The sequence below is a fragment of the Alexandromys fortis genome, unplaced genomic scaffold (genome assembly GCF_014885135.2).
Source record: "Alexandromys fortis isolate MF-2015 unplaced genomic scaffold, M_Fortis_MF-2015_v1.1 scaffold_343, whole genome shotgun sequence".
NCBI lineage: Eukaryota > Metazoa > Chordata > Mammalia > Rodentia > Cricetidae > Alexandromys > Alexandromys fortis.
Window position 1 is genome coordinate 467,954 of NW_026068262.1, and position 72,089 is coordinate 540,042.

The 72,089-nt window shown below is 42.3% G+C and overlaps 4 protein-coding genes across 4 annotated transcripts in view; 3 read left to right on the forward strand and 1 right to left on the reverse strand.

The window, feature by feature from the left end:
• The window catches only part of Vopp1 (VOPP1 WW domain binding protein), a 76,000-nt gene extending 74,753 nt beyond the window's left edge, over nt 1-1,247 (forward strand). The window contains exon 5 of the mRNA XM_050131806.1: nt 1-1,247. This exon is cut by the window's left edge and continues 1,186 nt beyond it. The gene's annotated coding sequence lies outside the window, so the exon portion shown is untranslated.
• An 8,146-nt stretch (nt 1,248-9,393) lies between these two features.
• On the reverse strand, nt 9,394-50,185 carry Lancl2 (LanC like glutathione S-transferase 2). Its single transcript, XM_050131800.1, has 9 exons — nt 48,083-50,185; nt 35,985-36,102; nt 29,555-29,762; nt 28,404-28,551; nt 27,333-27,479; nt 22,462-22,644; nt 17,249-17,425; nt 14,113-14,185; nt 9,394-11,563 (listed from the first exon to the last, which is right to left on the reverse strand). Exons 1-9 carry the CDS (start codon nt 48,284-48,286, stop codon nt 11,469-11,471), a joined length of 1,353 nt encoding a protein of 450 aa, XP_049987757.1. The 5' UTR covers nt 48,287-50,185; the 3' UTR covers nt 9,394-11,468.
• Nucleotides 50,186-58,270: 8,085 nt separating this feature from the next.
• Pyurf (PIGY upstream open reading frame) lies at nt 58,271-61,088 on the forward strand. The gene is made up of 2 exons (XM_050131809.1): nt 58,271-58,556; nt 60,254-61,088. The coding sequence occupies exons 1-2, from the start codon at nt 58,360-58,362 to the stop codon at nt 60,393-60,395; spliced, it is 339 nt and encodes a 112-aa protein (XP_049987766.1). The 5' UTR covers nt 58,271-58,359; the 3' UTR covers nt 60,396-61,088.
• Pigy (phosphatidylinositol glycan anchor biosynthesis class Y) lies at nt 60,462-61,088 on the forward strand (the record flags this gene model as incomplete). The annotated part of the gene is given in 2 exon segments (XM_050131795.1): nt 60,462-60,540; nt 60,543-61,088. Coding segments are annotated over 2 exon segments (204 nt in total), but the record flags the coding sequence as incomplete, so codon positions are not given.
• Nucleotides 61,089-72,089: the final 11,001 nt, after the last annotated feature.

The window sequence follows — 72,089 nt, forward strand, 5'->3', positions numbered from 1 at the left end:
TTTCTGGATACAGTGGAAACCTACTTAGTTGCACAGACCACATAACCAAATTAGAGAAAGAAGGTGTAGTTAGAGATGCTGTTTCCCAGGTGAGAATCCGAGCTCACCCATAGATTTACAAGTAGTGGAGGGAGTTCTTAACAGTAAGGAGTGCGTTCCCTTGCGTAGTTAGTCATGTTGATGTGTATTTAAACCCAGATTGAGACCTTGTATACTAAGAGCAAGGCAGTATAGCTAAGATGTCTAGATTACTTTATGTGTCGTACTGTGGGGACTGGGGCTGGGAGTAAGGGTACTGACATTTTAAATGAACCAATCAGAGCCTTTTGATAAATTTTTACTCATTGGATTGGGTATCCAAACATATTCCTGGAATGTTCTTGACCACCTACGAGACCAGGAAGCATGGTGTCATGCTCTTTTGGGGTATTTATATGGGGCAGGGGTTCAGGAATCAGGACAGTAGCAGCAGAGGCTTAGTTTTAAGGACAGGAAGCATGGGGACTTGGTAGACAGTTTCATAGAAATTCCAGGGAAGGAATGAACACCCTTTAAGGCAGTTCGTGGACACAGTGCTGCTGCCCATATCATTGAGCACCCTTGTGTCTCTGGCATCCCTGCATCCTGTCCTGGATCCAGTACCCCTCCAGGTTTGGGTCCTCGTTTTAAACAAGACAACAAAGCACAATGTCTGCTGTTTACAATCAAGACAACTACACGGTCCAAGCATTTCTGCTCCCTTGTGGTTTTAATTTTAGTTTCCTCTGTTCCTTTTAAAAAATAAGCACAGTAAGAGCTGCTCCTGTTGACTGCACCAGGGGACAGCTGAATCAAGGCATTCAGCATCCATGACTACATTTTATCTTTTTGATAGCAAATCCTTTTGAGAAACTGAGCGACTGATAGGGCCCAGCAATTTTATACTCCAGTGTCTGTGTCAGATAAATTTTGTTTGCCATGGAGCTTGCCTTGGAATTCCTTCAGCCGTAAACACGGGCAAAGACTATAGAAATTGCACTTCTGGGGACAGTCCCCAGCATTCTTGTTTTCTTGTCTTCAGTAATGTTCGCCCTTTCCTGCAGCTCCACTTACGTGTGCTGAGGTCCTACAGAGCAGTGCTCAGGGCCAGACCTGAAGCAGACTTGCGCATGCTCTTTCCTGGCAATACTGGGCTCCTATTTCTTCTTTGTTCTCTTTTGATAGGGTCCTGTTTCCTATGTATACAAAAATAAAAGTGAATTTGGTCATGTGCTGTGGTTGTTTGTTGGGGTGCGGGAAAGGGATGGCGATGAAGTTCCTAATGAGAAATTATACCATGAATTCATATGGGAAGTGGGCTTGAGTAGATGGTGCTCCCTACCTACATAGCTGGAAGCTAAATGTCATCCAGGAATTTGCGTGCCTTTTGGTCCAATGACACACTTTAAAAATCAAGACACGAAAAAGTCACCGGAGGCAAGTGAGAAGCAGAAGTGTTTATCTCACAGGGGGTGCTGTTTGGGGACAGGAATGTGGCCCTGCTCTCCTGCAGGAAGTTGGCCCTCTAAAGTACTACTGGATGTGGTGTCCACAGGTGTCTTCTCGGCTGCTCAGAGACCCAAGGCCCAAGGACTGCATGAGTGCAGGAGTCCAAGACAGGCAAGACAACAGAGCCCCATTCTCACCTCAAGCCTGCAAATGTCCTGGTCCATATAATCAGGAACTGTGCTTCTTGGATATGACTGATGATTTAGCTGCCAGAGTTAAGCTCCATTTTGGGTGAATTGCTAAATGACAAAGTTTTTAGAGTTTTATATTCCTGCTTCTTTAAATACTTGTCTTAGAAGCCTGATCCCTTCTCTGCTTGTAGACCCACATCTGGGGTATTTGTTTCAGGGCCGTTGCCAGACCGTGTTGTTTTCACTGAACATTTTTGTGAAGCATCTTATTTCTGTATTATCTTCTACTATACAGACTTGTAAATTTTATAATCCTCTTGGGGAAGCGGGGAGGGCAGGGTGGAGGTATCTCAGTCCTTCTGCTCAAGACTATATCTAAGGATAGGTGATTCCAGAGGAAGAATTAAACTGTTGTCTTTCCATCTCATTGTTCTGCATGCTATGGCTGGGCCTTTTATCAGTGTGCTCTTCACTGCTTATTACAGAATAACTCATCTGACAGGTACCGATGCTGGAAACATGGCAGTACATGGGACTTTCAAAGGTCTGTTTATACTGCTTACATACAGTCATCAATAAGGTACAACTCACAGTGACCCATTTCAGGTTCAACATCAACTCATAATTAAAGGGGCAGCCTCAAAGCAGTGTACAGATGTGAAATGGCCTTAAACACTGTGTGAATGACACTGTGTGGGGGTGTAAGAGACTGTGTGGCTGTACACAGTCGCTCTCTCAGCTCCTCAGGAGGCTGAGGCTCTGAGGAACAGTGGAGCCCAGGAGGACAGGATTGGTATGAGCAATACACTAACACTCTCTTGCAGATAAACAACTGGGAAAACCAACAAAACAAATTGCCAGTTTCTAAACAGACTGAGCATAGAAACAACTAACCCTGACTCCAGGACTCCTAGAATGCCGGACCACAGGAAAATGTATTGAGATATTTTGTTATGAATAATTTAAAATACACAAAAGAGAAAAAAAATATTGAGAACACTCATAAATCCACCACTTGTTTTCGGTAACTCTCAGGTATTTTAAAATAATTTCTTAGTAGCTAGTGTGCATTTTATGACAGTTTCTCTGCTACAGTTTAAAGCACTGACAGTCACTGGCAGAATAAGGAAATAGTCTTTGAGAGAGTTTTAATGTGTTTGTGCTCACTGCCCTGCCCTCCCCTTCTTTTACTACTTCTGGGCTCAATCCTATTCGGATTTCTTCAGAGCACTGCTAATATGCTTTGTGACAAAATGCCTGAGAGAATCATCTTATAAGCAGAAAATGGTTTGGACTCAGAGTCTTTGAGATTTTAACCCATGGTCACTTGGGCCTATTGCCCATAACACATCATAGAAAGAGCATGGAATCAAAGAGGCCTTGTTTACCTCAAGAATGATAGAGCGATGGTTACAAATACCCCTCTCATGGGCATCTCTCAGATACCCAAGTTTCTCCCTCTACAGTCGACCTCCCAGAGGTTCCACTACCTTCCAATAGCACTATGGGCGGTTACTGAACTTTTACACGTGGCCTTGTGGGGATAGTCATAATGCAAAGTATTATACTACCTGTTGCTTACTTCCTCTCAGGCCTCCATGGGTCCCTGGGGAGTCTCAGCCCTTAGAGTACCAACATCTGAATTGGTACTATCTTCTTGCTGCTACCCCTATGCATTTGTGGCACCTGCCCATCTATGGGCTGTTTAGACCTGGTAGCAATGCTTTACCGGATAGTTTGTGGTAGGGCCATCCTCCAACCCATAGGCCAGGTCTGGCCACCTATACTGACAATTACTCTTAAAGCCACTCTGAAGTTTTATCTGCAGTACCCCTAGATCGATCATTCAATGTGAAACATGTCACCTCATCTGGGAAGGGTCTACCTCTGTCCTTCCCTGGCTACAGGAACTTACTTCTTGTCACTCGGCATGTGTGCCTACCTCCTTACTCTGTAGCTTCACTCTCAAGTACTGGGAGAGAGTTCTAGGCCCCAGTGACGCTTAGACCTTTTATTTAAGTGTTTTAGTTTTCAGTGATTAACTAGCCATTTTTTAAATGTATTAGTTTTTTAAATGTGTGTGTGTGTCCCATGTAATACCATACATGTGGAGGTCAGCTGACAACCTTGTGGAGTAAGTTCTTTTCTTTCACCTTTACATGGGATCTAATGATCTAATGACTAAGCTTGTCAGGCTTATGTGGCAGGTGTCTTGACCACTGAGCCATCTTGTAAGCTCCTTAATTTGTGTGGTGGTTTTAATAAGAATACCCCCCAATAAAAGAATGGCCCCCCATAGGCTCATATATTTGAATGCTTGGTCATTAGGCAGTGGTACTCCTTGAGAGGGACTAAGAGGTGTGGCCTTGTTGGAGTAGGTATAGCCTTGTTGGAGGAAATGTGTCCCTGGGGGTGGGCTTTGAGGTTTTAGGAGCTCAAGCCAGGACCAGAGACTCTTCCTCTTCCTGCTACCTACTGAACTGGATGTAGAACTTGGTGTAGGAGGCTATTCTGTTCATGTGTTGCTCTTATTGGTTAATGAATAGAGAAACTGCTTTGGGCCTGATAGGGCAGAACTTAGGGAGGCGGAGAAGACGGAACTGAGGGCTGGGAAGAAGGGCAGAGTGAGAGACGCCATGGATCTTCTCCCTGAGATGGACACTGGTTAGAATCTTGCTGGTAAGCCACAGTCACTTGGTGATACACAGATTAATAGAAATGGTTTAAATTAAGAATTGGCCAATAAGAAACTAGAGCTAGTGGGCCAAGCAGTGTTTTAATGAATACAGTTTCTGTGTGGTTATTTCGAGTATAAGCTAGCCGGGCAGCCGGGACAAACAAGGGACCCTCTCCTTACAAGAACTCTCAGCTACCTCTTCAGCACCATGTCTGCCTGCATACTGCCTTGTTTCCCACCATGACAATGAACTAAATCTCTGAAACTGTAAGCCAGCTCCCAGTTCAATGTTCTGTGGTCATGATGTCTCTTCACAGCAAGAGAACAGTGACTTAGGCAATGTGTTTTGGTGACTGACCAGTTTTATTTGGTTAGGTTAGGGGTGTTACAAGGATAGGTTTAGAAAGTTCTGATCTCACTCAAACCCCTTTAGGAGAACAGGAAACAAGACAGAAGAAGCTCACCCACTTGCATTGCATCTACCTTAGACAGGAAAGACACCCCTTCTGGCCAACTTCTCCCAGGAAAAAGGTCATGACTTAAGATGGAGAATCTAGGGCTCAATTTCATCTGTTCTTTCCAAATTCCAGTGAGCTTCAAAATAGCCACAATAGCTGTCAAAGCAAACAAACAAAAGACAGAAAGGGCTAGAGCAAAAACATGGAGTAATCTCTGTAATATAAAAAAGGCTGGTGAGATTTGCCGATGAGAAAAGAGGTGGGACAGGAAGGGCACACATGGTGGTGAAGGAAGAATACCTTGAGGGAGTTCAGTGGGTTCTGCCTGGCAATGATCCAGGCACATTGGTAGCTAGAAGCTCATCCATTACCTTAGTGAGGCGCACTGAATGGTGAGACTCTTGCATGGTTCTGGGTGGTGGGCTACTCAAATGGTTACCCAGTTTTAAGATGTGACTTTGTGTTACTCAGTGTTCCTATTAAACATCTTCTTAGCCCTTGTGGTTTTCCCTCACTAGATCTCTGCTACACTTTGAATCTAAAATACTCAGCCCCCGAGTCCCATGTGCTAAAGGTTGGGTCCACACCTGGCTTGTGGTAGAAACTTGAAGAGGGAGGACCAAGTGGGGGATCCTGTGATTGTTAAGGACACATCTTTAAAGTGGGTATCAGGACCTCAGTTCCTAAGGCTGAAAAATATGTTCCTCCTTGGCCATGAGATGAACGGCTCTGCTCCACCATGTGCCTTTGCCTGAGTTAGTACCTCATCATCAGCCCACAGCAACAAGACCAACCCATCCATGTGAGATGAAACCAGGAAAACAGAGCCAAAATAAACCTGTTTTAGTTTGGTCTTCTTTGCTGTGTTACATTAATGCAAAGCTGCCTAGACTAATTGCCATCCAAATAAATGGGGAGATAATGTGCAATGCAAAACCTCATGGGCCTGGAGAGACCCCAGCTGCTTATCACCGCCCTGCAGATGCTTTTCCTGGCGCCAGAGAAGACACAGCTGTGCTGCCTCTTCCTCCCTGACCTCAGTCCATGTGACTGTGACTCTGAATCCAGAGGCTTGTCTGCTCCATGTTTGACCCTGGAGTTGTTTTGTACTACACCAGCCCTCCCATTTAATTGTGAAGGCATTTCTCAGCAAAACCAATCCTTGGTATTTTGAAATCTTAGTTCTTTCAACTTATAAAGCACAAAAAATTCTCTCAGGGTTCTAGACATTTTCGGGGAGGGGGCGAAATTAAGGTGTCTCTGGAGATCCAGCCCATTGTGCCAGCTATAGAAGCCAGAGAGCGGGAAGGAGCACAGTGTTACAGTGAATACCAGTGTTTAGAAAGCATTAAAACGTGTCAGGGCTAAAGACAGTGAAGTGAGGAGCACTGAGAAAGGCACACAGGAAGCCTCACAGCTCTCCAAGTGTTGCCCACCATGTGGACGGAGGAGCCAAAGCGGTGCAGGTAACAGTGGTGAGAGCTGCTGAGGGTGGCCCCTGGGGGGTGAGTATAAAGGCTGAGAGAGATGCTCCTAAAGTAGTGCTGTGTGTGTGTGTGTCTGTGTGTGTGTGTGTGTGTGTGTGTGTGTGTGAGAGAGAGAGAGAGAGAGAGAGAGAGAGAGAGAGAGAGAGAGAGAGAGNGTGTGTGTGTGTGTGTGTGTGTGTGTGTGTGTGTGTGTGTGTGTGTGAGAGAGAGAGAGAGAGAGAGAGAGAGAGAGAGAGAGAGAGAGAGAGAGAGAACACTGCTTGCTGTTGTGCTGGATCAGAAGAACTCAGGATCAAGATAGAAATCTCTGTAGCCCATTTTCCTCCAATACTTTTTGCAGCATTCAAACACCCTGATGCCTGCGCCACAGACCAGTCACATTGGATGGGGCCTATAAACACACTTTTCTACTTGAAATTAATATTTTATACGTGCAAAATTTGAGTGTGATTTGTTGGCGTACTTTCCTGTTCTGCCAGCTGCTCCCCCCAATAACCACATAGAGACTTAACATTATAAGTGCTCAACTGATAGCTTACTCTCCTTTTCAGCTAGCTCATTCATATAACTTAAATTAACCCGTTTCTATTCATCTGTGTGCTACCCCAAGGCTCATTTATCTCATCTGTGTGCTTCCAGTCCTGCTTGCTCTGTGTCTCATGGAATCTCCTTGATGCCACTTTTCTTCTCCCCAGCATTCTCTCTGCCCTAAAACTCTGCCTAGCCATCGACCAATCCTATTTTTATTAACAGTGAGAGCAGCGCATCTTCACAGTGTACAGGATTGCTCCAAAGCAGTGATTTTTGGATAATGTGTGGCCAATGCTAGCTAACCCACTGTTCTTGCACTCTGCACCTCCTGTCTCAGCCCCAGGAAGAATGCCAGAGCCACACAGGCTGCAGATTTAGGAAACCAGTGAATCAGGCTGGCTCTTCCAGAGTCTCCTATTGGAACCTAAAGGTTCTCCCTCCCTGTGGTCTGTAAGCAGAGGGTCCTGCTGAGCATTCCCAGGCCATTAGAACCCATGTCTATGGAGCAGAAAGCTCTTGCCAACTCACAAGTTTGAGTAAAACATTAACCTTCATCACGCTGTCTCAGTTTCTTTGCATTACTGTGGGTGGTGCCAACCAAATAAAATAACATGAACACTCTATTGCCTTGTCTCATGAATAAATCGAGTCCTCTTCTTCCTTGTGGCCTACCATTATTTCAAATTTCATGATTATAATTCCTTTAGTTTATGATTTTACTAAGCTTTGTTCTGCCCTGTTTTTCATTTTGAACTTTATAATCACAGTACCTTTTTCAATTTGTTTTGCTCACATTGTTACTCTTTTTCTTTATTGTGATTATTGTGCTGTGCAATTCTCATTCCTTTTATGAGCATCTCTATTTTGGAATAAAATAAGAGAAACAAGTTGCTAGATCAAAGTATAAGTACTTACTTGGGGGCTTTTGCCATGTCAGCATAGCATACTGATTTTTCCCATCAGGCTTTGCAGGCACTGCTTCTGTGTTAAGCACGATTATACATGGATGGAAACCATTGTAACCATAATAATGTAGCATTGAGGAATAATAATTTTGAATGAATTATAAAATCACTATAATTATGAGATATATTGATTTAGTCCATGTATGATTGCCAATGTGAGATGTAAAGCCCCCATGTTTGTTCCTTTGTTATGTGGGTCTCTCAATATGTGTAGGCACCACCTTCTTGAAAAGGCTTGGTAAACTAAGACTAGCAAAGTGAAGATGTCATAAAAGAAGTATCATGTTCTGTATCTAAAGTGTTCTCTAGAGGCCATATGTTAAAAGCAAAAGAGCAAAATGGACTGTTGGGGAAGTGATTAGATCCTGTGGGCCTCAACATCATTAGTGGATTTCCTACCCTACCTACTGATGGGTTTATAATTAATGGCTACTAGATGCTGGTTTTAAAACTATAGATGGTAGCACTTAGTGGTAAAAAGTATCTTGTCCTTGGCCTTCGCACTCAACTCCTGGCTGCCATCTTTGCTCTGTCACCCACTCCTGATGCCATGCTGCTCGTCCTCACCACAGGCCCATAGCAATGGAATTAGCCAACCATGCACTGAAGCTTCTCAAGTTTTGAGCCAAATAAACTTTGTTTCTCTTGAATTGTGTGAGCTTGAGTATTTTGTCATGGTAATGGAAAACTGACTAACATATAGGGGTTAGAGAAAGAATATTAAACATAACTTTATGAAATACATACATATATGAAATATAACATTAAGTATACACATGAGTATACCAAATAGTTCTCCAGAGTATGCACTTCCAAACCTAGCTCCAGGTAACTCTTCTCCTGAACTGCTGTCACTTCATTTCAGGTGAAAACATCAGTGACCAGGGGCAGCCCCATAGCACTCACTACCCGTTTTTGAGGACATGCAGATGCCACAAGTCCTCTAAGTGTTTGAACCAACCCCAGACCCAAGCAATATCGCAGTCCTACCTCTCTTCCTTGTGTCTGTGGATCAGGGTGCAAGATCTCAGCTACTGCTTGAGCACTTAGCTTGCCTGCCTGCCATCATGCTCCTTGCTATAATGGTCATAGCACATAACCCCTAAAACCATGCACCCCAAATTAAATGTTTTATTTTATCTTTGGCCATGGTAATTTGTTGCAGCAATAGAAAAGTAACTAAGGCACTCATAATTCAGTTAAACCAGCACTGCATCCTGCTATATACTTCCATTCTTAAATGCTTCCTTTCTGAATCATGGAACAACACTTCAGTCACTTGATATATCCAGCCCCTCACTCCTCACCCCAGTCTTGCCTTTTAAATAATCAAGTAAGCCATATATAGCAATTGTCCCAGTCCTTATGGTGGGAGAAGATGATGTGATTAATTATGGCTATGAAACATTCATGAAACACTCAAAGATTCAGGGAAGGGTTTGTCTTTCTCATGAACAGGACTGAAATTGCTGGCATTGTCACATGCCTAGCCACATCCCTTGGATCATTATAACTACCGAAGCTGGATTGCGACCAGGAGGAAAAGATCAGTATAGTCATAGCATTTCCCACTTTCACACTGTTGAACTGAGACAGAAAGAAAGAAGGCTCCATAAGTCCTCACCACAAAACTGTCTTTTATTAACAAAACCAAAGAACCCCAAACACTTTTTGTGGACATTACCTTTTTCCCTCCAGATTTCAAAATGGTATTCTGTGTGTACATATTTTTAAATTTTCAACACATTTAGAATACAGTTGTTGACATAAAACAAGCCTAAGAAACAAAAGTGAGATGTTCTTAAATTAGATTTCATACATTTATAACTATCAAATGGTCATTGAGCCCTCAGTCCTGGTTTGCATGCCATTCCTCCTTGGCCTTATGGGACGGGGGCTGCAGCTTTTGTAGGACAGCAGCACAAGGGTGTGAGGAAGGAATCAGTGAGAGCGACTGAGATGCACAACTGTCGATACCAGTGGTGAGTGGGAACAAACAAAACCCCCCATTCATCCTGGGGGTATTTTATTTTCCCCTCGGCAGGTTGGCCAGGAAGATACTAGTTATTTGTCAACCAGTTATGAGTAAACATAAAGGGGAGAGTCACCACTGCTACCGTTGCCTTGAGGGCCCTTGGTCAAAGCCAGATCCCTGTAAACTGCCACCTTGGCTCAGAAAATGGCTTACTACACAGCCCCAGGGGCTTCCTTCATGAACTACACAATCCGGATCTCAGAGATTAGCTCTGCCATGTATTATCTGTGTTGAAATGGGTAAGAGGATGAAAACTGTACGGTTGGGATAAGACTAGACAGCACCTGTCTAGTTCTGCAGAACGGCTTCCGTTCAGCCTGTCTGGGATGGTTTGCCCTACCTTTAGGTAAGGAGGTGCCGGGCGGCCCTGAGAAGCCCATTAGCGGGCTCAGGGAGATTGGAGGATAATCATGGGGATTTATATACATGGAACTAATCAACCCAAGGTGAACCAGAATAGTCACGACTTAGAATGAAGAGATTTAGGAGGCATCACCTGGAAACTGAAAGCCAGCTGTTTAAGGTACCATTCCAACAAACAAGGTTCAGCACTCAAAATGGTCCATGCATGAAGAGGCCTTTTCTTGAAGACTCACAATTCTTCCTACTTTATAAAAGGAGTAGTAACTAGGGCAAGCATTTAGGAAGTACTGAGGTCCAGACTATTACACAATCTTGCCCACTTGTATCACGAACAACAACCAAACTCTGAAATTTATGTGACAGGGTTATTAACTGTATGTGATTCCAACAAGATGTCCTTAAAAATAATTTAAAAATCACCCAGATAATAATTGTCTTGGTTAGAATGTTTGTTCCTTGTGTGTATAAATTCAGCCTAGAATTTATCCCCTCAATTTGTATGAAAAATAAGGAATGTATTAATTTTAAATTCATACCTTAATAAGTTACCAACATATGAAATAAACTTTTGAAGGGCTATAGATGGATCTGGCTGGCATTCTCTACTCTGTTTTACAGGGACACGCTGCACTGATAACAGGTGGAGGCTGTTTTGATCTGGATGACTGTCTGAGGACTGCTAATAATTAGTCACTAATTGTGTTGACCATAAGACACAAAGAGGGAAGCGGTGTCCCCTGCGCCTTCTCGAGCTGTACAGTGCATGCTGAGTTGCCCACTCTCCTTCTGCCTTTCACTCCCGCTCTTCTGAAAGCTGCCCACGGAAAAGGCTAACACACTTTCCTCACAGGGTATCTAGATCAGCTAGCTGATGTTTCAGACACATCACACAACTGTTTCTTTGTTGATAGAGATGACACCCTACTTTAAATACTATGTACAAAAATGTGTGGCTGTCGCCTTAAACACTCCCACATGCTCAGCTAAGAGGTCATGTGATGAGTGTGACTCTTCTATCTAGTCAATTTACACCTATAGACAAGCACCAAGAAACATGCACACTACAGGGAGCCTAGATAGGGAGAATTCGTATTTCACCATGAAGGGGAACGCTGTCACAAAGTGCTGACGTGTGGTTTCTATCACTCATGCTCTAATTTGGGGGTCTTCGCAACAAAAGGGGCTGTGAGGGTTTTGCCCCCCCTTTTTTTCTTTACATTAGGTTCTGTGTCAGGCACTAATCAGTCAGGTGGCTTTTGGTCCAATGGTATGTTAGTTGTCTTTTTGCACCGTTTTAATCCTTCTGCAAAAAGCCAAGTTCAAATGCTGGAAACCGTGACGTCTCTGGTACCAAGATGTCAGAGAGAAAGTGAACAGCACCAGCCATACCTGCAAAGCAAAATGTGCATCTCTTAAGAACTGCATGGGCTAGTGAATAAAATAAAGTGACATTAATCCCTTCCTTCATCTACAGGGGCTATAAGGACATAAGGGAAAGTCCCATCATCAGTTAAAAATGGCATCATTAGAAACAGCACCCATCAGGCAATTATACCACTCCTTATTTGTGTGTGTGTGTGTGTGTGTGTGTGTGTGTGTGTGTGTGAATTCAGGCATATGCAGTGTGAGTATGGACATCAGCAGACAACTTCAAGTGTCAGTCCTTGCCTTCCACCTTGTTTGAAACAGGGTTTCCATTTTCTATTGCACACACACCAATGTAGCTGACTGGCAAGATTATGAGGTTCCTCCTGGGTCATGTCCCAATTACTCTTCAAAGTGATGGAATTATACACTTGAGCTATATATATCTACACATCTGGATTCTGGGGATTCAAACTCAGATTCTCACACTTGTGTGACAAGCAAATTTACCTACTGCGCTATCTCCTCAACTCCACTATATTATGTTTTAAGGAGCAGTTTTTGGATCCTCGTCGTGCATTTGAAATGTTAATATGATATTGCAGCATCTACCAAAGAGACACAGATGTAGATCTAGGATGCAGCTATATCTAACAAGCATGAGGGTCGAGTACTATAATCCAATGATAAAACAAACAAAAGCCCTTGAAGAATTTAAGGATGTTACCAACTGTCAATAAATGAAATTTTCCTGTCAAAGCTTCTATAGTCTTATATTTTCTTTAGCTTCTAAGAAAGTAATTTTCAAATAAGTGCATGCATATATAGAGAGAAATAATGCAGAAGTTATTATATGAGGCCACCCTATAGCACCCACATGAGAAATAGACAAGATCTCCTGAGTGATTGGGAATGTGGGGGGAGGGTGAATTAGTAGAAGGAGAGTGAGGAGAGGAGAAGGGGAGGGGAAAGAGGGATTGGGAAGGTAGGATTGAGAGTAAGGAAAGAGATATCTTGTTAGTGGGAGCCATTATAGGGTTAGTGAGAAACCTGGCACCAGGGAAATTCCCAGGAACCTATAAAGGATGATCCCAGTTAAGAATCTAAGCAATACTGGAAAAGATACCTTAACTGCCCTTCCCCTGTAAGCAGATTGATGACTACCTTAATTGTCATCATAGAACCTTCAACCAGTACCTGATCAAAGGAGAAGCAGAGATCCACAGCTAAGCACTGGGCCAAGCTCCTAAAATCCATTCATAGAGAGGGAAGAGCAATAATATGAGCAAAGGGGTCAAGGCAATGACGGAGACATTCACAGAACCATCTGACCTGAGCTACTGGGAGCTAAATGACTCTGAACTGACAGCTGAAGAACCTGCATAAGACTGAGCTAGGCCCTCTGAATGTGGGTGACATTGTGTGGCTTGGGCAGTGTGTGGGGCCACTGATCATGGAACCAGTATTTATCCTTAGTGCATGAACTGGCTTTTTGGAACTCATTCCCTATGGAGGGATACCCTGCTCAGCCCAGATACAGGGAGGAGGGCCCTGGTCCTGTCTCAAGTGATGTGACAGACTTTGTTGACTCCCCACGGGAGGCCTCACCCTCTCTGAGGAATAGATAGGAAGTGGGGTGGGGGGAAAGTCAGGTAAGTGGGAGAGGGTAGGAAGAGGGAACTGGGGTTAGTATGTAAAATAAAAAAAAGATTGTTTTAAAAATAATTTAAAAAATAACAAAAAAGAAAATTACTTTCTTAGATGCTAGAGAAAATATAATAAATCCAAAAGAATCTTTGTCTTTCTAGGACTTCAATTATAATATTTATTAATTATATTACAATAATATCTATTAATTATATATATATTAATTATATTCTTGTATACTTATAAGCCTGGGTAGACTACATAATTACTGTTGCTTTTACTAATGACCTTGCTAGCTGGGCAGTGGTGGCGCACGCCTTTAATCCCAGCACTCAGGAGGCAGAGGCAGGCAGATCTCTGTGAGTTCGAGACCAGCCTGATCTACAAGAGCTAGTTCCAGGACAGGCTCCAAAACCACAGAGAAACCCTGTCTCGAAAAACAAAAACAAAAAAACAAAAACAAAAAAACCAAAAAACAAAACAAAACAAAAAAAACTAATGACCTTGCTATAACCATCAGTAAAAATACTGAACAGTCTTCAATAGTCACTCATTTTTCTAAATATTAATATCAACTTCTACTTTCCATTAATATAAGTTACTAGTAATTCTTTATATAATTTAAAGACTTAAGTGTATTTAAAAAACTAAGAACATATAAAATAATATATAAAATGCAGAAGAGGAAACTTATTATCCCCCTATCCAATAAGCCTTCCAGGCTTTGTCTACCTATGTATTTCACAGAAGTTCTAAAATTTTGGGGGACATTCGCAGAACAAATGTAGGCAAGATAAGCATGCTTACTATAATTTTGTTTTAGTTCTGAAGTGTTACTCAAGCAACACTGAATGTACTAATGCTTGTACTTAGAACAGAAGAACCAAATATCCAAATGTAAGATTTTATTTTTCATACTCTCCTACCTTCAAAGAGGGAATACGGTCTGTCAGGAATGCGACACCCATGTGCTCCATAATCGAGGCACCACTCTGCAAACTAACAAGAAAGACGATCCTTTTTAAGAATAGAATTTCTTAAGAGGCAACAAACGGGACACTTGAATGAATTTATAAGAACTGAAGAGGGGGCTCAAAAGAGGCTCAGTGGTTAAGAGCATATAGTACTTTTCCAGAGGACCCTAGTTCAATTCTAAGCACCCAGCCAGGTGCTCACAAACACCTGAAACTCCAGCCTTAGTGGGAACTGACTCCTCTGCCATCTTCAGACATCTGCACTTACCTGCACATTCCTACACATAGACACACAGAGACACATAATTAAAAATAACAAAAATAATTATTGAAACAAATAATTAAAGAGGCCAGTTTGAACAGTAGTGATTCTAGGGCTCTGGACTTTATTGTTTGAAGAAAACCCCCTAGCAGAATGAGAGTTAGGGACCTTTCCTTGCCTGATTCCTCTTCTGTAGGGTTGGAGAGATGGCTCAGTGGTTAAGAGCACTGCCTGCTCATTCCAAAGGTCCTGAGTTCAATTCCCAGCAACCACATGGTGGCTCACAACTATCTGTAATGAGATCTGGTGCCTTCTTGAGTTAGAGACCTGGTCAGTCGACCTCATCAACTTAAGACTATGAAACCCAATATGGACAAGTTCAATCGAATCACCATATATGGGCGCCCATGCATGCATCAGCATTGCCAGGGCATAAATTTCATTTTCAAAATTTCAGGTCACATCTACCTTAAAACATTGTAGGGACACCTGGAGGAGAAAAGCAAAATTCTGCCTATTACTTCCAAGTGCTTGCTCCATCTGAATAAAAATTCCTGCCCTGAACTTGTCTTCAGACTTGGCCACTGGCTCCCGCTGGCCTTGGTTACTTCTGGAGAACACACTCAGTGTGCTGCTTTTTCCTCCGTGTCTCTTTACTGTCTTATGAACTGTTGTTGGAACAATTCTCCATTGTGGAAATACCACAGCCCTTAGCTCTTTACTCTCTGGGCTTTGCATCCTTAATAAGCTAAGGCCTTCCTTCTTCTATCACAGACACTGCCTTGGTGTCAGACTCATCACTTTCCCACCAAGGACTCGACAAACACCAGTGTGGGAACCCAAGTTCTTCCTGATCCTTCCCACCCAGATCCATGGTGATGTTTCTAAAGAAGAGTCTCAACATGGATCCTCCATTTTCCAAACTGGTGTTCAGTGCTGTCTAGTTTTAAAAATCACCTGTAGGTCCCGAAAATCACTAGTAAGAGGGATTCTTTATTTAAATGGTCTAGAGTAGGTCACACTGGTCCTCAGGTGTAATCAAGGTTGAGAACTGCTCTGTGCACATGTGATTTCAAGTCATATTTAACACACCGCCCCCACCATGGCATCCCACAGCACTGAAGTGCTCCCTCTCCAAGATACACTAAGATGCCTCCTGACTCTGTGGCTTTGTGCTGGGTACTCTAAAGGAAAGTATTCCACTTCCCTAGGTAACTCCCTTCCTGACTTACTTGCAAAATACTATTGTTGAAGAAATAGGCCTCTCTATTTATGTAACCATCTAATATTAAAGTTACCCCTGCCTCTAACTCCTGTTCTGCCCTGACCCCATGATCTAGCAATCATGAACTTTATATCTTTGGATGCTTCTAGCTCCAAGCCTCTGGGCAGGCAATTTCCTCTCTCTACAATGTTCCCCATTCCCTTCTGCATAACTTTCAGCTGTCTTCCTGTTTTGGCTTACACACCACTTTCTGATCTCACATAACCAGACTGGGTTCTGCCCTCTTACATGCTTTTACAGCATCCCATGATTAATCCGTGAATGTGGGTACCCTACAGATATTCAAAAACAGAGAGGCCATTTTATTTGAGTTGACAAAAACAAACAAAAACACCCTATAATGGTAGCAGGTGTTCACTGTCCAGATGGTATACAAATATGTTACCCATAATGCCTCTATCTGTCAATAGCCACTGCAAACATTTTGGTGTATTTTCTTCTATCGTTCAGTGTCTATACATAATTGCACCAAGTGAAACATGCAGAGTAATAAAATTACAAGAAAGCATTTACCAAGTCTAGCTTCTTGCCATTCATGAAAATATACTGAAGGCATATTTACTTGTTTCTATTTAGAGCCATTGCTACTGTTGTACATATTACAGAAGAGTAACCTAGACAAGGACGATCATGGAGCTTACATTTCACCAGTTTGAGCCAAGCAATAAGCCATACACTCAATGAATAACTGGAAGATTCTTCCATGTGGCAGTCTTAAAGATCCTGAAGAATGTCACAGTTAAACTAACCCTGGAGTGGCAAAGAGTTGCTCTATAAATTGCAGAGGGAAGTACATTTTTGGTGAAAAAAAAAACAGGTAATAACAGTTTAGAGTCCGTTACATTGAGAGGGAGGTGCAGTGAGGCATTATGTCTGAAAGGGGCTCAAGATAGGACAAGGTAGAGAAACTGGCAAGGGTCAAGGCATGCAGGACTATAGAAACTTGGAGAGGAGCGTAGGTTTGTCATGCAGCCTAATGTGACACTAATGAAGCCTTTAACTAGGAACAATTGTAAATAGTCTACATGTTATCTCATTTAATGCTTGAAACATCCTGGGTAGATAGGTAGTTGTTTTCTCTTCATTTTTTTCAAATAAAGAAATAGAGGCTTGATGAATAAATCTACTTTAGGACAATAAAGCTTATATATAAGCTGGGTATGACATCAAAGATCTGAAACCCTAGAACTTGGGAGGGGGAGCAGCAGGAAGATCAGAGTTCGTGGTCATCTTTGGGAACAGCAAAACCAAAGCCCCTCTGCGCTAGCTCAGACTCTTCAAAACAAACACATAAACGATGCATATACATAGTACAGTAACTCTGACCAGGCAGTGTGATCCCTAAACTTCTGGTCTTCAGAGTAACCTTTATGTTTGCTGCTCATCTCAAAGATGGGACAGAAGACCAAGGACAATGACGTAACAGAAGAAACAGGTTTAACCACAGATTGGGACGGACAGGCTCACAGAGGGAAGAGGAGTTGCGCTGTTGGACTCTGTCCTGGGAAGTTCCAGAGCTGCAGGGATAGAGGTGTCCTCACCTTGCAGGCTCGATAGAGGTACTTCTTATCCTGCGTAAGGTGGTAAAGGGACAAAAAGGAATAACCATTTCCGGAGGTTCCATGGCAGATTCCATAGCCTTTCCGGAGCAGACCTCGCTGCCAAATCACATCGCTGCACTCCATGGCCTCTTTCAAATATTTTTCCTCTTTAAAAACCTAGAAAGGTAGAAAACAAAACAGTGTCAACAAAATGTTTTCAATGAAGAACTAGAAAACCATTTACCTAATGATTAGAAAAGTATACAACATTAGGAAGACTGAACAAGCATTACGGTTAAGCAAACAGAAGAAGCTCTCCACCCAGCCATGTCCTGCTCATCCTTCTCCTCTAAGGTCTATCCCAGTGAGTCCCCCACCCCAACCTCCTTAATCCACCAGATCTAGCTCTGGTCCCACATTCAGTGTTGAGGCCTAGTCTGGCACCCTGTGCCTGGACGGCGTCTAAACTCTAAACTGGGCCTCTCTCTCCACATGTCCTGAGCACCTCCTCCAGACTTCTAATGAGCTTAGAAACTTCCCCCAGTCTGAGCTGAGCCCCACCTACTTCTGTTACCCCATTTGAGCATCAACACGAAATTGTTCCAAGACTGAACCCTACACCCCATTCAACTGAAGACAATCTGACAAGTTGAGGTCACTGGAAAGAGAGATCCAAACATCAAGTCAACAAAGTACAGATACAATTTCCATGCCAAGAAACACTACCAACACAGTAACTTCAGATGTCTAGGTCCCATTGCAATAGCACAAGCCACATAAATAGATCATCACTGAAAACACAGTCCTCTCTTAGTGATGTTCCTGAACAAAAGCAACTCAGATGATACAGAAAACAAGATGTAAAACAGTAACAATACATATGAACAAGGAACTCAAAGAAGATATGAACAAATACCAGAATGAAGACTGGAAACTGTGAATGGAATAATAAAAACAATACAAGATATGAAAACAGAACTTAATAAAGAGACTCTCAGAAGAAAGCCAAAATAAAATAACTCAGGAGAGCCTCATCCATAGATTGATCAAACTAAAGAGAAAATATCAGGCTTTGAAGGAGAGGAATTTGATCACTGAATGAAAGAAAATCTCAAGTCCAAACAGAAAAAAAGAAACCATGAGCAGGACATGAAGGAGCCGAACACTATTTAAAAAACAAAACTGAAGCCGGACAGTGGTAGCGCACGCCTCTAATCCCAGCACTCAGGAGGTAGAGGCAGGCAGATCTCTGTGAACGCGAGGCCAGCCTGGTCTACAAGAGCTAGATTTAAAATAGGCTCCAAAAAACTACAGAGAAACCCTGTCTCAAAAAGCAATAATAAACAAACAAAAACCACAACAAAAATTTGAACCTACAAATAATAGGTATAGAAGAAGAAATCCAGGTCAAATGCAAAGAAAATATTTTCTACAAAATTATACAAAACTTGCCTCATCTAAAGAAAGAGATGCCTATTAAAGTTGAAGAGGAATACAAAATACCAAATAGACAGGACCAGAAAAGAAAGTAAATCCCCATGTCATACAACAGTCAAAACAGTAAATTTATAGAATATAGGACATTGAAAACTAAGAAAGATCAACTTACTTTAAAAGACTCCCCATCAGAACACCAGCTGGTTTTTGAAATGTCAATTTTTAAAATATCTTTGAGAAATCCGTGTGTGTACTATATTTACACAATTTCTTCCTTTTCCCTTCCCTCTCAGTCCTTCCATGCCCCCCAAAATTCATGGCTTCTAAATTATTAATTATTATTATTACAGCTGGGTGGTGGGAGCACACTCCTTTAATCCCAGCACTTGTGAGGCAGAGGCAGACAGAGTTCAAGGCCAGCCTGGTCTACAGAGTAAGTTCCAGGACAGCCAGGGCTACAAAGAGAAACCCTGTTTCAAGAATCTAGTGTGTGTGTGTGTGTGTGTGTGTGTGTGTGTGTAATACATATATATGTATAGAAAATTGTTACACACATACACACACATATATACATATATATTATTTAGTGTTGCTTGTATGTGTATGTTTAGGGCTGACTGATTGCTTTGGAGATCACCTATCTAGAGGCTCGTCCCTGGAGAAAACTGAATCTCCTTCACTAAGGGTGGGGCCTTGTGAAATTTCTGCATTCACAGTGGCATGTCAATTGGTATTATCATTTTTCAGGTCTTACTTAGGAATCCATATTGTTGAGGCTTCATGGGTGCAGAATACCTATAACTTATACAAGAAATTACCCTGCAGCAGAGCAGATATCCTGGTCCTCTGGCTCTTAACGTCTTCCCACCACCACTTCATGGTGTTCTGAGTGGTACATGAAGGGGTTGTATTGAGGATGTATCAGTTGCTGTTGGAAACCCCATAGAGAACTGTTCTCTGAATTTTGACCAGTTGGGTCTTAATGGCCTTTGGCTACTGAAAAAAGGGTGCTTTGTTTTAGTTTCCTTTTTTTTTTTTTTTTAAATAAGATGAGAGCTAAACTTCTCTGTGAGTAGATGGATAAGTATCTAGAATGTGGTTCCAAATGACTGATTTAGAGAAATGGGAGTAATAGGTTCTCCCTAGGGTCCCTGGGTAATACCAGTCCTGGACAGCAGACTAGTTTTACCATGTCATACATGAATTCCTTCCTGTGGTAATTTGAATAAGAATAATACATTCTCTGGAATTTGAACATTTGGTCTCCAGTTGGTGGTGCTGTCCTGTGAGGCTTGGGAGAAGTGCTGCTGCTGTAGGAAATATATCTCTGGGGGTGGCCTTTGAGGGTTCTAAATCCATATGCCTTTCCTACTTCACTCTCTGCTTTCTACTTGCAATTTAAGATGTGAGTCTCCAGCTTCTGCTCCAACACCATGACTCCTGCTTGCTGCCATGATGAACTGTAAGCCAAATAAACCATCGCTTCTATCAGTTGCCTTGGTCATGGTGTTTTATACAACAGAAAAGTAAACTAACATAGAAGATACTGGTACCAGAATTGTGGGGGAATTGCTGTGAAGGACCTGACCATATTTGGTTTGTTTGTTTGGTTGATTTTTTTTTTCAATGAATGATGAAATCTTTGGGACTTTGGACTAGAAAAGTGGTTCAATCTATAAGCAGGGCTTAACGGGCCACCCTAGCAGGATCTGAAAGACCATGGAGAGAAAAGCAGACCATAGCAGTAGGGCTCAGGAGGGAAGCAAGAACTTTAAATGTACTAGTACGTCTAGTATCATCTATCTATCTATCATCTACCTATCATCCATCCACTTATAACCTATAATTCATCCATCCATCCATTCACCTATCTATCTATCTATCTATCTATCTATCTACCTACCTACCTACCTACCTACCTACCTACCTATCATCCATCTATCCATCCATCCATCCATAAATGTTTCCTAGTATACTGGTTTTGGTAGGATGGTCATTTTCACAATATTTAAATATTTACTCTGCCAATCTGTGAGTATAAGAGGTCTTTCCATCTTCTAATGTCTCCTCGATCTCTTTATTTGAAGATTTAAAGAATTCACTAGCGGGGTCTTTTACCTCCTTAGTTAGTTTTATTACTACTTTTTCTTGACTTTGTTTTCTTTTTTTTTTTTTTTGGCTATTGTGAATGGTATCACTTTCATGATCTCTTTCTCAATGTGTCTATAGCAAGTTGATTTTATATCCTGCCATTTTGCTAAAAGTGTTGATCATTTCTGGAAGTTTTCCAGTGGAATCTTTGGGATCTCTTCTGTATAAGATCATGTCGTCTGTAAACAGGGATAGTTTGACTTCTTTTCTGACTTGTATCCCTTTACTCCCTTTATCTTGCTGCTTTAGCTAGTGATTCAAACACTATATTGAAAATAAGTGAAGACAGTGAACAGTCCTGTCCCAATCCTGATTTTATTTATTTATATTATTTAAAAACACATTTCTAAGTAGCCCTGGCTATCCTGGAATTTGCTATATAGGCCAGACTGTCTTTGAACTCACAAAGATCTGCTGCCCTATGTTTCCCATGTACTGGGATAAAGGGAGTACTCCATGCCCAGCCTTGTTCCAGATTTTAAACTAAAGGATGCTGAAAGTAAAAAAATAGTCTTCTTCAGGAAAGAGCACAGAAGTTGGTTATCCAGTGCAAATGGTCAGCCCCCAAAACACATTTACAAGTAATGTCATATAGAATGAACATATTGTATTTGTATATTAGGGAATAGATATAATATATACATATACATGTAATGTGTATAATCTGTGTATATACACGTACATATAATATATACATACAACATAATGCAATATATGTATATGCAATATACATATATGTGTGTTGTGTATGTATATGTATATATTTATATTTATCAACAATTAAAGAAAAAGAGGCCATGAATTTGAAAAAAAGCCAGGGAATACATGGGAGGGACTGGAGGAAAGAAAGGGAAGTGGGGAAATAATATCATTATTTTATAATCTCAAAAAATTTTATACATATGTACACACACACAGAGATACAAATATAACTTAAAAAATAAGTCAGATTTGTTAGCTTGTAATCCTGGTGCTGGGGAGCTGGAGAAATGCTGACCCCTGGAGCTCACTGGCCAGTCAGTCTAGCCCATTCAGTGTGTTCTAGGGCAGTGAGAAATTCAGAAAAGAATAAAACAAATGGTACTGGAGGAACCATATCCGAGGCTAACCACTGGCCCTTAAATACATGGACACATATATGTACCTAAGCATACATGATCGCACAATGTACACAAATACAAAACTAATTAAATTAAAAGGTAGAAAGTGAGGTGGGAGAGATGGTTCAGAAGTTAAAGCACTTGCATAGCATGCGGCCTTGGGTTCAGCCCCCCAGAATCTGTGTGAAGGTGGCTGTGATAACACACATTCGTAATCTCAGTGCTCCATCAGGAGAAAGGAAGCAAGGGAAAGGAAATCCTCAGAAGTGCACAGGCCAGCCAGCCTAGCATGCATAGCAGCAAAATGACAACAGTCCCTGCTCAAACATGATGGAAGGCGAAGACCAACACCCCAGGTTACCCCTGACTCAGCACATGTGTGCTCACATGAACATGGAGATGACACCCAAGGTTGCCCTCTGAGCTCTATACATATGGCCCGGCACATGTATACTCACACCAGCACAGAATGCAAAATTTAAATCAGTATTCAGTGTACAACCTGAACGATGCAGAGGCACTAACCTGATAGGCCTGCAGGAGCATGTGGATGACTCCTGGAGCACCATGGCACCAGTGGACCAATCGGTCTGTTTCATTGCTTAATGAAGATGGGTAATTTCCAGATCGGAATTTTTTGTGGCGCACATAATCAATACTAGGTTTCACCATTTCTGTTAAGGTTTCTTGGTCCACTTTTGCTTCTGGCTTTAAAGGCACAAAACAAAACAATTTATCTTTCTGTTTTTTAACTACTGTAACATGGCTAATCTAATAAAGTATTAATTATTCATAACACTAAAGAAGATACAAAATTAGATACAATCTTTTGGTTGTTTTCAGACATAGCTTTTTTGTTTGTTTCAATTCTTGGAAATCTTGAATGTATTAGTGTTCCAGTGTGTTGAACTTTCTATTCTTTAACGAACTGAGGCCACCACTTGAAATCAAGCCATCATCCAGAGGGGTGAGAAGAGCAGGGGACTCCTATGAACCCTGAATTATGAGAGTTTTGTGTGTGTGCTGTCTAATCTCTCATTTCCTTCCACGTGGCTTTTGCCTCCTCCCAAAGGCCAAGTACAACACACCTCTCAAATCTATCAACTGGCTTTTTCATTCTGGTCAAATTATTTCACCTCAATTTCTTTATAAGATAATCAGAATAATTAGCTCCTACTGAAAAGTATATGCCTATCTCTTTCATTCAGTAGTTTGTATAATAATGATTATTACTCACTGAAAACATTCATCAGCTGTTACCTTGGAAAATGAATCAAGTTTGCATTATGGAACTAAGACTACAAACGGTTGGAAAATACTATTTTAAGGAACTCTTTCAGTTCGTTCTTTTTAAATAAAAGTAGTGAAATATAAAATATTCAAAGAGTTTCACAATACTATATAGGTTCTCATCAAAAAGTGGTGGCAACAAATTGCAAGTACGGCTAATTAGATGTCTTTTAGTGTGACATATTACCAAGCCCTCACAAATCTGGGCTATTGATAAAGTCTGGGATAAAGAAGTCTCTGTTGACATACATGGATCTCTGTGGGAAGGGGAAATGGACAAGAACTCCTAGAAAACTGGGAGTGTGGGAAGAGGAGAAGGGAGGGTGGAAGAGGAGAGGAGGCAGGAGAAGGGAAGTGGGGAGGAGAACATGAGGGAACGAGATGGGGGAAGGACAGAGACGGGGAGCAAGGAAAGAGATATCTTGATTGAGGGAGCCATTATAGTGCTAGCAAGAAACCTGGCACCAGGGAAATTCCTAGGAATCCACAAGGATGACCCCAACTAAGACCCTAAGCAATAGTGGAGAGGGTGCCTGAACTGGCCTTCCCCTATAATCAGATTGATGAATACTTTAACTGTTATCATAGAAACTTCATCCAGCAACTGATGGAAAGAGAGGCAGAGAGCCAAGCTAGCACTAGGCCGAGCTCCCAGAGTCTAGTCAAAAAGAGGGAGGAGCAACGATATGAGCAAAGGGGTCAAGACCATGATGGGAACACCCACAAAAACACCTGACCTGTGTTAGTGGAAGCTCAGACTCCAGACTGACAGCAGGGGAACCAGCACAGGCCCAAACTAGGCCCTCTGGATGTGGGGGACAGTTGTGTGGCTGGGGCAGTCTGTGGAGCCACTGGCAGCGGGACCAGAACTTAACTCCTAGTGCTTGAACTAGCTTTTTGGAGCCCATTCTCTTTGGGGGGATACCTTGCTCAGCCTAGATATAGGAGGGAGGGCTTGGTCCTGCCTCAAAGTGATGTGCCAGACTTTGTTGACTCCCCATGGGAAGGCTTACCCTCCAAGGAGTGGATGGGAGTGATGGGGTGGGTAGAAGGTGGCATGAGCTAGAAGAGAGGGGGGAGTAGGAACTGGGGTTGGTATATAAAATAAAAATAAAAAATAAATAAAAGAAGTCTCTGTCCATTGACTTAATTTTCATCTGATTCTTTGAACAAACTTCTAAATTTAATAGTAATAGGATAATAGCAATTTCACATCAATATTTCTCTTTAGACATGAATATTACATAAGATAATCTTATTTCCTTATCAAAAAAAATTGTTAAGCATGGAGTAAAATACAACTTAAGGAATACACTTGCTTCTAAAATTTGTTGAAGTGAAGTTAGTTTAATATTTAAAAATATTTACATATTAAAAAACCTTTAGGTATTTTCCTGAGATACAGAATGTGTTAGATATTTTTCTAACTATAGTTCATGATGTATATTTTCAGAATACTAAATTATGCCTAGAAAAATTATTTTTATCTAGCTAAATCCTTAGGTGTGCATGCTTTAATTCTAACACTCAGAGGTGGAGCAGAAAGATGAAGAAAGGGTACAAGGCTATAACTGCTTACACAGGGAGGTCAAGGCTAGCCTTGCTTGCTACATGAGATCCTGTCTTAAAAAATAAAACACATAACACAATGTTTAGAAAACTTATTATTCAAAGCAACCACCATTCCTTCTTGAGATACAAATAACTTTTCCTTTTTAGTGATTTCCTCACTACTCCTAAATAACATGTAGACAGCTACGTCCTGGCCTACTGATTTTAGACGTCAGTGTTTCCCTTGTTTCTCATCAGCCCCATAGCATTTTCTCATCATCATTTTTGGCTATATTCCTACTCATTGTGTTCTTTCTAGACTAAACTATGTAACTACTTCTTGATGTTAAGAAATTGGTTGGTGAATTATATTCTACAAGCTTAACGTGTGACTGGGGTGACTGGGGTGACCACCAGACTGTAGAAGTGGGGGAGAATTGTAGTTCAAAGACAGCAGACAACCCTGTCCTCAGGAAGAGCTAATGCTATCCAAGTCCTCAACCAGTCTGCTGGAGAACACCCTCTGCTTGCCCAGAGTCAGCCTTTGTCTGTGTTAGGAACTTCAGTTGATGAGCTGGGCTCATCTCGTCTCATCTCAAAACAACCTCACGGAAATGTCTAGGATGTCTAACCAAATGTCTAGGCACTGTGGCTTAGGCAGGTGTAAACAACAAATCAACCGTTCAGATGCCTAGCCAACATTTTTCAACAGCAGGGGGCTTGAAAATGCCTGTTGTTTATACATCTCCTACCTGAGATAGGTGTCATATTTTGAATATGAAGTACCCCCTCCTCCCCAGCTGGTGGCACTGTTTTAGGAAGTCCTGGAACCTTTAGGAGGTGTGTCCTAGCGGAAGGAAGCTGGTAGGCTTTGTTTCCAGCCTGAGCTCTGGCTGCTGATGCCTCCTGTTCCCGACACCATGCTCTCCTCAACTGCAGTGAATCGTATCATCTTGAACCAGGAGTCCCTTAAGCTGTCTGCAGGGATTTTATCACAGCTTCTGGTTAAACACAAGCAGGATCAGGACATCAGGGCTGAACTTCTTCCTCATAATTAACAGCTTGTAAAGCTAAGAACTGGAACCTCAGGACTCTGGTTACTGGTCAGAGGAATGAGATCTGAGAAGAGACATGGCATCCTGAACAGTCCTTAAGTTCACGGATCGATAACTAGCTAGACCTACACCCTAAGCCTTGTATGTTTACCGTTTAACAGAAAGCCTCTCGATAAATAACGAAACTATAGCTTTGCTCCCTCCTATGATGGCTAACTACTTGAATAAGACAAAAGTCCCCGGGAAAGCTGCTTGTCTCAGAGACTTTAGAATAGTACAAAGTCTACCTAAAATAAATACAGTCACAGCAACAACAACAACAAAATTAAAAAATTAGAGTCTCTAAAAGGAGATTTTAGTCTCTTCCCTGGGGCAGAGGCTGCACTGGCTGCTGTTTGAAAGGTGTCTGAGGCCAGTAATGCAACATGGTGCCCCCATGTGCCATGTGGAATTCAGCTCCCTTTGCTCTCTTCTTGGTCTGGCCTTCTCTGATCAAAACAGATGGTTTCTTTATCAAGCCCCAACTCCTTTTGTTGCTTATAGGAAAGAAGGGTCTAACAGATCCAAAAGCCCCTTAGAGATGTCTGAAGAAGCCCCTTCTTCCACTACACTGGCTTCATCTCAACACAGACATGGACCGGTGCAGCCTCTGTTGTATTTAAGTTCCCCAGTTCTATGGTTCTGCAGGAAAAACCAATTGGATTTTTGCTGACAGCTTCCTTGGGCATTTCTGTGTGATCCTCTGTCCTATTAGGTCATTTGCCATTTTTTAACTTATTTTCAGTTTATAACATTTCCTTTCTGGGGCCTACACATTTCTAGTTTCATCGAAGAGCTGGAATTTCTGTGTTTGTTGTTACTGTTATTTAGAAAGAATTTGAAAGAAAGCTTTGTCTTTATCCTACCACTGCAAAAGTGGACATCCATTTTTCAAATGCACTTGGAAAAGTTTTCATATAGACTATACTGCCAGTCTTCTAAATGACAACGAGAGATGGAGTGACCGCAGGACAGGCGGTAGGTGCTGAGGATACACGTAACACATGGAGCCACTTCGGTAGCAGCCAGCTCCATCACACTCCTTAACTGTGTCTGTAGGAGCTGGCCCATGCTTCTAAACAGCAGTTTCTAAAGAGTGCTTCTGTGTTCCTCACCTTAAAAGCAAGTAAGTAAAGTTTTCATAATTTGTATTTCTCTTAAAGAACAACATCAACCCAAGCATCTGAATCTGAAGCACATACCTGCCTTAAAGAGTCCCTACTTCATGAGGAGGATGAGGGCAGAAGGGAGCAGAGGGTGACAAGCGACTATTCTGGGACAAACTGGACACAGAATGCACTTTTAGGAATTCACTGCTGTAAAGCCAAGTCAATTATCTGTGAGTCAAACCAGAACCCTCAATTCAGTCTATTTGGTCTCTATGAGGAATTTAATACCCCGTTCATATTGGTCTAATGTATATAGTCACTATGTTTATTATCCCAGAGAACTCTTACATACCTGCATTAACATGTAGTAGATTCCAGCCATGCCATGGGCTGCTCCAACATACTGCTTCCTGTGCCACTGATACAGCAGGGGGCAGCGCTCAGTTTTCCTTTCTTCCCTTGACAACGTCTTTCCTGACTCAATAATAGCAGTGACTACCTGTGGAGACAAGGAGACATTAGAAATCAAAACAACTTACAAGTGTCTTCATCTACTCTAATTAACATTAGTGTGTGGGAGAAGACAGAGAAGTTATTTAATTAAAAAAATTAAGCAGCCATTATCTAACAATTACTTTTATTTAATAAATTCAGTCAGAGAGAAATCAGAAAGTAATGCTTGAAGGAAAACATTAAAAAGTCTACTTAGGGAACTGAAGTTCTTAGTATAAAAAGCTGACTAAATTTTATAAAACCTTCCTATTAAGAAATTACCCCAAACTTCTTACTTGCTTCCTAGCTGTTATGTTTTCTCTGAAAGGCAGCAAGTACATCTCTAAGATGGTACACACACTAGTTTCATTGATGAAGTTGGTGGGGTGCTAAGGAACGGGGTCTTCTGTGTTATGGTCTAATTCTGGAATGACTATATGGCAAAGACCCACTTTGTAAAGTGCTGCAAGTTTTAGATGGGCGTCCATCCAGCCTTCTAGCCAGCCATCTAGGTCGTGGGAATGAGACCTAGATGTGAGGTGGGCACCTTGCAAGTGGAACCCTGACAAAGGAAGCTGTTTCTTTACCTTTCCAAGCAGGCTACGGGTGCCCAGACTACATCTGGTTATGTGGACGGGCACATGAAGAGGACAGCAGAACAGGAAGAAAAGAATGCAGATGCCCAGCTAGGATCACCTCCCTCCAACCTCTTGAAGTTGAACTATGTAGTTCCAATGAAACACAACCTAACTAACACAGCTCACTGATTTTTAAAAGGTGTTTGAGAAGAAAAGTAGCCATTTCTAAAAGGTATTTTATGAGATACTTTTTTAAAAAACTAATCCTACCTAGAAACAGAGGCCGGGTCTTAATATAACTGTATGCTATCAGTTAGCCTTGAACTTTGGTAGGTCCAGCAGGCCCACAATACCTCTTTAATAGCTGTCTCACCAACAGTGCCGGGGCCAATCTCTGTGTTCAGGTACAGTAAGGCATATAGGTAACCTGCCCGCCCATACAGCAGCTCATCAGGAAGCTCCGATTCTTGACAGACAACGGTTCTGTGCATCTGCAGAAGTCTAACCAACAAGACAAAGGGTTATCCCAGAAAATGCCTAAAAGTCTCTCAATTATGACCAAAAAATAACAAGTTCATAAAACAATCAAAACTTCTCTACTAATTCCTGTTTCAAATAACAAAATTAGGGGCTGGAAAGATGGCTCAGAGGTTAAGAGCACTGACTGATCTTCCAGAGGTCCTGAGTTCAATTCCCAGCAACTACGTGGTGGCTCACAACCATCTGTAATGAGATGTGATGCCCTCTTCTGGCCTTCAGGCAGACATGCAGAACACTATATACATAATAAATAAATATATATCCAAATAACAAAATTAAGACCAAAAATATCTGGGTTGGAGATGTAGGCCAGTGTTAAAAGTATATGAGATCCTGGATTCAATCTCCAGCTCTGAGAAAAATTCTTTCAGCCCCAAATGTCCTCCTCTCTACTACTCTAAATCATACAGTTCAAACAGAGTTCACACTTTGAGAACCAGTATTAGAAGAAAGTGATGTAAAATCCGAGTAAGATAAAGCTGAGATGTAGTTACTGCTTAGGTAAGACTAAATCTCTCCATCTTTCAACATCAGACGTCCTCACGTGCCAGATACTCTACCAGATCCAAAAAAGGGACCTTGCTTTCTGCTTGTTCAGGAAGAATATAAACTGACTATTGCAAAAACCTTCACACGCCATCACCATTCCCTCATCACCATAACTAAGAGCTAAAAATTGACCTCCAACTATTCTCCAACTATTTCATGAATGTGAACTCACTTTCATACATTGAAGGCAATCAAAATTTGTTTAGAATGATTATTAAAGCCCCACAGAAATTAAGAGACACTCCTGCATGTATATAAAAAGAACACATGATCCCACCAGCAAGACTAACATATTTCGCTTTTCAGAGAGATCTGTTTGCAATTGTCGATTAGAAAATCAGCTAATTGTTGACCATCTTTGCTCAGTAATTCTGCAACAAAACATTTGGAGACATTTCCAATTTTTCAGACTCACTTTGTGATGCATTCCTGGGACTCACATTCACTTTTGAGTTTGTGGTAGATCACAGCTCCCACAGCAAGGGGCCCAGCATCTCCACACAGGAAAGTGACTCTGCGACCGCTCAGATTTCGGAGTGTTCTCTTCACATAATCCAGGGATCGCAGCAGGTAGGTCTGGTCGCCAGTGACCCGGTACAGCTGCAGGTAGAGAAGTGCTATGCCTGGAATGAGTCCCGCCCCCAAAAGGAAAGCATTACTATCTTCCTTTCACCTGCAGGGAGTAATTTTACAGTTCAACAAAACATTTTCTGCAAAGACTGTGTATTTTGAAATAGACAACATAAACAATAATAACAACAAAATATATAATTTATTTCATAAAATTGAAAACTGCTGAAAACAAAAGACACAAAAATTAGGGTGGAAAAGGCCATGAAACAGTGGAAATTTATCATTCTGTTAACTGGCCCAACACGGTGAGACAGCACTTTACACTTAGAAAAGAAGACAGAAGGCACGCTACTGCTCCAGCCACTCCCGGTTCTGACTCACGCCCGGCTTAGCCTCAGCCCCCTCTGAATCTCAGGCTGATGGACTCCTTTTCTGCTTCCCCTCTCATCATTTCCTTCCACACTGAGCAACACCCAGATTCTTCGCCCAAGTCTTCGCTCACAGAGGACAAGAGCCAGGAGTCCTGCTGAGAGCTCTTTGCAGAAGCCCTTAGGAGAATGACTTATATTGAAAGGTACTCTGACTCCCGAGCTAAGGAACTGTGGGAGAAGGTGCTTAGATTTGATCAGTACATGCAGTGGGTCACAATAGACTCCATTACAATGTTCAATTAATATGTATTAGTAAAAAAAAGAAGTCAGCTAAGTAAAAAAGGAATCACACCGCATGGGAAAGTACTGAAATAAATGTGACAGTGACTAGCTCAAATAAAACATTCATTTAGGCTAAAATTGATGTTCTTTAATATTCTAGATTTCATCTAATTTACCTAATAATCTGATTTTTATTCTTTTTATTTTAATTTTTAAATTTCTATAGCTATCTAGCTGCTTGTTTCTTTTGTAGCTAATTCAGGGTACTTCACATGTTCAAATTGATCTGAAACGTATTTTAAAATTACAATGACTATATGCCAATTTAAAAACTAGGGGATAACTCTATCAAAATAGAGACAAGGAGGGCAGCTGGGGCCTATATCCCCATTATTTCTAAGAAAGAATTAATTAAAGATGAAGAGACACAGGTCTACCTTTGTCTCACAGCTTTCTATAAATTGTAAGATGGCCACAGATAAGGTAAGAGGAAAAAAATGAGAACACTCACCTTGCCCAAACAGTAAGTGATTCCATTTTACTACACCGTTTTCTGTGACCTAGTTCCTACGGAAAGCATGGCCTCTAAGGTTGTGGGCTTATAACACCAGTTCCTGCAGGTCAACCTCCCTTATAACACCGGTTCCTGCAGGTCAACCTCCCCTACTTGGTAACGCTGTTTAAAGGGGTCTACATGCACATTTTCTTGCCTTTTCTTCTCTGTCTATCCCAGCAATATTTTGCCAACTTTTCACTTATAAGTTCCTTCTCAGGATATACCATTCCTTCTAGGAATGCCTCCTTACTTCAGAAGGGATTAAGAATCACAATCTATCTTTTCTTGCCTCCATGAAAATATCTCACTGCCGATGGCAGACACCACCTGATGGGAAAAGATATCACAAGCAAGTATAACTAGGAAACAGGCAAGCATAGCTCTCCTAACATGACAACACAGGCTTCAAACATAGCCTGAAGGGATACGGAAGGTTTTCAAATTCTCAATAAATAGCCCCGGGTGATATAAAATTTCTAAACACACACAATCTAAACTGGGTGCATACAATATCATAAAACATTTTCTACTAGATGTAAAAGCACGGATTAATAATTATAAACCCAACATAGTGACAGCAGATGATTTCAATACCCCATTCTCACCAATACACAAGCCATCCAGAAAAAAACATCAGACAAACACTGGAATTAAACAGAATAACAAATCAAATGAATCTAACAGAAATCTGCAGGACATTTCACCCAAACACTGAAGAATATATATTCTCACCAAAACGGCCCTGTATTTGAAGACAAGCAATTCCCAATAAATACAGTAAAACTGAAATAACATTCTGTACTCAAACGGACTACAAAGAGGTAAAGCTAGACACCAGCAGCAACTGAAACCACTGAGAGTATAGTCTCATACTGAATGATAAATGGATCACTGAAGAAATCAGCTGCCTAAATAAAAATAATTTGAGAGATAGCCCCTCCCCCCCAGACACGTGCCCCTGCCGGCCTGCTGTGGAACAATCCTTCTGTACACTGTGAGAATGGGTTGCTCTCATTGTTAATAAAAAGCTGATTGGCTGACAGCTAGGGAGGATTTTCAGGTCAGAGAGAATGCTGGGAAGAAGGAGGGTGGAGTTGGAGGAATCTTGAGCCAGACAGGGAAGAAGCAACCTGGGAAGTTCATGGATGAGGTAAACAAGCCTCGGGGCAGCACACAGATGAATAGAAATGGGTTAATTTAAGTTATAAGACCTGACTGGAGACAAGACCAAACTATTGGCCAAGCATTTATAATTAATAATAAGTCTCTCTGTGGTTATCTGGGAGCGACTGCTGGGACATAGAGAAACTCCCCCTACAACATTCACCCACCTACCTAGCTCTGGTACCTCCTGGAGTCTGACCTGAAAATCCACGCAGCTACCAAAGACCCACTTCTTTACCTGCTTCCTAGTCACACATCCACGGCATGACCTGGCACTGGTCTTGTATGAATTCTAACCCAGAATTCCAAATAGGACCCCCATACACATTCTGCTCAACCACCTATCTATCAGCCACCCTACTCACCATAGTACTAGGAACTGTGTGAATATGACCTGGAACTCCTGGTACAAAATCCCAGAAACAATTTGCAAACCCACCTACCAAGAATCCCTAGGACCACTAAGCATTCCGAGTCTTTGACCCCAGTGAGTCACCAAATCTGGCTTGTACCACAGCCACCTCCACTTATGCCTAACCCCTATGGAGCATCTGCACAGTAAGCCTGCTACAAATTTCTGTGAATCACCAGAAAGAATTTGTAAGCTGACAGAAGTTCTGTGTGGTGGGTTTAATGAGAATGGCTTCCATAGGCTAATGTGTTTGAATGCTTGGACCCCAGTTAGTAGAATTGTTTGGGAAGAATTAGAACATGTAGTCTTGTTGAGGTGGTGTGTCACTTGAGGTGTACTTGGAGGTTTCAAAAGTCCATACCAGGCCCAATCTCACTGTCTCTCTCCTACCTGCCTATGGATCAAGATGGAAGTTTTCAACTTCTGCTCTAGTGCCATACCTGGCTGCCTGCCACCATGCTGTGAGGATGACCATGAACTAAATAACCCTATGAAACGATAAGCAAGCCTCCAATTAAATACTTCTTTCCATAAGCTGCCTTGGTCATGGTGCATCTTGACAAGAGAACAACTAGGAAAGAGGTTGGCACTAGGGACTGGAATATTGCTGTGACAATAGTGACCCTGCTATTGTTTAGAGCAGCAGTTCTCCACCTATAGGTCATGACCTGTTTGGGGTATCAAAGAACCCTTTCAGAGGGTTCAAATATCAGATATTTACATTATGATTCATAATGGCAAAATTACAGTGATAGTGTAGGAACAATAATAAATTTATGGTTGGGGTCACCACAACATGGGGAATTGTATTAAAGAGTTGCAGCATTAGAAAGCCTGAGAACCAATGGTTGAAAGGAATGTGGAAGACATTGGGACTTTGGATTAGGAAAGCAGTTGAATGCTGTAAGTAGGCCTTAATGGGCGATCCCAGCAGGAGCTGAGAAGGTAATAGTGCTGAGAGCAATGTGGGCTTCGGATGCTCAGCTCAAGAGATCAGAGGGGAATAGCAACCTGGACAGAGGCCATGCTTGGGATATTTGCCAGAGTTCAAATTGAAGAGTTGTGGTGTACTATCACTGGCAAAGGGTAGATACAAAGAAAGAGAGAAATGAATGAAATTGAGATGCATGATGTAAAAGACACAAAGAATGAATAAAAAGTTTAAAAAAAAGAAAGAAAACTTCAAACTGCTGAGAGAGACATGTTCATAGATTTGTAAGATTAGTATCATGAAAATGACCATTTCCAAAAAGCTATTTACAGATTCAATACAGTTCCTAGTTCATTCACCACAGAAATAGAAAACGATCCTAAAATTAAACTGAAACCACAGAAGACCACAGATAGCCAAAACAATCCTGGAGAAAAAGAATAATGCTAGAGGGATTACGGAACATGATGATACTGGTCCACAAGCAGACGTGTAGACCAGTGAGACAAAATAAAAATAAAAATCGAGAAGATCCAGGTTAACATCAGCACAGACCTGTTTGTACAAACAAAAATATATAGGGTACTTTGAAAATATTTCCATTTAGTGAAAAAATATAATTCTTCCTAGGGCCTGTGACTTCCCATTCATGGTCTTTTGACCAAGTTTTCAGTGGTGTATTGGTTATGTTTTCTTCTAGCAGTTTCAAGGTTTCAGGTCTCACATTAAGGCCTCTGATCCATTCAAAGTTGGTTTTCGTGCAAAATGATAGATACGGGCCTAATTTCGTTTGCACCACAGTGGTTAATGCAGAGACTCCTAGCTGATCAAAGTGCCAAGAATAACTAATTGCCAGTGTTCAGCTTGAGATAGGTTATCTATAGCAAACTCCTCCCTTCCACAGCTGAGGAAACATCACAGAGGAGAGGCTGGAAGAATGTAAGGCTAAAGAGAGGATGGGAGAAGGGTTGTGAAATGCTGGACGTGGGCTGTTTCATACTGCAACTCCCAACAGCCGTGGTTGCCTGCACAAGACCTGTGTATGGTGAAAGCAGCCAAAACCCCAGCATAGAGGGGAAGGGGCACCCTGGGTCACTTGGCAGATATGGTGGCTTCTGGTAAGATTGTCCTTGCCCTAGAGGATGACCCCAAACCCGTGCACACATACTCAACATGAATTTGACTCAGGGGGTTATCATTATTATTAATAATATAAAAGAATACACAAAGTTGAGAGGAAGATGGGTTTTGGGTCCTGGAAGGTTGGAGAGAGGTAGTAGGGGTAGATATGATCAAAATACATTGTATAAATGTATTAAATTATCAAAGAGTAAGTAAAAATATTTTTTAAAGCTAAGAAGAAAAGTCTTTAAATTTGTATGCGAATTATGAGCATGTAAATCAGACTTCACTGTAATTCCAGAGAACAAGGTCTATCTTCTTTTACAAAACTCATAGAGCTAAGAAAATGTTCTGACTACCTGGTAGTGTTAAGTAGCCAGTTAGATACTGTAGAACTGGGGCACATTGGAGCTGACCACTTCCTAATCTAGAACTTGTACAATCAAGGTCTAAAACTAATTATCCATCAAAAGAATGAGACTTGAGTCATGCCACGAACAAACAGCTATCTAAAGCTTGTTCCAGGAGCCCCACACCTAGTAGGATTATCAGCGGACACCCTCAAAAAAGACAAAAATAGCTCCACGCCCATTCTCCAATAGCCTGTCCAAATAGATTGCCAATACCCTGACCAGGAAACGGCCTCAGAAAGAGCCATCTGTTCTAGAAATAGTACAAATCTAACCTAAAACAGGTCTCACACTGTCCACTTTGTTCACTGTTCCCTCAGACCCTTTACTAATGTTACAGCACAGAGTGATCCCTGTGCCACCACCCACATTCACCCCCTTCACAACGCGTTCAACCTTAATCTGTCATAAACATTTGCTATTCCTTAAACTACACTCTGTGTATCTCATCTGAGCTCCCTCATCATAGATCATGAGAACCAGGGAGAAAAAAATCTCTGCAGTAGAACAGCAAAGATGTAAAATTAGTTAAGGCAAATTAATTTTGAGACCACCCGTTTTTGGTCCTGAATTATAAGACTTTTGTTTAAATGATGTAATAAACAAACAAATAAATAAATCGTTAAAATTATATACATATATAAAATTTAAATTATTTGGATCAAATTAAACATAACAAACCAGGTAGTCATTTATGAAAGAGACCAGAGACACCATTTCATCAAAACTTGTCAGAACGGGAAATGTAACAACAAGCCAAAACCAACAAAGTAAATCATAGGTAGGCCTTTTATTGCCACACATTTGCATAGCTATATATAAGGTATGTTGTAAAAATATACTACATGTTAAAGATCAAACCTTCAGACAGTATTTCTTCAGAAAGAAGACAACAAAATAGCTCATATTAAAATTGTCTAAGCTTCAAGGCTATAAACATCACCATTTTAAAATAGGACAAAATTTCAAAGTTGCGGTGTATATACCACAGTTCCAGAACGGAAAACAGAGGTTACTACTTCACCTGTCCAACCAGTATATGCAGAGCAATCATGAGGGTCCGCTGTCTTCAGTCCCTCCTCCATTTGTTGTAGAAGATCTTTGATTTTGGTCTGGATACGCTTTACGAAGTTAGAAACAATCTAAAAATCAAAGAACGAAAGAAATTTAATTGTATAAGAAGAGAAATTCATGAGAGCAGTGGAAAGTTGCACTGGACACAATAGCGAAAATGACCTTATTTGGTTCTCAGGTGGCCAGAGCCTATTCTGGCTTTTCGGAATTAATGTTTTAATGAAACAATGCCTTATATGGATTACCACTCATAAATAATATCATAAAGAATAATTCATAGAAATCAAAGACAGAGACTAAAAAAAGAGCAAAAACAGAATATTATTTGACTACACAAACAGTTTTGGTCATATGAAAAACACTGAAAAAATCTGGGTGACAGTTAATTCACACCATCAACTTGACTGATTTAGAATCACCTAAGAGAGACACCAAGGAGTGTGCCTGTGAGGGCAATTCTAAACAGGTTTAACTGAGAGCAAACCTACCCTATGGGTGGGTGGCACCAACCCAAGAACTAGGTTCCGTGACTAAGTTCAAAAGGGAATCGGCTTAATGCCAGCATTCTTCTCCCTCTGTCTGTGACCGCCATCTCATCCTCACATCATCAATGTGACAAGCCATCTCAAACTCTCACTCTCCCAGTGACATGCCTTCCTTCCATGATCCTTAAAGAAATATAGCAGCCAAATCACTACAGACATGGTAGCACTTGCCTGTAATCCTGGTGTTTGGGAGGTGGAAACAAAAAGACAGAGTTCAATGCCAGGTTTAATTGCTTAATTTCAAGGCTACCATGGACTCTGCCAGGCCCCACCTCACACTGAAAACAAAAAACAAACAAAAGCTTCCTGCTGTCCCACCCACTCTCAGACTATCCCCTTTTGGTCAGGGACTGCACACCACACACCCTCAAGGTTCTTTCAACCCATATGCCATTGGACAACCTCAGCAAGGTCTAAGATGTATGCTATGAGGTTATGCATGCACTTGGGGAATCCCAGTGAGACCAGAGATAGTGCACCCATTCACCTATTAATTCCCACTGCCCCCACATACCATCAGATCAAGCCCATGAGACCAGAAATGCTTTCCTGCAGCCTGAGTCTCCCCAGTCCATACACCCTTGAAACAGCCCCATGAGAAGAAAATCTGTCCCCTGGCTCACACTGACCGGTGCCCCTTGAACAAAGGTTTCTTTGACGATTGAGACTATACTATAGCCACCTATCAATAAGTAAACACTCAACAATTTCTCTACAATATAATTTCACATAGTACCTAACCATGCCAAAAGAAGCTAAGTCCACAAAGAACACAAAGCACAAACATACACTGACTACAGAAGTGCCAGGAACTCATTCAGAAAGGTACAGAAGTGTCTGGAACTCATTCAGAATGGCAAGATGCAGTTCCAAATAGAAACACCTCCCAGAAAAAGGTTGAACCCCAGAGACAGAGCAGAGCCAAAATCAAATCAGGAGAAAAGACCAGAAATGGAGCAACACATGGACACTGGTCCAGAACAGTCCTTAAAGAAAGAGAATATAAGTATGAGACCATCCATCACAGAGGAACTCCTGGAAGTGAGTAAATACTTCTAGGAAGTAGAAAAAGAACATGCTGGATGTCATGCATTCAGGGGTCCTAATGCTGGAGTCAGTAAGTCACCCTAGGGGAGATCTAGTAATACAAGTGTGGTACCTTGAACACAGTCTGAACATGGAAAATGGCAACTCAACTATACTGCAGCCTAGTCTTCATCACAAACATACCCACCTAAAAGAGGAAATGAGACCTAACAAATAACAACCAACTAACAAATTCCTGAGAACAAAAAAGTGCAAACTGAGTGCAAAAAGACAGCCACTAAGAAGACACTAGAGGATGGATAGATCCCCTGTGCTGAGGGATAGGTAGAATTAATCTAGTAATTCAATCCAGTCTCCATAAAAATTCCAAGGTATTTTTTCATAGAAACTTAAAAAATAATTTTCAACTTCATATGAAAACATAAAAATGCAGATCAGCTAAAACAATCCTGAATAATAAAGGAACTGCTGGAAGTATTGCTATCCCTGACCTCAAATGTTACTGTGGAGATATAGTAATAAAAACAGCATGGTACTGGCATAAAAACAGACATGAGGTTTGATAAAGAAGGAAGAAGTACACACTGGGGTAAAAGAAGACAGTATCTTCAACAAATGTTGCTTGTCAAACAGGATACCTACATGCAGAAATATGCAAATCAATTTCCACTGATCACCCTGCACAAAACTCAACTTCAGATGGAGCAGAGATCTCAACATAAGGTCAGATACACTGAACCTGGTAGAAGAGAAAGTGGGGAAAGTCTTGAACTCATTGGCACAGGAAAGGGCTTTCTGAACAGGACATCAACATCATCGGCACTAAAATAACAACTAATGAATGGAACTTCATAAAGTTGAAAAGCTTCTACACAGCATTTGGACAATGCAACAGCTTACAGAATGGGAAAGTAACTTTAGCAATTATTCATTTAATAGGTTAGTATCTAAACTATACAGAGAAAAACTGAACATCAAGAAAACAACTTAATTTTAAAATGAGATACTCAACTAACCAAAGAGTTCTCCAAAGATGAGACACAAATGACTTAGAAACACTTAAATGTTCAACATCCCTAACCACTAGGGAAATGCAAATCAAAATTACATGTTACACCAATCAGAATAGCCAAAATCAATATGCAAATGACAGCACATGCCAATGAGAATGCAAGGAAAACATAACACTTTAAAAACAATCCTGAGCAAGAACAATTCTGGAGGGATTATCATTCCAGATACAGAATTATGGAACTATAGTAGTAAAAATACCATGATATTGCAGAAAAACCAACATGTTGACCAATAGAACAAAACAGTACTTGGGTACACATAACTACAGTCATCTGATAGTTGACAAACATGCTAAAAGCATACACTGGAGAAAAGATAGCATCTGCCAAAACTGGGTCTGGGAAGACTATATGTCCACAAGTAGAAAAATGAAATTAGGCCCTATCTATCACCATGCACAAACCAAACTTCAAATGGATCTGAACAAAGTTCTCAGAAGAATAAGTAAAAACTGCTAAGAAATATCTTTAACATGTTCTTAGCAGTTATGGAAATGTACATCAAAACAACTTAGAGATTTCATCTTACCCTAGGCAGTATGGTTAACACCATCAAAACCACCTACAACAAATGCTGGAGAGGGTGCAGGGAAACAGGAACCCTCAGCCACTGCTGGTGGGAGTGCAAACTGATGCAGCCAGTCTGGAAATAAGTGTGGAAAAACCTCAGAAAGCTAAAAATTAATCTCCCATATGACCCAGTTATGCCACTGCTTGGCATATGCCCGAGGACTCAGCACCCTATTCTACAGATACTGTGCTTAGCCATGTTCATTGTCACTATACTTAAAATAGCTAAGGAATGAAAAGAAACCAAATGGCCTTAAATTAATGAAAGGACAATAAAAATGGTCTACATACACAATGGAATACTATTCAGCTATAAATAAAAATGGCATTGTGACATTTGCAGATAGGTGGCTAGAACTAGAAAATATTAAAGTTAGTCAGCTAACTCAGACCCACATGGATAAATATTGCATTTCTTTCTCATCTTTGGATTCCAGCTCCAAATATTTAGATGTATTGTCTAAGTTAGGGTTTCTATGACTGTAATATAACAGTGTGATACAGTCAGAAACACTACCACATCAGAGTCCATCACAGGAGAAAATCAGAGCAGGAGCCCAAACAGGGCAGGAAATTATAGGTAGGAATTGACACAGAGACTATGGAGGAGTGATGCTTAGTGGCTTGTTCCTCATAGCTTGATCATTCTAATAACTCCATGACCAGCTAGCTACTCGGGGATGGCACCATGCACTTGAGCTGAGTAATCCCATATAAAAATTCACTATAATCTTATGTATAGGTTAAGAAAAGCTGGCTAGAAACAAACCAAGCTAAGGTCAGACACTCATAAGAAAGAATAAGACTATGTGTGATTCATTTGGGAGCTTGGTGGCAGGCCCCAAGAGTAAAGAGAAAAGAGTAAAAAATAAAAAGAATAAAACAACCAACTACATGTGTCCACTTCTCCTTTCATTTCTAGGGCCCTATATGGTGCAGACCCATATGGGGGCTGTGCAGGCTGCCTCAGTTTCCATGAGTTTATATGTGCGCTACCCATGTTGTATCTAAAAGGCCTTGATTTCTTGGTGTCCTCCAACCCCTCTGGCTCTTACACTCTTTCCATTTCCTCGTCCGTGAAGTTCCCATGAGTCCCAAAGAGTGGAATTTGATGGGGGAGAGCCCTAAAACATCTCTCACTCTCTGCATGTTGTCTGTCTGTGGGTTTCTGTATTTGGTTCCATCTGCTGCAGGAGGAGGATTCTCTAATGGCTAAGCAATGAACAGATCTATGAGTATGGCAGAATATCATTATTTGTTTTCTTGATGTCCATTTTTTAATCTCTTTATACAGTTTTAGATACTTAACCCTCTATTTGACGTGTATTTAGAAAATCTTTTCCCATTCTGTAGCTTGCCGCTTTGTCTAAAAAATGATGTCCTTTATTATAAAGTAGCTTTTCGATTTCATGAGATGTTGTCTATTAATTACTATTCTTAGTGTCTGTACTATTGATGTCCTTCTATTCAGAAAGTCCTTTCCTGTGCCAATGAGTTCAAGACTGTTCACTACTTCTCTTCTATCAGATTCAGTATAGTTGGCTTCATGTTGAGACCTTTGATCCATCTGGACTTGAGTTCTGCACAGGGTGAGAAGCGTGGATCTATTTGCATTCTTCTACATGCAGCCATCCAGTTTGACCAGCACCATTTGCTGAATAGTCTGTCTTTTTTCTAGTGTGTATTCTGGCTCCTTCATTAGACCTCAGGTGTCCACGGGTATGTGGACTTTAATTCCAGTGATCTACATTGTCTGATTTTATGGCAATACTGTGCTGTTTTTTTTTTTTTTTTTTTTTTTTTTTTACTATAGCTCCACAGTACAATGTGAGATCAGGGATGGCAACACCTCCAGTAGTTTTTTTTATTATTATTATTCGGGATTATTCTAGCTGTCCTAATGTTTGCTGTTGTTGGTTTTGAGGGTTTTTTGTTTTGTTTCTATATTTACATATGAAGCTGAAAATTATCCTTTCAAGTTCTGTGAAGAATTGTTGGGGACTGCACTGAGTTCATAGTAGTATGACCATTTTTACTATATTAATCCTATCATTCTATATGCATGAGAGATCTTTCCATCTTCTGATATTTTCTTCAATTTCTTTATTCAACGTCTTAAGGTTTATAAATACCAGTTTTTCACTTGTTTTGTTAGAGTTACCCCAAGAAATACATTTTTGAAACTTTTGTAAAGGTGGCTTCCCTGATTTCTTTATTAGTTCATTTGTCCTTGGTATATAGGAAAGCTCTGATTTTTTGTGTATTAATTTTCTATCCTGCTACTTTGCTGAATGTGTTTATCAGCTGCAGAAGTTCCCTGGTAAAAGCTTTAGGATCACTATGTATACTATCATCTGCAAAACGGATACTTTGACTTTATCCCTGACTATCTGTACCCCCTTTATCTCCTTCAGTTGTTTTATTGCTCTAGCCAAGACATCAAGTACTATACTGAATAGATATGGAGAGAGTGGACAGCCTAGTCTTGTTCCTAGTTATAATGGAAATGCTTAGAGTTTCTCTCCATTTATTTTGATGTTGGCTATGGATATGTGCTTTCTGCAAATTGTCTTTATTATGTTAGGGTATATCCCTTGTATCCCTAGTCTCTCCAGGACTTTACTAAAAATATTTTTAGAACTTTTTTTTAATCTTTTTCTTACTTAATGGTTCCTTTTCTTCATTATTTTTCTTTAGAACAGTTATAAAACATTTTTCTTAATAATTATATTTAATTCTAGGTGCAGTTAGTTTGCCCCCTCCAGCACCAAATACACATTTCTTTTCCTTTTTTTTCCCCTTCTGGGAGCTTCAGTTCACACCATGGTGTCAAGTGCAAAGCTGTGGATCTGCATTCAGAGGGCACAGGTTCCCCAACTCAGTGTCTCAGGGCTAAGGACTGTATGAGGGGCAGGCAAATGGTTAGAAATGAGACAGATGAGGGGGGGAGCTGAAGATGGTGCCTCCAGCTTTTAAGAGATGCCTATGCACTTCTACCTGAGGGCTTTCCGCAGGTGCATGGTCCTGGAACCCGGAAACATCAGCCATATTGTGGCTGAATCATTACAGTTGCAACCCTACTCAACAACACCATGATGGTATCAAAAGGACAGAGGTGGGATGGGCATATAGACTCGGGTGGTTCTGAAGCATACAAATCTCCCCAGTCATGTTCTTGAAAAATATTCAAGATAATATTTTTTCCTATGTGCCTCACAAGAATAATAAAGGGAGACCATAGTTTCTTAGGTTTGGGGTGAGAGCTGCATTCCTAACAGGTATCTAGTTAGTGCTGATGCCCTTGACACACAACCCTCACTCTGACAAGGATTATAGATGATACCCTTCCATCCATATCCCTGCACCCACACACTACTCTTGTTCACTTTGTACTTCAATTTCTCTGGTTTTAAGATATGGAATCTCATTTAAGTTTCTCATGCTTGGATTCTAACTCCTGAGCTCAAGCCATCTTTCTGCTTCAGCCACTTGGGTAGCTAGAGGCTCACATACCCATCTGTGCATCTGGAATAAATTATATTCTCTTGGCAACTGAGAAGTACCGATTTCCTTATATTTTGTTTTGGTTTGGTTTGGTTTGTTTTTTTCGACACAGGGTTTCTCAGTAGCTTTGGAGTCTATCCTGGAACTAGCTCTTGTAGACCAGGTTGGCCTCGAACTCACAGAGATTCGCCTGCCTCTGACTCCCAAGCGTTGGGATTAAAGGCATGCGCCACCACTGCCCAGCTTCCTTATATTTTTATAATATAGATAATTAAGATGTCAAATACATTTTAAAATGGAAGAGAATCCATTAAATTTTTTAAGCTATGGAAAATTAAGTAGCTATAAAATAAACCATTTCCAATAGTTCAAGACGATCAAATTACAAATACAAAGTAAAAGTTTCTCTAATTTCATTCTTTTCTTCATATTAATCAAGTCTTTCAAAACCGGCCCTCTTTACTCTTCAGTCTCAGATTCTGTGAGAACACGCTTTAGCGTTTTGTGTCTTCTTGACCACTCGCTGTCAGGAGAGGCTAGCTGCTCTGTCATGAAGGCAGCTCTTGGCAAGACCTGCGTGGTGAGAAACTGAGCCCCTGGGGATGGTGAGGGGGTAAGTTGGTACAGGCACTTGCCACTTGCTGCCAAGCCCAGCAACCTGAATTTAATTCCCAAAAACCACATGGTGGAAGGAGAGAACCACGGCGTGTATGTGTGTGCATGTACAGAGAGAGAGAGAGAGAGAGAGAGAGAGAGAGAGAGAGAAATATAAAAGGGAAAAAGGTAGTCAACTGAAGCCATCAGCGAGTAGCTAGTATGGCCTCCCAACAACTGTGTGAAGGAGGTGAGATTATCTTTACTTTACTGAGCTCTGGAATGGCTGCATTTTCATGACAAGCCCTGAGTCAGAACCACACAGCTAATTGCAGTATTGTGAGGATCTGGATTCCTCACCTTCAGACACTGTGTGAGATAAGTGTTTTATAAGTTGCTAAATTCAGGGTAATTTATAGTCCAGCATCAGACAACTGCTACCCAGAGCCTTGTCCTTGTGTGCTCTCTCGGTCCTAGCAGTACAGGCTGTTCCTCATGTCTGCTATTCCTATATTCTCCAGAGTTCTCTTTATTCCTTATGAGACATTTCTCATTACACCAATCTCATTATAGTTAATAGCAATCCTTTACATTAATTCCCTCTATCAAATTTGGTGCAGGTTTCCTCCCCCAATACCACAAAATACCACATAAAACTGATGCTGCTAGTTAAAAAACCATCTACCCTTCACAGCTACTAGATTACTTGCCATAACCAGTTCCTGGAGCTCAGTAGCTCTGAACCAGAAGGACACAGCAATTTCAGGTAAAGAGCTGTCAAGTACTAAAAGTGTTACAGACCTCACACCTCATCCACAGACAGAAGACAGAAAAACAAGGAAACTGGCTCTGGCCCGGGCTTTTGGAATCTCAAAGCTATAAACAGCCAACATCAAACTAATGAGAAAAGCTCAAAGCATTCCCACAAAAACCATGAACAAGACAAAGATCCCTGTGCCCTACAGTCCTCTTCAACAGAGTGCTTAAGTTCTTAGCTAGGAGTAATGTGACAGAGAAGGAAATAAAGAGACACTAATAAGAAAAGCCAAAGGTGCCTCTGTTACCAGATGATGAACCCCTATACAAAAGAGACCGATAGAGACTTCACCAAAAAACTCTTGAGAGCTGATAAGCACTTCCGGCAAAATGGCAGTATACAAATCTAACACACAAATCAGTAGCCTCCCTATTTACCAATGACAAACATACTGAAAAGGAAACCAAGTAATTAAATCCAGTCACAACACACACACACACACACACACACACACACACACATAAACACACAGGTACAAAATACCCAGGAATAAATCTAGACCTCTACAGTGAAAACTTTAATAAGGCCCCAAAGAAAGAAACTAAAGAAGATACTAGAAAATGGGACTACCTGCCCATGCATATGGATTGGGAAAATAAACATTGTGAAAATGCCCATCCTACCAAAAGCAATCTACAGATTCAATGCAATCTTCATCAAAATGTCAAGCAATACTTTACAGTAATAGAAAACGTAATGCTAAAGCACACATGGAAACAAACAAGACAGGACAGTCATCCCAATCCTAGTGGAGGCAACGCCACACTTGATTTCAGTTTTACCTCAGAGCCATATTAATAGAGATGTCAGACAAAATATGTAGATCAGTGGAGTATAACAGAAAACTCAGGGATAAAACCATATTACTTCCTCTACCTGGGCTTCTTATTGTTGTTTGTGTTTTTAGTTTTAGGTTTTTGGGGGGTTTTTTGACAAAAAAAAAATGCCAAAATCTCACTGGAACAAATGGTGTCACGAGGGAAGCTGATTAAGTCCACAGGGAGTGTGTATTATTGACATGACCAAGGCCATATCAAGGACTCCAGTGACTCAGACTATGCAAACTGCATACCCTTCCCCATGTCAGAATCAGGGAACTGGCAAAGGCTTTCCCTGTTCCAAGAATGGATGTTGACAGTATTTGCAAAGATCAACACTTTGCATCCCTGAATGACTGCAACCTCATATTGTTCCCTTGCAGGGAATCCCAACAAATACTAGCCAACTACCTCCTCATTCAGCAGCATATGCTAAACCCACCTCCTCACTCAGCTCTATATAACAAACCCACTAAAGAAAGAAAGAAAAGGACATGACTGCTCCTAGGTATAGTGGAGGGAAAATTTTATTACAGATACATGGGAGAGCATAGTCAGAGACAGGGACATCTGGGAGAGTCCCAGAGTGGACATGACCCTAAGCTGGACCATATGGGGAGAAGGGGAGGGGAATAAAGAGGGGAGAGGGGGGAACCAGGCGCAGCAGCCAGGAGGTCCAAAAGAGAGTAGCTGAAAAGGGCCAGGTAACCAAAATGGTTAGATTATATAAGGAAGGGCAGCCCAGTCCCTGGGCTTGGGAAGTTTGCAGTAAAGGGTGGACTATGCCAGGCAGGATGGCCCTGTAACAGGTAAGCACTACAGGGAGAATCTGGCGGCCAATGTCCACTTTGATATGTTAAATAGGCACCCCAGCCTTTGTCCCAGGTCTGAGACCTACCATCACCTCCACACTAAGTTCTACGTAACACATGAACCAAATCTGGACTGATGAGACTAGTTCTCCAGACAGCGCCTTTTCTGTAATAGGTCTGTTGTTTCTCCATCCTCCCATTGCCCCACAAGGTAGTCCTAAAGCTGTGCAGGTCGGCAGTGCTGGGAATCTTGGGTATCAAGTTTCAAAAGAAAGAAACCAGATCTTCACCTGTCTCCTGCACAAAACCACCTCAACATAAGACTTGGCATTCTAAAACTATCAGAGGAAAAAGTAGGGAGTATATTTCAATGTGCAGGCATGGGTAAGGACTTTTCATAGGCATTATGACCACAGTCAACAAATGGGGTGGATCTCAATGACAGCCCATGGAACAGGAGAAAACCTTTTCCAGCTATACATTCAAGAAGATTATTAGTGTCTAGTGTTTGGAACATACAAAGACCTAAAAAGCAAAACAAACTAAAAAAAAATCACCCTAAACACCAAGAAAACACACAACAATTTTTTTAAAAGGGCTATGTAGGATTGGAAGAGCATGTGCTGCTCTTGCAGAGGATCCAGGTTTGGTCCTAGCATCACACAGTTGCTCACAAGTGTCCAAAACTGCATTTGCAGAGGAACCGGCGCCCTCATCTGACCTCCTCAGTACTAGGCATGCGCATGCAGGAAAAACACTTCCACAAACTGACTTTTTTAAAAGGTAGAGGTGCCTGCGCAACTTATAAAAATAAGTTCTCAAAACAAGTACTACAAATAGCAAACACTTTTAAAAAGGGTTCAACAGCCTCCGCAACGAATGACACGCAGAGTGACATGCAGATTAAAATTACCTTAGAATTCCATTCTACCCCAGTCAGAATGCCTATCACCAATACAAACAACAAGTGCTAGGACGGTTGTGGAGAAAGGGGGGTCCTTTTACAATGTTGGGGAGAGTGTAATCTGGTGCAGCAAATTTGGAAATCAACCTAGAGGTTCCTCAAAAGTTAGAGATAAAAACAGCCTAATGTGCTGAGCATGCTGGGGCCTGTGTTTAATCCCAGCACTAGGGAGGCAGAGGCCGTGGATATCTGGGAGTTCCAGGCCACCCAGGCGCTACACAGAGAGATTCTGTTTCAAATATAAATAAATAATGCTTTAAGACAGTCATAACACTTTTGGGTGTTACAAGTAACAGATGAAAGCTTGGCCCTAAATAAGCCATTTGTACTACACCCTCTAAGATGTGGGAACATTGGGGAAGAACGGTCAGAAAAAAATGCAAGAGCCAGAAGACAGGGACGAACGGGAAAATGCTAGCCTCTAAGATAGGACACAGTCAATGTAACCGTGAGCTCTGAATTGCTAATTATTTCACTGGATGTGCACAACAAGGGCCCTCCCAACAGTCATGGACGGGGAGGAGCTCAAGGGACCCTAACCCATAATGGTGAACTTTCGGGCTGACTCTGGAAGAGGAGTAGCCATTGTCTTCAGTTGTGTGCCCTAGAGAATCCACCGGGTTCCAACGGATAATTCACACAGACGGTCAAGCCCAGGAAGACTCAAACAAGCAAACAATGTAAATGTGGAGGAAGCGATTAGTAGGGGAGGTAGCTTTAGAGGGGGTAAGGAGCCGAAAGTGGGGTGGGAGCAACCAGAATGGATTACATAAATGTATGAAATTGTTAAAAGAACAAAATTAAGGCTGGGCGGTGGTGGTGCACGCCTTTAATCCCAGCACTCGGGAGGCAGAGACAGGAGGATCTCTGTGAGTTTGAGGCCAGCGTGGTCTACAAGTGCTAGTTGCAAGGCAGATTGGGCTGTTACAGAGTAACCCTGTCTCGAAAAAAAAATTAATTAGAAAGATTGAATAAGGTGTGACTTTAGCCTTTCTCCAAGTAAGGGCGTGCCCACAGACAGGTGTGGTAAAATCTACTAACACCAACAATTCACTTTTTAGTCCCAAGAAACAACAAAGTGCTCCATCAGAGTGCTTCAGTGGCCAAAAGATCCAAGTAATGTCTATCATATCTCGAACCCACCGCCCGGCCACCTTTTCCCAGCCTCTCCGGCTGGACAGACACCAGGCGGGACGCACGCTGATGACGTCATCGCACCCCAGGGCGTGGCCGCCGGACGCTACCATTGGCGGAGGTGGCCTCACCCTCCCAACCGCTGGTGCGGGCCCTGGCAGCCAACTCACCTTCCCGTTGGGGTGGAAAGGCAGGCCCGGGTCGTCTGTGGTGGGGAGAGGGCAAGCACGGCCCGTTTCCTCCGCAGCTCCAGCGGCGAGCCCCGCGGCGGAGGCGGCGGCCTCATAGTCTGGGAAGGGATTGGGGAACGCCCGCTCCTCCATCTCCGCCTCTCCGAGGTGCAACTTGAGTCTCTTTGACATGGTCTCGCCCATGTCCGCGCGCTTTCCCTGCTTAAGAGCTCAGGGCACGGCGCGCAGGCTGGGACAAACCTCCTGCAAGGCGTTTAGGCCGGGGCTGCGCGGCGAAGCCTCCCTGGCGGCGGCTGGCTTGCACATCTGGATGCGGGCAGCCGGCGCGAACCTCCAGCCTTCGCCCGTCACGCCCTCCCAGCAGCCGCTTGCAGCCTCCCCGACCGCCCCGCAGACCAGCAAAGTCTCCCAGTTACCGTCGTCTCTCCGGTGGCTATGTCCTTCCGAGAGGGTCTAGAGAAAAAGCGCTCGCCCGCGAAGCTCCCGTTCCGGTAGGAAAAGCCTGTAAAGATGGATGGGTTCATTCAAAGTGTGAGCGGTTCTCAGACCGGGGAAAAGCGCATCTTCAGACACTCCATCAACCGGACTGCATTTTCACCAGCCCAGCCTTGCCGACCGTCCGTGTCCTCGGCTCCTTGTGGTGTGCCACTCACAGGAACAGCGGCTGCTTTGTTTGACTTTAAAAAAATATCTCTTCTAAAGAAAGAATTTCAAAACGGCCTAGAACAGTGAAAGGATAGTCTCCCGAGGGAGGGGGCATACAGTTCCTCCCATTCATCACCACCGGGAGGGGGGTTGCTGGGAGGAGGAGCCACAGGCCTTGGTTTTGTTTTGTTGTGTTTTATTTTCACGCTCTTTGTTTTGAGTAAATGCACATCTTTGGTAATGAGAATTAATATGGAAGAATGCTTATTAATCATCTAAATATTTTATAGTCCAGAGAATTCCATGGTCACGTAATTAACATAATTGACCGCAGAATAACACGGTTGTCAAAGAGGTCCCAAGCACATAGATCTTCGCGTTTCTATAATCACAATGTATAATACAGAACCACAGCATTTATTGGTTCTGTGTTTTTGGCACTGTTTACCTAGAACCAAATCTGTTTAATGATTTCTCTTAAAAGGAAATATCTTATTTCAGTTTTCTTTCATGTAATAAACATTGGTACTTGGTGTCAAAATGTTTCTGCCCCCTGGCGAAATCAACACACACACACACACACACACACACAAGAATCATTGAGCAGCCTGATTGTGTAATTCCCCGAGTCCAAGCAAGGTACATATTAATATAATGCCAAAGGTGACATGATGGAAAACTACGAAGAGCAAAGATTCAGTCACTTTCAGTCACTCGCACCTTTGGCCTCAGAATGGAGTAAAGTGGAGGGTTTAGATTTTCATGTCTGTCCTTTGTCATATATGTAATCCTCCCCTCTATTGTCATGAAAGTTTAGATCAGAGTTGTAGGAGTTAGCCCCTGTACCCTGGCAGCCCTAACTAGCTAGGCTCTGCCACCAGCCTCAATATCCAATTAAGAGACAACAGTGAAAAGTGGAAAAGAGGGGCAAAGAAAACCAGTGACAAACTCAAGCAGGCGCGTGCACGCGCGCGCGCGCGCGCACACACACACACACAACTATTCAGATCCTGACCCAGGCTTAGGCTTAAGAGGTAGACTGGAAATTTGCAACCTCGGAAAGCAGCCCAGGTCCGGGTATGGTTCGGCCCATCAGACTGTCTATTTCTCTGTCTTCAGAGGTGATCTGGCAAGTCCTCACAACTCTGGAATCACTGGGTGACAGTTCTGCCTGGCACCAGGTTTCGGCCTTCTATTATGTGACTCATGAGGAAAGTCCTCAAACTGCATGCAGTTTATGCTGTTATTACATCTGGGATTTGTTTTCCAAATAATATTGAAGTAAAGCATGGGGTTGCTTCAATATTAAAAAGCCCCCATTAGCTTTTGTGGTTGCCTTTTAGATATAAATATCCCTAATTGTCACTATTTTGTCTACCGTTGTCTGGGTATCTGATGACCATGGCAAAGCCCAGAGCTTACAGGTGGTGACTGAGGTCTTTTTCCTCGTTCTTGTTTACTCCCAGTTTTCATGCTTTACTGTTAATTGTGTTTAATTTTTATCATTACTTATAACATGTATATAGAATATGATTAAAGAATCACAATTTGATTAATTTGGGAGAACAGGATTAAATATGTCATCATTAGACTCTCCCCGTGGGAGTCTTACAAATAAATAATCTGTCTTTCAACATGAAGGTAGCATATCCCCCCTTTCTCTCCTCCAGTCCCTCCCCTACAACTTTCCCTCCTTAACTCACGTGGGGTTTTGTTGTTGTTGTTTTATATTTTTTCTAATTTGTAACATAATTCTTATTGATATCTTGGGAATCTCACACCATGCACCCCAGTCCCACTCACCTCCCTGTCCATTCATATCCTCCTCTCACCTCCGAAGCATGCCCCCAAAAGAAACCACACCCACAAAAAATCAATTCAAAACAAAACAAATACCAAAACCACCCTACTTGTCCATCTTTCCAACACCTATCCATTCATCCTAGTGGCTCTGGGAGCTGCAGTGTGTCACACAGTGTACCCTTTTGTCCAATGAGTTCCACCCGCAAAGTTCCCATTGCAGAGATTCGCTGGACTGGTTCAAGACCTCTGGTACACCATCATCACCAGAACCTCACCAAAATCCTCTCAGGTATCCTGCTGTTGCCCCTGTCTAGCCTAGCTCACCCCACTCAAAGACTGGTAGCATAAAGATAAGTCATTGTTTTGTGTTCCAGAACACCAAAGCCTTGCAGGACATACCATTTCCCCGAAGGAATATAATTGTCTATTCTGATGAGGTGATGCAATAATCTTGAGCTAAGCTCGCGGTTGTGGAGATGGCAGCAGGTGAAGTGATAGGTGAAAAAAAGGAAGAAACGACTTGCCAGGCAAAGGCAGTTTGTGAACAGACGTGGTTTGTGGGCTGTGGGCCTGGAGTTCAGCCTGTGGGTGTGGAAACAGCCATATGATAGAGACTATAGGAAACAGAAGAAGTGACTCCCGATCCAAGAGGGCTCACAGGCCTGGGGGCTGGAGCTAGGCTTGTGAGTATGCCATTGGCTGTGAGCTGGGATGGGAGAGTATGGGGAAAGGAGGTAACTTATTCAGCTTGTGGTTGCTTGTGGACAAAGAGTTTTCCTTTTGTAATTCTATTATTCACACATTCCATCACTCTGCTAGGACAGGATATTACCATACTCTTTTGTCTTATGAGGAAAGAGTTCTAAAATTAGTAGGCATAATAAAATCATGTATTCTGTATCAACACCAAAGGATAAAAATACATATGTTTTGACCCACAATACCCCCTCAAATAAAATATCAAGCAGTCTAGAGGATGCATAGGAAGAAGGGAGGTCATACCCTCAACTCAAATTGTTAATTAAGACAACCAATATTATCTTTTGATGGATGCAGAGCTATAAATAACATCTAAACAACTCCTTGTCCAAATAAATGATTAAAAGATCAAGAAGAGATCACAAGCTAAGGGAAAGTGGTCCACAAAGCAGTCCAAAGCTAAAATGGCTAACCCATACAGTTTATTTAGAAAATGGTTTTCAACTTTTGGGGGATTTAAAATATTTCTGTTGTGTTTTTGATTCTGGAAGGATACTTGATTTTTACCTTACACTGTTTCCTTAGACACAGGTTTCTCTCCAGGCATATAGAGGTCGTGGGGGGGTCACCTATTATGATGCTATTAAAATTCAAACTAAAATGATGTTATTGATACTAAGATTAAGCATCAACAGAGGGGGAATGTAGTAGGGGGAACAGAGGGTGTTTGAGGACTAAGTGGAAAGAAACAGGAAACAGCCTGTAAGCTGGTCAGTGTCCATGCTCAGGTTGGTCAGTTTCCCTAAGTGAACTGGTCACATCGCTCCTGCGGTTATCTTCCTTTCCCCCGTCACTCTAGCCAAGGACTGTAAAACATTCAGTCAGAATGTACGCAGCCATCTACAGAAGACAGAGAAGCAAAAATGTGTGAAAACCTCATGGCTGTAGTTCTCCCAGCTCTGGCATTTGGATAATAATCTGCTAGAAGTCTGACATCATAAACCGCTTTCTGGTAAGAGAAGTCTTGGGGTCCCATATATTTTTGGCTAGAAGAGCTGCCTGTATTAAATTTATAATTTTTGTGGAATATTTTATGGGGTTCGTAAGGATTATTAATGACAGCTGTTTCCTTCCAGATAGCCGTATGAGTGTACAGTACCAGATAAGCATAAATATCAGTTTGCTTCCCATTTCTGTGATAAACACCATGGCCAAAACCAACCTGAAGAGGAAAGGGTTCATTTGGCTATACATCCTGATCACAGTCCACCATAAAGGGAGACCAGAGCGTAGAAAGAGAAACCACAGAGGAAAGCTGCTTATTAGCTTGCTGCCCTGCCATAAGGAACCTTATCCCCCTGGAACTGTAAGCCCCCACAAAATTCCCCTCCCATAAATTATGGTGATTTATCACAGCAATATAAAAGTAACCACTGTAGAAGCTGGTGTTACCATTGCTGTGAGGAACAAGACCATGGTGTTTGTTTGTTTGTTTGTTTGTTTGTTTGTTTGTTTGTTTGAGGAATATGGGCTTTTGAACTCTGAACAGCAAAAGCAGTATTGATATGGAGAGTTTTGGATCAAGAGTCTAGTATTCTATTCCAACAGTTACTTCCTGCCTTATTAATTCTCTTCTGAATGAATCAGCAAACAGTGGGAGGATGGAGTTTTCTATAGATTCGTCTTTAAGGTCATGGTTTATAGCAAGACCTCCTGGCTTACAGGCTCAAGATTTTCCCCATCAGGAAGGTAAGTAGCAGGACTGAGGGAGGGACAGACCTTAAACGGCACCTCTGGTCCTTCCGGTAGACAAACTTGATATTTCACAATTCTGCTGTCCTTTTGAGTTAAGTATGTCCCAGTGTTGAGGAGGGTATATGCAATGAGTTGACTTCCCAGGGTTAATTTATGTGCTCCAGGGGCCAGGAACACTATGACTTTGATTTCCCTTAGGCATCCTGGCTACCCCTTAGCCACCAGTTCAAGTTCTTGCTAAGGTATCTCACTGCTTGTGGCATGGGTCCTATCAGCTAGATCAGGAATCTCAGGGAAGTTCCTTTCTCTTGGTGATGTAGAGGGAAAATCAGAGCTGGGTGGGCAACACCAGAGCAGGGCTTGGTAAGTGCATCCTTGTGTTATTTAAGCTCTGCTAATAGAAGGCACTATTACCATAGGAGGGTGTGAATTTTCTCATCAACTCCTTCAAAGGAAGCATTCCAGGGGCCTCTGGAAATGAGGTGTGGGATCTTTGGGTTGAACTCTTCTAGGACCTTCAGTGTATGGTGGACAGGGCTCCAGGAGAGCCAGGGTGGGTCAGATGGTAATACATGGCTTTTGTAGGAGCCAGGGAGCGATGAGTCAGGTGGCAGAGATATATGGGTATGTATGTAATCGCCTTATTTCAGGTAGAGAAGTAGAAACATTGACCATCAAAATAGTGGAATCTAGCTGATAATTGTGACCCACCTTTGGGTAGTCTTGAAGAGAAAAGAAAAGTTGAACAAAGTGGACCTGGGCTTATTTTCTCTCTCTTTGCATTATTGATCCATTTGAAGGATAGTATTATAACTGAGGGTTCATTGAGGTGGCCATTTTATTTATTTATTTATTTGTCATCAGCTAAGAGCTATGTCTTCTGACAAAAGAAAGGGATTTTGGTTTGAGGGTCTAATTCTGAGCTTTGTTGGATAAGGGTGCTGACATTGGATGAATCTTGGAACCAGTCTGTCCCATCTACAAGGAAATGGAGGAGGAAAGATAGAGAGGTCTTGGGTCAAGGTTGCTCTTTCCCTATCTAGACCACCTGCTAACAAGGGACAATGGGTGCAGTCTAGCCTGTCCAGGGTAGAGGCCAGAGCAGGTAGTGGGATTTCCACACCGACCCATGGCTCAGTCTCCTGTCATATCCCAGTTTTCTTTTCTTTTTTTTTCTTCAGGGCATATTACTCTTTTGTCCCTGATTCAAGTTTAGGTACCCTATACTGCTACATCTAAGATAATTTTAATGCCACCAACTCTCAAACCTCTTAATTTGACATTTTATTTCTTGTAGGAAGCATATCAGTCACAGAGAGGTTGGATCCTCAACAGGAAAAAGCCTCTATAGTAGGGAGTATCTAATTGAGAGGACAGTGGCCAGAGTCTTAAGGATCATCAGAATAGACGGGCCCATGGTTCAGCCAGTGGGTAACTGCAAGGGCACTCTTGGCTACTAGGATAACAGTATCCTCCAACTTCCCCTTGCCATAGCAACCAGGCTGGAAAGGCTAAGGAGTGGGGTTTGTGATGGGAAGGTTGCACTGGGGGGGCAGAGTAGTGGATTTATTTAGTGAAACTGGACACCACCAACCCCCTCATAGCCATAGAAAGTGAGCATGTGCAAGGAGAACCACCCAAGGTGCTCTGAACCCAGAAGTCCGACTTCAGAGTTGTTGTTTTGTTTTTTGTTTTTGTTTTGTTTGGGGGTTTGAGGTATTAGTTTTTCAAGACCGGGTTTCTCTGTATAGCCCTGGCTATCCTAGAACTTGCTCTGTAGTCTATATTGGCCTCAAATGTACAGAAATCTGTCTGTGACTGCCTCCTGAGTGCTGGGATTCAAGGCATGTGCCAACCACACCCAGCCTAACCCCAATGAGTGGTTTCTGCTACAACTTGTGCACCCCATGCCCATTGCTTCTGGAGGATGCTTCCCTTATTGGCAATGGTTAGGAAACACAGGGACCCACAGAATCCATGTAAATTTCACCGAGCAAGAAGTCTGTTCAGCTGGCACATAGCCTACACCCAGACTGTGGAGACGTTAGCTGCAACTTGTTTTATTCAGTGCTGGGACTAGAACTCAGGCCTTAGCACACGCTGAGCAAGCCTTCTGCCGCACCCCACCCACAGCCTTACTGTTAATAATCCTTGCCGTTTTCTTCCGCACTCCCACATCAGCTGGGGGACCTCCAGAGCCCAGTGTCTTTTGCAAAGACAGCAGAGAGCTTTGCACACACTCAGGGACACAGTGGAGCCCGGGCTGAAGAAAGGGTGTGGGGGGGAGGTATTTGTAAGGTCAGAGTTGTCATTTGCCAGACAATCCAGCTAAGTGAGGCCCTCATTCTGATACCCATGTCCTTTCCTTCACATGCCACATATAGTGACAAAGCTTTAAGTGGAAACATTTGTACTTTTTGAGAGCTCTAAGGAAGAGCAAAGACAAGTTTTCCAGTAGCCATATGGGTTCACCACAGCAGCTAAGGCCCCAAAGAAGTGCCAGCAGCCAGAAAAGATTTCCTACACAGTAGCTCACTCTTAGCTGCCCCCACTTGGATTCCAGGCACGACCCACTTCCAAGGCACGCTTGCCATCACTTTCTTTTCAGTACATCAGAAATCTTCAGGACTCACTATGTGCTAGAGCGGCTTGAGAAACAGAGAACTGAGTGAGTTGCTCCTTCCCCCCAGACAGCCTATCCCCAGGGGCCTACACTCGTCCATTCATTCTCGGGGGCTCAAAAGCTAGGGGATCAATCAAGAAATTATTTCCCCACAGACCTTTCCAGGTCTATCAAGTGAGAAATCTGCCCTCTTCCCTCTCTGGAAACATGCTTGCTTTCTCGGGGTTCAGTTTGCAATATCTCTTGAGTTCTGATTGTCCCGCCCTAGTTTTTGAAGGAGAAGACTCCATTTAGTCATCTGAGTTCAAAGCGTGCTCTTGTATCAGAGCCAGATCGCCCTACTCTCCTTACTCCCAGTGGAGGTGGGGGTTGACCTGGGGTTCAAACCATGTTAATCATGGTCACAGGGTTCCCTCACTCCAAAGAGGCCCTCGGAGTGCCAGAAGATCATGACCACTTCTGAGTCCATTGTAATTTTTAGTAAGATATAGCTATCTTGAGTAGAGGTCTTCTCAAATCACAGGCGAACCTCCAAGAGATGTAATGGGGTGCTGGTAGTCATTTAGAGAGTCTCTGAGTTCATTCTATGGGATGACAAGGAGTTGAATGTCAGGGAAAGACAAGGCAGAGCTGTGGAGAAAGCAAAAGTGACAGCTTTATTGCAAAGAGCTCCCTTTGGGATGGAGAAGCCCGGAAGCTGGGAATGCACTAAACCTTCAGTTGGGTGTTTTATAAGGCTTTTGGGTTCTTCCTTTTCCTCTACTGGTCCTGTTTAAATACATACCCTTATGCTATCCTTTTTTTGATTTTTGGGGGGACAGTATTTCTCTGTAGTTTTTGGAGCCTGTCCTGGAACTAGCTCTTGTAGGCCAGACCAGCTTCAAAGTCACAGAGATCCACCTACCTCTCCCTCCCAAGTGCTGGGATTAAAGGTGTGTGCCACTACTGCCCAGTCCACTTTTGTCTGGGAAGAAGAAGCCACCATCTTAGGGAGCCATTTTCACTTTTCCTGCCTACCTATGTCCTTCTAATCCTATCTCATTAGCAGTTTTATGAACTTTTATCAGAAGTTTTTTTTTAAAGATCATAAAAATATATTAGTGGGTACATCAAGCAGGTGGGCTACAGCCAAGTAAGGAAAACTGTGATAGACCCTAGCTGTTGTCTGGCAGATCCTTCTGATGGATGGAAACTAGGGCTCTGTTCATATATTCTTTTGGCCACAAAGGTGTCAGGTCATGGTACAGAGGAGAGTAATAAGTGGCTCCTAAGGGGGCTCAAGATGCTCCCAATACACATTGGCTCTGGACTTGAGGCCTTCCAGCTTCTTCCCATCTCTGAAGCTCTAACCGGTCAGCCAGTCTGTGCAGGCACAGCTTCCTTCTGGGGATTCTCTTTCACATTAGCTGACAGTGGGCTGGTAGTACATTTCCAACGGAATGTTAGGTCAGACGCTGAGGTAGGCAGTGAATGGCTAAGAAGGCATCTAAAGACAGCTGAAGAGAATCTGGCTCAGGGCCTGGCACATTCCAATTCTCCACAATCATGAAGGGTTCTATTCTGTCCTCCAGCTTTGTAGAATCTTTTTCTTTTGTTTGGAGACGGGGTTCCTCTGTGTTGCTTAGGCTAGACTCACACTCTCAAACTCAGAGACCTGGCAGCCTCTGCTTCCTGAGTTCTGGGATTAAATGTGTGCACCACCACAGGGCAGGCTAGTCTTATAGAATCTTAAATAGAGAAGGTTCCCCCCAATGCTCACCCCAACTTCAGTTCATAGTCAGGACAGTTATTGATCTTAGCATACCTATAAGGAAATTGAATTATTTTATTATAGCAATGAGGAAATTGAGTTGTCTGGCTTAGAAATGTGGAACTGTCTGGGCCCAAGTTCTTGCCTACCTCCTACCTCCCAACTGTATAAGGAAAATCAAACAGGCATCATACCCATGCAAAGTTGGAGTCAACACCCAAGCTAGTGGACCCTTTGACTAAGGGACATATGTCTGCTTCCTTTCCCAGACAGCCTTCTTGCAGCTGTGGGTCTCAACTTTCCTAATGCTGTGACCTTTTAACACAGTTCTTTATGTTGTGGTGAACCCCCCAACCCCCGCGCGCAACCATAAAATTATTTTCATTTATACTTCAAAACTGTATTTTTTCTATGGACAGTGCGAAAAAGTCACTGGACCACAAGGTCTCCACTCACAGGTTGAGAAGAGCTAGTCGGCTTACAGGAATGAATTAGTTGTGCTTTATCACGGTAGTCACAGTTAACAAACCTAGGTTTTAAAAGCCTTCACGGCTTACAGAGTACCAGAACAAAGCCATTCTTCTCAGGTTCTTAAACTTCTGAATGGGGACGGAAACCGAAAAAGGATTAACATTAAACAAGCTGTTGCTTCTAACACAGTACGCTTGTGCTTGAAGACTCTGAAGATAACCCCGCGAGTCGAAGCCTAGCACTGTGTGACCGGAGTCCGGCCCTTGGCATCTGTGATTAGCCTTACAGAAAAGTTGGACACCCGAATGAACAGTGGTTTCGTTCACAGTTTCGTAAAAGCGAAGGCACAGTCACTGACTCCGGAACGCCAGTCCTGCTCCCGGAACCACAGCGGCAGCGCTGGCTGTGCTGGGACTGCATTCGGCAGAGCGCAGAGGGGGCGGGGCCTGGCCAGGGTGACCCGGCGGGTCGGTGCGGGGGAAGCGAGCGGCGTTGGAGTTCGGCGCGGTCATGCTGGTCACCGCGTGCTGCAGGCTCACCCCGATGCTGCGGGGGCCGCGCGCACCGTCTGCGGTCGCCGGGAGGTATCTGCTGGCGCCTAGGGCCAGGTCCTTCGCTGACCGGAGCGACAAAGCGGAGGAGCCCCGCACCTTCCACCCCGCGCTGCTGCAGTTCCTCGTGTGTCCGCTTTCCAAGAAGCCGCTTAGGTGAGAGTCGCCGGCCGCCTGTTCCCCGTGGAAGGGTGGTGACCCAGCGGCCACAGCCAACAGGTCCAGAGCCCACTCCCTGGCTGCGGGTCGCCGGGCCGCCCCTTTTGCTGGGGTCAGTCCTGCCCATGACGGGAGCCGGGCGTTTGTCGGGCTCTGCAGTGGCTTCAAGAAAGACAGGGTTTCTCAGACTGTCCTCTTTTCAGAACCTGTTGAAGCAGAGTATCAGGGCCAGCGTCTGGACCTTTCTTCCTTTCTTTCTTTCTCACTCTCTTCTCCCCTTTCCTCCCCCCCCCCTTGCCCTCGCCGTGTCTCTCCCTTCCTTCTGTCTCCTTTTTCTGTGTGTGAGAGTTCACGAGCTGCATCAGAAGCCAAAGGTCACCGTGCATTCGTTGTCGTCAGTATTTCCCCAATTTATTTTAGGGAGGAACCTCAGAACCCCGGGGCGAATTGAGCAGGGGCTTCACATCACTTCGCAGGAATAAGCTTACTACTTACTGAGGATCAGAACTTAGTTCCTTGCATTTACATTGCAAATACTTTATTGACCTACCTACATCTTCCCAGCCTTTTTCTTCATCTTTGCTTTTTGTTGTTGTTTGTTTTGTTTGTTTGTTTGTTTGTTTTGAGACAGGTTTGGATATTTTGTATTGCCCTTCCCAGCTAGCAAGTTGTGGTACTCTTCCTGTCTCAGCTCTCTGAGAGCAGGAGATTACAGGAATGAACGCCCCTCCCCACCCCACCCCCATCTCTTGTTTCCAGTGTTCGGCCACGCATATGAACCATAGAGACTCGGGACAAATCCAGAACTATTCACTATTTAATACAAAATACTATTATGTGTATACACATATAGTAGTTTCCAAAGTCTTGTGAAGTGCTGTACCTATACACCTGATGCCTGGCACTCTTGATCTGACTGTGCATTGTCCCATGCTTCTAGTTGTGGCCTAGCAGGTTTTCATTACATTTTAACCTCCAGCTGGTTTGGGGAGGAAATACAGCCACAGTTCCAGACTCCAGAAACAGAATAATAGACAGCATTAACAAGATGCATAAATGATAAAACATGGTTATCTTCAGGTTGCAAGTTACTAGTGATTTTTATCATCATTTTCCCCTTCTAGATTGGTCCCTTTGTAGTGAAGAACTTGTTTGGTTTCCCTAAATCTTGAAATCACCATTTGCTTTACTGTCTACTTGTGTAGCTAGCTCACTGCGGACTTGCTGCTTTCTAGACTTCCTTCCTTTGTGCCCTCTCCCCGTTCAGGCTTTTATTTGTATGTGTTGATTCTCAGTGACGTCTTTCTGTTGTCTCATAAAAGTCTCCCTAGCATTTACATCAACAGAGGAAGTTTTTGTTTCTTCCTTTTGGAGTGTTTTGGGGTTGACCATAGCAAGGAAGGAATACTGGCATAAGATGTAGACATCTTTTCTAAGTAGTCTGAAAATGTTAAGGCATAACTTGGGAATGAAGTTTATAAAAGATAATAGGAGAAATTACTGATTCTAGTGGGAACAACTACAGATTGTAACATGGTTTTCTAAGAGAAATGGTTGGGTTGGCTTAGTGCCTGTAAGACGAAAACTGCTGGAGGAGTAGCTATCAAGAATTGGATAGATGGTCTATTTATTGATTATCAAGCTCCTCTGACCTTTGATTTCTCACAGTTCATTGTGTTCTTTTTCTCCCTCAGATATGAAGCATCGACAAATGAATTGATTAATGAAGAGTTGGGAATAGCATATCCAATCATTGATGGGATCCCTAACATGATACCACAGGCAGCGAGGACAATACGTCAAAATAAGAAGCAAGAAGAAGCGGAGCAACATTAGACTGTGATTGTTAAAAGTGTGACTACTGAGTTCTCGTAATACTGTCTACCTTTAAAACAAGGAAGGGCAGCTGGGGAAGAACAGTCGTTCACTTCTGCCTGCTTGACTCTTCTACTGCTCCCCTTAGCAGGCCTTTTCTGATCTGCTTTCTGGAGGAGAATTTCCCACAGGGCTGCACCAGCACATCCGGGCTTTGCTTTTCCAGTCTGCTCTTGCCAACTGCCATGCCAGTATGTGTGTGTTCTTCCACCTGCGGACCTAGATGGCTCTAAAGCGTAGTACATGCAACCAGAGTCAGGATGACGTGTACATTAGTAAGAGGTCTAAGGCAGCATCTGTGGAAATTACATGTAAACCAGTACAAAAAGACTTGTCTTGCTTCTGTCAGGCTAAGTCCATGAGACAGGCTGGGGAAGTTTTTGTGCATGTACTGTCCTCAGCATTTGGATTCACACTTATAACTGCTGTATCAGAATTTCAGCAAAATATCTCAGTGTAGATTGACAACTGAAGTCATCGACTGAGGCCTGCTTCTCATCCCAGTCATTTAAAGATTAGTCATTCAGACTGTTTGCTTATTTCAAGGTCAGTGACAAGCTTAAGTACTTAGAAAATTCTGAGTGTGTAAAATTACCTCCATTACTTTGACATCACATGCTTACATCAATAATAAAATAAAATGTTTACAGTTTACCACAAAACTCAGTTTGCTGGGGTGGGAGGGTGTCTGAATGAATGCTTTTGTCTCAAGAGTCTGGTCGTAAGAGAAAATGTTATCTTATGTAACTACATTTTATTTTTGGAGGCACTTAATATTCAAAGTAGTTGAATTTCTCAGAGAAGCAAGATACCTCCAGTAGGTAAGGTCAGGAATGGGAAGCCAATTATGTCCGTTTAAGTTTAGAGATACCTTTCAAGGTACACTTAGTTATTTCTGCCCTGGGAAATTTGGTAAGCCCTAAAGGCTTGAGCTTTGGTTCTCTACAATTGGAACAGAATTGGGGCAAGCAAAGCAGTGTCTGCTTTAGAAGCATAGAATGCTTCCATCTTTACCTTAAGGAATTGCTTATAAATGTAACCAGCCCAGGACCTTGTGCATGCCAGGCAAGTGTGTAGCCACAGAAATAGTCCACGCCTATCTGATGAATCTACCTTCTGTTTGTGTGGGGGAGGGGCATAGCATGGAGTAGTCACGGGACAGCTTTGTGGAGTTGATTCTCTCCTTGCACCATGTGGGTGCTGGGGCTTCAACTCAGGTAGTCAAGCTTGGGGGATACTTTTATCTGAATCATTTCACTGGCTCCCGAATTGGTTCTTACGAACCAGCATCCTAAAGTAGTTTATTAAAAGATTTACAATGATTCTGCCTGTCAAGAGAAAATTACAACCTGTCATATATGTTTCCTATTGTATTGTCAATATAATGAAGTAGAAGTCACATTATTTTTTTGTTTGGGTTTTGTTGGTGGTGCTGTTTTTGTTTTTTGAGACAGGGTTTCTCTGTATCTTTAGAGCCTGTCCTAGTTAGCTCTTGTAGACCAGGCTGGTCTTGAACTCACAGAGATTTCTCTGCCTCTGCCTCCTAAGTTGGTATTAAAGGTGTGTGCCACCACCGCCTGGTTTATAAGTCACATTCTTAAATTGCCCAGTGGCAACACAGAACTGAACTAGAGGGCTGTATAGCATCTCGGTCCCTGAAGTGGAGTTTTTAACCCTGAGTTTCACATTTAACCAACTGGAAACTGGCCAATGAACAGTTTTGCTGGTGAAGCTAGTGTTAATCTCAAAAGTCAGGTGCAGCTGTTGAACTTAATCATGTTAGGAAGCTGACAAGTTATCTCTGAGGGAGCTCAGTGTTTACCTCCTGTCTCTCACCATAGAATCTGCTCATACAAATCACCCCAGGTGTGGTTATTGGCATAGTACATAGTCTTTAATCTCAGAACCTAGAGAGGTGTTAATAGCACCATTTTATGGATGCACAAACAAGAATATCAATATGGACCCGATTCAGGGAGTCCTTCTGAAACCCAGCACTTGAGAGGTGCAGGTAGGATCAGGAATTCAATTAACAACAACTTGAACTAGAAAACCCTTTAATTAAGCTCATGGGGCACCAAAGAAGACAAGTAAGTAGAAGAGAATGGGGAAGAGGAAGTGGGTCAGTGGGAGGGGGTTAAACATGATGAAAATACATTATATACATGGATGAAAATATGAAATTCATTTTGCATAATTAATATGTACTACTAAGTACTCAGAAAATAATTGTTGGTAGGTATGTCTAGGTTGGGGTTTCTATTGCTGCCATGAAACACCATGACCAGAAGCAATTTGGGGAGGAAGGGGTTTATTTGGCTTACACTTCCATATCACTGTTCGTTAGCAGAGTAAATCAAAATAGGAACTCAAGCAAGGCAGGGACCTGGAGGCAGGAGCAGATGCAGAGGCCCTGGAGGGCGCTGATTACTGGCTTGTTCTCAAGGCTTGCTCAGCCTACTTATAGAATCTAGGACCACTAGCAAGGGCTAGCACCATCCACCACAGGCTGGGCCCTTCATCAATCACTACTTAAAACGTCCTTCAGGCTTCCTTACAGTGCAATCTTAGGGAGGCATTTTCTCTATTGAGGCTCCAGCCTTCCACATGACCAGCTTGTGTCAAGTGACATAAAACTATCCAGTACAATAGACCCCTTGCCAACTTGACTGGCAAACACATCACAGTTAAGCCATAACCCTTCTTTTCTCATTCATCCACAAAATCTCACATCAAAAATATAAACAACTAAAAATCCCCACTCTCCTCGAGTTTAAACATTTAAAAGTTCAGCCTCTTTAAAATGGTCAGTCTCTTAAAACCAACATCTTTTAAAATTCAAAGTCCGAGCTGCGAACTGCTGTAAAATAAAAAGTAAGTGCTTTTTTCAAGAGGGAAGAGCCAGGACACAGTTACAATCAAATCAAAGTGAAAACCCAGTGTTCAATGTCTGGGATTCATGCGCAGTGCTGGACTCCTCCAGAGGTCTTGGGTCACCTCTCTGACTCTTCTCTGCACCACTCATAGCTTGTCTTCTAGGCGCCAGTTGTCTCCACTCCGCAACTGTTGCTGTTCTTGGTGGTCGTCCCATGGTACTTGCATCTCCAAAACTCTAGGGTCTTCTGTAGCAACTGGGCTGCTCTTTCACCAATAGCCTCTCATAGGCTGTCTTCATGGTGCCAAGCCTCAACTTCACTACATGGTCCTTTCAATCCTGGGCCTTCAACTGAGGCTACATCTTCACCAGTGACCTCTCCTGGCCTCTCAGAGTGCCAAACCTCAGTTACTTTTCATGCCTTCAAGACCAGTACCACCTGGGTGATTCTTGGTCACCAGAAAGTGTCACTATTTGAAAGGATTAGGAGGTGTGGCCTTGTTGGAGGAAGTGTGTCACTGGGAGAGGGCTTTGAGGTTTCAAAAGGCCAAGCCAATCCCAGGCTCCTCTGCCTTCTATCCAGATGTAGAATTGTCAGCTACCGTGTCTTCCTGCATGCCACCACGCTTATCTGCCATGAGGATAGTGGATTAAATTCTGAAATTGTAAGCAAGCCTCACTTAAATGTGCTCTTTCATAAGTGTCGCAGACATGGTGTCTCGTCACTGCGATAGAACATTGATTAAGACAGGGAGGAAAGGGGTTATCTAACTTGTACTTTTGTATCACTGTTTATCATCAAAGGAAGCCGGGACAGGAACTCCAACAGGGTAGGAATCTGGAGGCAGGAACTGATGCAGAGGTCACAGAGGGGTGCTAACTACTGGGTTGTTCTTATGGCTTGTTCAGCCTGCTTTCTTACAGAACCAGGACCACCAACCAGTCCAGGGATGGAATTAGTCACAAAGGGCTGGGCCCTCCCCCATCAATCACTAATGAAGAAAATGTCTTATTGACTTGCCTACAGCCCAATCTAATAGAGACAGTTTCTTAATTGAAGTTCCCTCCCCTCAGATAACTTTAGCTTGTGTCAAGTTAACATAAAACTATCCAGCACAGGGTAATACCAGACATAGAAATCTACCTACCTTTTATTGTTTTCTGTGTATCTGAATAAACTCATAAGAAAGCAAGACCCTTCTCCAAGAAAAAAATAAAAGATTCAAACTAACCTAATTAAGGTAATGACTAGGCTATTAATAGCCACAGAGTAGCATGTTATCTTTCATGCTCAAGTGACAAAAATATTTTACACCATTGACATCATGGTTCAAATAAATTTTCTAAATAATACTAAGATGATTTATTTTTAAATGGTTTTATTGCTCCTACTGTAAGGGGTTTAAAATTATTTTTAATATTTTATTCAAAAGTTGTAAAAGATGACTAAGAAGAGGTAAGTGATAAACAATGTAACCAATGAACTAGAAATCCTGAATATTCTATTCTTTCATGTTCTCTGAATCTACAAGGAGATAATTGGGGCTGCCTTACCAAATCTCCAAACTGAAGCTAGCTCTTCTCATCAGCGATATTCAGGCTCCTTTACAGAGAGACATCTGGGGTTGTTGGGAACCTAGGGCACCCACCCAAGGCCGTTGTTTGACATGACCTCAATGACCCCTGACTCAGAAGTTATAAAGGAGCAACAATATTAGGCTAAAGAATACATCAAACGTATACCATGTGTGAGCACATGATTTTGTTTCTTGATGGTCATGAAAGGCTTATTTTTCACCATTTTAGACAATACTTTAGAAGTATTGCTAAAAAAAAAAAAATGTCTCTAGAATTAAAATCTAATGCAAGTACACATAACCACCAGAAAGGGAGAGAGGGCATTTCTCATCATTGCTCCGGGCAGGCTGTGAGAGTCCTTGCGGGTAATCTCAAATAATGAGCCCTCTGTAGAACAAAGGACATGATGAAGTGATAAACAGGGGAGATGGATTTCTGCCCTCACAGCCTACAAAAGTACTTGGAGTTCTACACATGTCCATAGGGGAGAACGTTCTCTAAGTTAACTCTAGAAAGTGTGACTGCTGTCTCGTTAATGGTCATTCTTGTGTGTTTGATGAGAGTCTTACTGCTTCACAATTCTCAGTGTAAGAGATAGATTTACATTCTCACAAACATTCTGCTTATATCCACAGGGAATTCAATGTGGGAAAATAATGTTTTGCAGAATGAGTCAATCAGGACAGCACAGAGTTATGTCTGGTTAAGTGCCTGTGTGCCTGTGTGGCCACATGGAAGCTAACATGCTCACTGTTCATTCTTTTCCTGTGGGTCTCAACCTTTTGTGGATCAAAGATCAGATATCCTCCATATCAGATATTTACATTACGATTCATATTAGTACCCAAAATAACAGTTGTAAAGTAGCAATGAAGTAGTTTTATGCTTGGGGTCCCCACAGCCTGAAGCACTGTATTAAAGAGTTGCAGCATTAGGAAGGCTGGGAACCACTGTTCTTGTCTGTAAACACCCGGTGTTTGGTATCAGCATTAACATGGAACTCTAATTTGTCCTGTCTTTTCTACCTTCCAATCTGGTCCAAAATTCAGGATCCCTCTTACATTTCATGACAAGGAGCACACAAATGATGCTTCACTCGGGTTTCTGGGTGTTATTGCAGCTTGCTCTCAAGGGAAGAAACATGAATGATTTCAAGTAGCATGGATACATGACTAAAACTGGAGATCCAAAAATATTGCTTGCCTTCTTTCCTTGTATCAGGATACTATTTTTTGTACCACTAGTTTTTAATTGGAAATAAAATAATTTAATAGCATCTATTCATTAGACTAAAATGCAACAATCCAGAAAGTTGGCTTTAGTTTTCTTTATTAATGTCTAACATGCCTCTTGATTTTGAGCAAATATCTGTTTTTCAAAACAAACACACAGCAGGAACCAAAATGCATAAAATTCTAGTTCCTTAGGCTGAGAGCTTTTACTCTTTGAAGTACCATATGTCTCAGTTATGATCTATAAATAATAATGTTCTGAACACAATAAGGTGACTAAACTTGGTGGCATTTTATAAAGTACAAGGAATATCTCTAACAACAAAGTGTTCACGGGGAGAGAAATTAGTTTCCTTATTTGATCATCGTACAATATATACATAATCTTGCCCCTAAGTGTGTGAAATTTTGTGTCAATTTAAAAGGCACTCTATATTTTAGTATTGTACATTGTATTATGATAGCCTGTTTTCTGTTTTCAGTCTAGACCGGTGATTCTCAACACCCCTAATGTTGTGACCTTTTAATACAGTTTCTCATGTTGTGGTGACACCCAACCATAAAATTATTTTTGTTGCTACTTCTGTAACTGTAATTTTACTACTATTATGAATCATAATATAAACATCTGGGCTTTCCAAAGGTCTTAGGTGACCCCTGTTAAAGGGTTGTCCTATCTCCCAAAGGGGTCGTGACCCACAGGTTGAGAACTACTAGTCTAGACAGTACACTCTGGTTCCAAAATTTTGCTTTCCTTTGAGTGTTTCAAATGAATTACAGTGCCTCGTGTATGGTAGATTATCATTACAGCATTTTTGTTTAATTTTTAAAGATTTATGTATGTCTGTGTGTATGTACTCACATGTATGTATGTACAGGTGACATGGAGGCTCAAAAGGAACAGTGGATCTCTTGGACCTGGAGTTTCAAGTATGTGTGAACCACCAAATGTGTTGATATTGTGATCTCTGATTATAGACAGTGCCATAAGTGCTCTTAACTCCTGAGGCATCTCTCCTACCCTCTTGTTTGCTTAAGGCAGGGTGTAGAAGCTCAGGCTGAAGCTCCTCTAACTCCTCCCGCCTCCTGGGTGCTGGGATTGAAGACATGAGCCATCACGCCTGGCTGTCACGACATTGCTAAAATAACTTAGTACAAAGCAGGCAGTTACTTCCTGAACAAATACATGACTCAGACAAGCCTTTCTAATTTTTAGTGTTTTTATTTATTCTTAGACAATTTATATTACCTCAATCATATTTACCCCCAATTTCTCCCCAATGCAGGGCCCTCCAATCTTCACATCCTTTTTTAACACTCCACTGAATTCAATTACTACTTGTCAAGTACTCAAGTACTACTGGGAACTTACCAGTGTGTCTTATCATTTCAGCCCAGTTAACATCTCACACTCACTTTAAGAGCTAGAAAACCTTCTGCTCTTCATCTGGCGATGGATGGAGATAGAGACAGAGACCCACACTGGAGCACCGGACTGAGCTCCTAATGTCCCAATGAGGAGCAGAAGGAGGGAGAACATGAGTGAAGAAGTCAGGACCACATGGGGTGCACCCACCCACGGAGACAGTGGGGCTGATCTACTGGGAGCTCACCAAGGCCAGCTGGACTGTGACTGAAAAAGCATGGGATAAAACCGGACTCTCTGAATATGGCGGACAATGAGGGCTGCTGAGAAGCCAAGGACAATGGCACTGGGTTTTGATCCTACTTCATGTTCTGGCTTTGTGGGAGCCTAGCCAGTTTGGATGTTCACCTTCCTAGACATGGACAGAGGGGGGAGGACTTTGGATTTTCCACAGGGCAGGGAACCCTGACTGCTCTTTGGACTGGAGAGGGAGGGGGAGAGGAGTGGGGGGAGGGGAGAGGAGTGGGAGGAGGGGGAGAGGAGTGGGAGGAGGGGGAGGGAAATGGGAGGCTGGGAGGAGGCGGAATTTTTTTCTTTCAATAAAAAAAAAAAGAAATAGAATAGGGTTTTAAAATAATGCATATGTTAAACAAGGCCTCGCAGGAATATCCACAGAACATGACCTAACAAGTTACATTAAGACTAGGCACAAACCCTCATATGGAGACTGGACAAGCACAGTAGGAGGAAAAGGGTCCCAAGCACAGGCAAAAGAGTTGGGGACATAGTTAACTTCCACTTTTGGGAGTCCCACAAAACAGCCAGTTACACAGCCATAAGGTATATGGAGAGTACCTGGCTCAGACTCATACCGAGTGGGTGTTGCTTCAGTCTCTATGAGCCTTAATTTGTTAATTCTGTGGGCCACAGTATTGTGATATCTGATGTGGAAGGGCTAATCCTACTGAGTGTGGTACCATTCATGGACAAGGAGTCCTGGGGTGCAAAAGAAGCAGGACAGTAAACAGCATTCCTCCACAGCTTCTGCTGCAGTTCTTGACTGCAGCCTCTTGCCTTGGATTCCTGCCTTTACTTCCCTAAGTGATGGAGTATGTTGTGAGAGATGTAGGATGAAATAAACACTTCTCTACTCAAAAAAAAAAAATAAATAAATAAAACAACAAAAAAAAGAAAACCTTCTGCTTATATAAAGTTATGAGGTTGGGGGGCGGTGAATTGTGGGTAAAGTACTTTCTCAAGCATGAGAACCTTATTTCAAATGCTGAAAGCCCACATTTAAAACATGGGTATAGTTACCTACCCCTTTATAGCCCCAGCACTTCAGAGTGCAGAGGCAGGAGGCTAGCTGGCCCTTACTGCCTGGTAGCCTAACTTCATATTCATAGGAGACTGCCTCAATGGACTGAGACAGTGACAGAAAGGATCATACAATGGTCTCGGCCTCTGTGTAGATGCACCCAAGCACACCTTGGTGTCTACACACAAATACGTACATGACATACACAAAAAAAAAAGTCCTTAAAAATTCTGAAGAACAACTTGAAATTTATATGTGAAAGTTCCCCCAACCAAGGAATGGATAAGAAATTGTGATACATTTGCACAACGGAGTATCACTGGGCTGATAAAAACAATGACATCAAAAAAAATTGAAAGCAAATGGATGGAATTAGAATACGAGGGAGATAATCCAGACTCAGACAGACAAACTTGGCATTAAGTGGATATTAGCTGTAAAATACAGGATAACTATGCTGCAATCCACAGTCCCAGAGAGACTAGGTAACCATAAAGGGCTCAAGAGGGACACCAAATTGCCCTGGGAAGGGGAAATAGAAGAGATTTCCTGAGTGGACTGGGGGGAGGGTGAGTATAGGAATATGAAGGGACCAAGTTGTAGGAGGCATGAATGGGTAGAGTACTAAAAGAGACTACTGGAAAGTGGGGAGGGCATTTTGGGGTCAGGTAAAAAACCTGGTGCAAGGAAATCTCCCAGGAATCTACAAGGATGACCCCAGATAATACTCCTAACAATAGTGGGTACATAGCCTGAACTGGCCATCTCCTCTGGCTAAGTGATGTGGGAGTGTCATATATCAATCTGTTGATTTCATTGGCTGAGCAATAAAGAAACTGCTGGCCCTGATAGGTTAAAAGATAGGTGGGCGGAATAAACAGGATAGGATGCTGGGCGGAAGAGGAAGTGAGGTCAGACTCTGCTCTGCTCCTGGAGAGACGCCATGCTCAGCTCTGCTGGATAGACACGATAGCTCTGCGCTCTGAGGCAGAGGCATGAAGCTCCCCAGGATGGACGTAGGTTAGAATCTTCCCGGTAAGCGCACCTTGGGGTGTTTACACACATTACTAGAAATGGGCTAGTCCAGGTGCGAGAATTAGCCTGTAAGGGCTAGAGTTCATGGGCCAAGCAGTTCTTAAATGAATACAGTTTGTGTGTTGTTATTTCGGGCATAAGCTAGCCAAGCGGCCGGGGTGTTGGGGACGCAGCCCCGCCGCTCCTATTTCAACAGCTAGCCAAGCAGCCGGGGTGTTGGGGATGCAGCCCCGCCGCTCCTATTTCAACAGCTAAGAAAGACTTTAAGTGAAGGAACTGGGAAACCAAGCCAGCCACATCATCTTCAACTTACAGTCTGTCCTGCCTGTGGGATATGCTGGGGTAAAGGATGCCTAGAGATTGAGAAATTGGCCAAATTGGTCTAGCCTAAAACCTATGCCAGGAGAATAGAACTCCCCACCACATATACACACTGCCTGGATCACCAGTACCCACAGGCTGGATGACCCAGAGATCTACTATAGAACCAAACCAATGTAATGATGCCTAACAATATTCTGCTAAACTCATAGATTGGTGCCTTGCCCAATTATCATCAGAGAGGCTTCATCTAGCAACTGATGGAAACAGATGCAGAGACTCACAGTCAGACATTAGGAGGAGCTTGGCGAATCCTGCAGAAGAGAGGGAGGAAGGTATCTAATCTGAGCTCATAGGGGCTCACAGAGACTAAACTGACGAGGGAGCCTGTAAGGGACTGACCCAGGCACTCTGCATATATGTTACAGTTGTGCAGCTTGGCCCTCAAGTGGAACTCCTAACAGTGGGAGCAGGGGCTGTCTCCAGCTCTTTTACTGGCTTTGGGACCCTACTCCTCCTTACAGGGCACTTTGCCCAGCCTTATTATAGGGGGAGGTGCTTAGTCTTCCTACAACTTGATATGCCACGTTTTGTTGACATCCACAGGATACCTGCCCTTTCCTGAACAGAAACAGAGTAATGGATTAGGGAGTGGGAACAGAGTGGGGTAGGGGGAGAATACTGGAAGGAGTGGGGGGACTGCAGTTGAGATGTAAAATAAATAAATAAGTTTATGAAAATTATACATAACTCTTTTGGGAGACTATAACATAGCAGTCCTGCTATTAACCATGTGGGGAGTAGGTGTGAACAAAGCTGTAATTAGGTCAAGCAAACGATAACAGATGGACGAGTTCACAGTGGCACAGAAGAGAATTGGAACCATAGCGTTAATGTGTTCAATTCTATAAACACACTTGACTTTTTAAAAAACTTAAAAAACACCAAAAGGTAAATTTAAACAAACAAGCAAAGGACTAATAAGAAAATAAATAAGCAAATAAATAAATAGAAAGAAAGAAAGATAGATGATAGATAGATAGATAGATAGATAGATAAATAGATGATAGACCGATAGATGATAGATAGATAGATAGATAGATAGATAGATAGATAGATAGATAGATAGATAGATAGATAATAGATGATGGATAGATAGATAGATAGATAGATAGATAGATAGATAGAAGATAGATAGATAGATAGATAGATAGATAGNGATAGATAGATAGATAGATAGATAGAGAGAGATGATAGATAGATAGATAGATAGATAGATAGATAGATGATAGATAGATAGATAGATAGATAGATAGATAGATAGATAGATAGATAGATAGATAGATGCACAAAGAAGGCAAAACAAAAACTCTACGAAAATACCATTGAATTAATTTTGTGCTGTCTACTGCTGGGTATGGGGCTTGCCCTAAAGTTTGGTTAATATACCCAGTGAGACTTGCTTGGAAAGAAAGCCTGACCTTTCCTTTGCTACTGGATATCAATACAGATAGCTTCTGGGTTGTAGAAGCAGCCTGTGCCTACTTTCCCCTGTCAGTGCTGGGACCCTTTCTGGCATGAACTTGTGCAGGTATTATACATGCTGTCACAGTCTCTGTGAGATCATATGTGCATTAGACCTGTCGCACCTGGAAGTCACTGTTTCCTTGGAGTTGTTCATCACCACTGGTTTGTTTAAATCGATCCACTCATTTTCTACATAGATCCCTGAGCCCTGAGGGAGGACTTTGATGAAGGTTGTAAGGGGCATATTAACCAGGCTAGCTTAATATGAAACAGCAAATTTTAATGAAGGGATAGCTTACAACACCAGGGATCCAGCAATGGGCAGGAAATACAAAAAAGGACCGGGCTCACGCTCCACCAGATTTATACATAAACATTAGCCCCCCGTTGGGCTGGGCTTCTC

What these genes read in the sequence shown, in the direction of transcription:
- Lancl2 (XM_050131800.1), bottom strand. Translation starts at nt 48,286, where the DNA reads ATGGGCGAGACCATGTCAAAGAGACTCAAGTTGCACCTCGGAGAGGCG. An exon ending in TCCCAGGAATGCATCACAAA is followed by an intron (nt 28,552 to 29,554) that starts GTGAGTCTGAAA and finishes CTTGTTGGTTAG; the next exon opens with ACTTCTGCAGATGCACAGAA. An exon ending in GTGAGACAGCTATTAAAGAG is followed by an intron (nt 27,480 to 28,403) that starts GTATTGTGGGCC and finishes TTGTCTCCACAG; the next exon opens with GTAGTCACTGCTATTATTGA.
- Pyurf (XM_050131809.1), top strand. Translation starts at nt 58,360, where the DNA reads ATGCTGGTCACCGCGTGCTGCAGGCTCACCCCGATGCTGCGGGGGCCG. An exon ending in CTTTCCAAGAAGCCGCTTAG is followed by an intron (nt 58,557 to 60,253) that starts GTGAGAGTCGCC and finishes TTTCTCCCTCAG; the next exon opens with ATATGAAGCATCGACAAATG.